Here is a 72089-nt window from a genome sequence, read left to right as displayed (position 1 = left end):
GACCTGGCAGCATATATTCACCCACTATGTCTTCCCCACCACTCACTTCTCAGAGATTCTGATGGATGTGCTGGTTCTGATTGGGTGTGTGATGGAGGGGAAGGAGATTAACTTCCCCCGACTGATCAGACAGAGTATGTGGCACGCGCATATCCGTGGCCTCTTGCCATTCCCTACTCTGGTCACTAGCATGATCGAGATGGCTGATGTTCTGTGGAAAGATGATGACGTGACACCACCACCCCCAGATGACGACGAGAAGGAGGTTACCATTCCTCGAGCCAGAGCAGTAGAGGAGGCAGCTCAGCCCTTATCATCAGCAGCAGCAGCAGGACCCCCCTCTACTTCAGCAGCAGCCGCAAAATCCTTACCACCACCACCAGCACCTGAGCCGACTTATCTATTGGTGCAGCACCTGCTTCACTTCATGGAGCGCCTCGAGCGTCGTGTCATGCGATGTCTCGACCGCATCGACCATGTGTTTGTATCACAGGGCATCGAGCTACCGCCGCTCCCAGACTCTCCCACTTCCGACGAGCAGGATCAGGAAGAGGAGCTGGCTGAGGAGCCGACTCATCAGGATGCACCTCCAGAGACGCAGGTCACCACTGAGGTTCAGCACCCTCCTGAGGTTCAGCAAGACACTCCACAGCCACAGCCAGAGCCACAGCCAATCCCAGTACCACAGCCTGAGCCACAGCCTGGCGTGATTATTGACCCCCATCCTGAGCTTCAGCAGTAGCATCTTAGCTTTTGATGGTGATTAGAAAAATGTTTTAGGATTGTTAAAAATCTAGTTAACCCTTTTTTATATAAGAATTGTGTTTTGATTGAAAAAGGGGTAAACTAGAAAAATTTTAAAATTTTCTAAATCACAACATCACATTAAAATAAGCCTAGTCAATATGATAAAAATTTCCAAGAAATTCATTTTTAGGGCACCACCCCAATTGGTTGAAAAAAAATTTTTTTAGAACTTGCTTGAACTATACACTTGTGGATCATGTTTTGAGCAAAGAACACAAGCATGTGAGATTTGAGCCTAATTGTGTGGTTACATCATACATGACCACTTACTTTCATTCTTGTGTGCATTATTCTCTTCCTATGAGTGTAATCTTTGATTTGTTTGATTCTTTATGTCCATTATTTTGTGTATACATGCATTTATATGATTGAGGCCATTGTTCAAATAGCTCACTTACCCAAATAGCTAATCTTTTATCTTCTATTGTTAACCAATCTTGAGCCTATACTTAACCCATTTGTTCATAATTGTTGCACATTACAAGCTTAAGTGAAAAATAATAAATATTCCTTGTTTGGATCTTTGATTAGCTTAGGCTAGTGAGATTGTTTATCATTTGATTTTGGGAAAGTTGGGTACATTAGGTAGAGATAAAAGTGTATTTGTGTTTTTGTTGAGAAATTTTCAAGAATTGGGTACATACTCATGTATTAATCATGTGCAAACCATATGCATTGATGCTCTTGTATATATGCTTTATCTAAAAAAAATGTTTTTACAACAAAAAGGGAACAAAATGTCCCAAAGTTTAAGGTTTCATAAATTCAATGCATATGTGTGAGAATCTAAAAAGGAAATGCATGAGTGTGTGAAAAAGTGAAGAATGGATAGCTAGGTTTGTTTAGAATTGTTTAGGTTGTCATAAGTTAGGTGGGAAGTTTACGTTAATCAAAGATTCGAATTTTAAGCTCACTTGACCATATGCATCCTACTTGACCCTAGCCCCATTACAACCTATGGGAAGTCCTCATGATATCTGTATGCATGCATAAAATAATTGTTGATTGTTAGATGAAAAACAAAACTTGGAAAGCATGATTAGGGAAAAATTGAGTGAATCAACCCCATACACTTGAGTGCATAGAGCGGATACACATCCGGCGAGGGTTCGATCACTCAATTACATGTTTCCACCCATGATCATTTTTTTCTTGCAAGTTTGTGAACTTTTTCAATGATTCAACCCAATTGTGGTTTGCTTTGATTGCTAAAACCTTAGCCCTTATGCTTGTATATGTATTCTTGGAGATTGATTTATTTTGACTAAGCTATTGTATCATGTAAATAGATTGCATTTAGTTAGTTGCATTGAATAAATGTTAATACCCTTTGCTTCTTTCTTGATTTTAGCTTGAGGACATGCTTAGTTTAAGTGTGGGGAGATTTGATAAACCCCGATTTCATGATTTATCTTGTGCTTATTTTAGGAGATTTTACCGCCTTTTCCCACATTTATTCAATGAAATAGCATGGTTTTGTAATTCTCCCTTGAATTGTGCTTAAGTGTAAAAACATGCTTTTTAGGCCCTTAAATTGGTGATTTTGATTCACTTTAATTCCATTCGATGCCTTGATATGTTTGTTGAGTGATTTCAGGTCCATAAGGTAAGTATTGGATGGAAAGAATGAGGAGAAAAGCATACAAAGAGGAGAATGCATGAAGAAACAAAGATTGGAAATGCATCAATCGACGCGCACGCGTACAAGGCGCGCACGCGCAAAAGTGACATAGATACGCGCACGCGTACATGCCGCGTCCGCGCGGGTGAAGATTTTGCCAATCGACGTGCACGCACACATGGCGTGCATGCGCCAATACTCTCACATGGCCCACTTAAAGGCAAAACGCTAGGGGTGATTTCTGAGCTGCCCATGCCCAAATCTAACTTGTTTCTAAGTGTATTTCATGTAGAATTGAAGTCCAAGCAAAGGGGGAGCAATTAGTTTAGCCAACATGAGCCTTTAGTTAGTTTTCTAGAGAGAGAAGCTCCCTCTTCTCTCTAGAATTAGGTTAGAATTATGTTAGATTATTTTAGATCCATGTTTAATTTCTTGATCTCATCTTGTTTCCTTTATAATTTCTCATTTCTACACCTTGATTCTCTTAGTTGTAATGTTAATTTCTCTTTTATGTCTCTTTTGTGATGATGAACTCATGTTGGATTTGGTTTACATTTAATGCAATTTGATGTTGATGTTTCTTTCATTGATGAATTGAGTTGTGATATTACATTTCTTGCAATTAGTAGTTGGTAGACTTTATTATTCTTACAATTTATGATGTTTATTTCTATTTCACTCTATGTGTTTGATGAAATGTTCTCCTTAGTTTTTAAGTAGTTTTGTTGACTCTTGGTCTAAGCTAAGGGAATTGGGTAAACTTGAGTCATTGGATATAATGGATTTGGTAATTTGAGAACCCTTGGTGATCAATTTGACACCCATTGACACTAACCCACTACTAAGTTAATTAGTAGGTAGGTTGGGACTTAAGGGATGTGATCAAACCTATTTGACGTACTTCAAAGCTTAGGAGTAGATGTTACGTACTTAAGGCTTTTGGGAAGTAGACTTAATAGGTTGGCCTCTCATGATTATCAATATTTGGTTTGTTGACAAGGATAATGACCTCAATTACCCAAGTCTTAGCCAAGAGTTCGTTATCTTGTTTTCTTTAATCACTTGCCTAATTTACTTTTCTTGCCCACTTATGAACCAAAACAAAACCCCCCTTTACCCCTTTATAGCCAGTAATTGAGCATTCCATTATTTCCTAGGAAGACAACCTGGAGTCCAAATACTTCGGTAAATTTTCATTTGGGATTTGTACTTGTGACAGAACCGATATTTTAATTTGATGGGAGAGTTGTTTGTTGGTTTGGAGCTATGCTTGCAACGAAGTAATCCGTTTATTTAGGAAGAAAATCAAGACCGACAACGATTCTCCTTTCTCTCATCACTCCTAATCCTAATACAGAGGAATTAGTGACTCATCAAAACAAACAAAAAAAAGATGAAAATATGCTAATGACTGCTGAATGCTAAAGCTGCTCCTCTCAAGCTTATTTATATCCTCTATCCTAACCTAATTTTTAAATTTAAAACTAAACATAATCTTATCTTTTCCTCGAAAAATAAGATAAACTAAACATAATCTTTCCAAAATGAATTAACTGAAATCAAATCTTGATAAATTCTTAGAGTGTGTGGGCCATGTCAAATGTCCATGTTGTTTTTACTGAAAGAAGACTAGGCCTTGAATGAATGCATGGGTGCTAGGCGCTGGCCCGTGGCACTAAACGCCAAGGCCTTTTGGTCGGTCTCTGATCGTGGGTGCTAAGTTCCATTTGTGTTGCTCATGATAGGCGCTAAGCGCCGACGCTTTTGGCCTGCTTTAGGAACACAAGCGCCAAGCACGGGCATGTGCTTCTTGTTCGGCGCTAAGTGCCATTGTGGTTGTTACTTTGTTCTTCTTCGAAGGCATTAGGCGCTAAGGTTGGGCACTTGGCACTGGGGCCCTAGAAGTGAAGAAAAATTTGGGCGTTGGGCACCGAAGGAAAGTACTGAGTGTCAATCCGTGGCGCTGGGCGCCACTGTGTGGGCGATAGGCCCCCAACTTTAATTTTGTCCTTCATGGGCGTTGGTCGCCCCACCTTCTCTAATTGCTTCTGGCTTTTCTTCTCGTTGTTTAAATATCTTTGAAAATATCCTGAACACACAACAACTCTAGAACAATTTTAAATAAAATAGATTAGTTGTGAAAACCTCAATTAACCTAAGAAAACTACTAATATTTATTAAAAAAATGCTAAAAAGACTACTAAAGATAGCAAGGCATCACAACACCAAACTTAAAACTTTACTTGTCCCTAAGAAACAAAAAGTATTCTGATCTATGATTAAGTTTGTAGTAATTTATAATGATTTATGTGACTACATATGGGCTTCCATTACTCACATGATCCTACAAACTAGAAATCTGAACATTCAAGAATCTAATCTAGATGATATTATAGGTATTCTTTTTATAGTTTTTAACTTTCAACTCAATTTCCTTTTCAGTCTATTTTTTTTTGTGAATGTAATATTCATCACATTTTTTTCATAAACCAACTTTAAAGTATTGGAAAAGATAATTTCACATCTTTGACTCTAAAAATTTTGTCTTAAGGCAACTTTTTAGTGTAGATTTTCAATCTATACTCACGAACCAGTTGTTTCAATATATCAAGTGATGAGGCACCCTTAGATTTTATCATCCATGGTTTTTCTTGACACAACAACACCATAAGCACATAACTAGAAAAATCTTTCTGGTCTTTTTATCTCATGTATTCTAGACATTGGTGCTCAGAGCTTTGGACTCTAATTGTTTTATCTCAAGGTAACTCTTTAGGGTAGATTTTCAATCGATACTCCTGAACTAGTTGGCTCAATGTATCGGGTGATGAATCACAACTCGGATTTACTCACCCAAGTTTCTCCTTGACACAACAATACCATAAGCTCATAACTAGAAAATCTTTTTGATTTTTTTATCTCATGTATCATAAACACTGGTGCTCAGAACCTTGGTTATTTGTTTTTCTTTTTCAATCTGTCCTCCCTTTTTTTTTTACATTCACAATTCTTATCATTTCAACTACTTCACGATTTTAGACTTTTTCAGGAATTTCAATAATATTTTTCTAGATCTCATTCCTAAATGTGCTAGCTCTCTCTTTATGTAGGTTTTCACAAACGTTCAACCCATCATGTAATCATATCTTTTTCACATAACTCACACATTTCTTAATCTTACACAATCTCTTTTTATATTTTATCCATTTTTCTCCAATTTACACCACTTAGACATTCCCTGATATATGCAAATACAAAACGATAAGCAATTAAAAAACTAAAGCCTAAACCAAAAAATAGAGAAAAGAAATCATAAAAACAGTGCAAAAACAAGAAAACAGTTAAAGTCATATAACTATCAACAGAGAATTAAAAACCTAAATAAAATTACCACTTTCTGTGAGCTTTTTAATCCTCATCTTCAATGGTCTCTTGGGCCTCTGCTTTCACTTCTTCCATTGGGCCATCTTCTTCTTCTTGTTGTGTTATCCTTGCATGAATCATAAACACACAATAGAAATGCATAAGTGATTGGGTTGCCTCCCTATAACTCTTTTAACATCACTAGCTTAACTTATAACACTTTCTAGGATAGAATTTGGACCAATTTTTGTTGGTCTATTTTTTTTTCGAGATAATGCTATAATCTCTGCCCATTCACTGTAAATTTTCTTCCCATGTTTTTCTCCATTACCTCAATGTGTCCTTAGAAAGACACTTTATTTACTACAAAGGGTCCAGACCACCTTGTCTTGAGTTTCCCTAGGAATAACCTCAACTGTGAGTTAAATAATAATATTTTATGTTCCGGTTCAAAATATCTTGAGATGATTTTCTTATCATGCCATCTTTTTGTTCTCTCTTTGTATAGATAAGTATTATCATAAGCCTGAATCCTAAACTCATCAAGTTTATTGAGTTGTAGCGGTCTTTTTTCACTCACAGCTTTAGCATCAAAATTTAAGAATTTGACAAGTAATATGCTGTATGCTCTAACTCAACAGGTAATGACACATTTTACCATAAACTAGTTGATACAGTGACATGCCGATTGGAGTTTTGAAGGCTGTTTTACAGGCCCAGAGGGCCTCATTGATTTTTCTAAACTAATCCTTCCTAAAGGCATTCATTGTCTTCTCTAGAATTCTCTTGAGCTATTTGTTGGACATCTCAACTTGTCCACTGGTTTGTGGATGGTATGTAGTTACAACCTTATGTCTTACTCCATATTTTTGAAGAAGAGCTTCCAATTATTTATTGTAGAAGCGGGTTCCTCCATCACTGATTAGTGTTCTTGGCATGCCAAATCCATTGAAGATTGTCTATTTTAGGAATCCAATCATGACCTTAGCATCATTGGTGGGTGATAGGATGGCTTCCACACACTTAGATACGTAATCAACAACCACTAATATGTAGAGGTTAGAGTATGAGGATGGAAAGAGTCCCATGAAATCTATTCTCTATACATCAAATAGTTCTACCTTGAGGATGAAATACTATGACATCTCATGCCTCCTAGACAAGTTTACAGTTCTCTGGCATCTATCACATCTCTCAACGAAGGCTTGGACATCTTTGAAGAGTGTTGACCAATAAAGACCACTTTGGAGAATCTTAGCCGTTGTCCTAAAATGACTGCCATAATTTGAACCATGACAATGCCATAACATGCCTTGCACTTCTTCTTCGGGGATACACCTCCTAATTATATTATCTGAGCATCTCTTGAAAAGGTACGAATCATTCCATAAGAAGTAACGAGCATCATGAACCGATTTCCTTCTTTGATTCCAATTCAATTCTTTTGGGATAACCTTTCCAGCCTTATAGTTAGTTATGTCAGTGAACCATTGCGTCATTTGGATGGCCAAGAGTTGCTCATCTAGAAAATATTTATTGACCGGAATTTGAGGTTCTTGCTTTTCCTCAAGTTGGATTCTGGATAAATAATCTGCCACAGAATTTTTTGAGCCCTTCATGTTTCAAATTTCAATATCAAACTATTGAAACATCAACACCCACCTGATTAACCTATGTTTGGTATCCTGTTTAGACAAAAAATACTTGAGAGTAGAGTTGTCAGTGTAGACTATTACTTTTGATCCAATTAAATATGACCTGAATTTTTCAAAGCAAATACTACAGCCAATAATTCTTTCTCAGTTGTTGTATAATTATTTTGTGCGTCATTCAAGACATGACTTGCATAATAAATAACATGCAACAACTTATATTTTCTCTGTCATAAGACTACGCCTATTACATGGTCACTAGCATCACACATTAACTCAAACGGTGTAGACCAATCCGGTGGGACAATTATTGGTGTAGATAAAAATTTGGCTTTTAGAGTTTCAAAAGCACACAGAAATTCCTTATCAAACACAAATGGGGCATCTTTAAATAAAAGACTACTAAATAGTTTTACAATTTTTGAAAAATATTTTAAAAATCTCCTATAAAATCCTACATATCTTAAGAAACTGCGAATTGCTTTCACATTTATTAGTGGTGGTAATTTTTTAATTACGTCCACTTTGGCTTTATTAACCTCTATGCCTTTACTTGAGATTCGGTGTCCTAGGACAATACCTTCTGTTACCATAAATCACATTTTCCCAATTTAGAACTAGGTTTCTTTCTTGACACTTCTCAAAACTAAAGACAAATGGTTTAAGCATGTGTTAAAAGTATTACCAAATACTGAAAAATCATCTATAAATTCCTCTATGAATTTTTTTACCATGTCAGAGAAGATGAAAAGCATGCACCTTTGAAAAGTGACGGGTGCATTGCACAATTCGAAAGGCATTCTTTATAGGCAGAAACTACATAGGGGAATGTGAAAGTTGTCTTTTCTTGATTGAGAGGATCAATTGCAATTTGGTTGTACCTTGAAAATCCATCCTAGAAATAGTAAAAGGCATGGCCAGCAAGTCTTTCCAGCATTTGATCAATGAATCGTAAAGGAAAATGATCCTTTCTAGTTGCCATGTTAATCCTTCACTATTTAATGCACATCCTCCAGCCTGTAATTTTTTTTGTAGGGATTAACTCATTTTTTCCATTGTAAACTATTGTGATCCCCCCTTTCTTGGGAAAAACCTACACTGGATTGACCCACGGACTATCAGACATAGGATAAATGATTCCTGCATTCCATAGCTTCATCACTTCCTTGTGAACAACCTCCTTTTTGTTGGATTAAGCATTCTTTGTGCCTGTATAACTGGTTTAGAATTCTCCTCCAATAAAATCTTGTGCATGCACATCGTGAGGCTTATTCTCTTTAGATTATTGATTGTCCATCCAATGGTGGTCTTGTGTTCCCTCAGCACTTGCAGTAATTCTTCCTCTTCTAACTCGCTCAATGAGGCATGATTAAGGATAAGTTTCATTAGCTCCAAAAAATGAATACTTAAGAGTTGGAGGTAAGGGTTTCAACTCCAGCTTAGGCAATTCTTGCCCTTTATCATCTCTCTCCTTGGTGTTGTTCATTCCTTGTTGCATGGGTGAGGTGGACGTGGGTGTCTTTTCTATTGAATGCACAGTTTCCAATTCTTCCATTACTTCAGAACATGGGTACTATGGAGTTTCCAAAGAGTTTACAAGAGATTCTTCATCAAGAACTTCTTGAATTAATAGATCAATTAAATTAACTCTTATGCCACTCTCTGTTTCACTTGGATACTGCATGGCTTTGAAGACATTAAAGGCCATTTATTCATCATGAACTCTTAGTGTTAACTCACCCTTTTAGACATCTATGAGAGCTTGTCCTGTGACTAAGAATAGCCTCCCTAGGATGATCGAAATATCATCTTTCTCCATATCAGGAATTACAAAATCTACAGTGAAGATAAATTTTTTTCACTTTGACCAAGTCATTTTTCACTACTCCATTGAAAACTTTATTGATCTATCTTCCAATTGTTGAGATATCTTTGTTGGCTTCATTTCTTCTATTTGAAGCTTCTTTAACATGGATAAGGACATCAAATTAATACTTGCCCCTAAATCACATCGTGCCTTTCCAATGGTGATGTCTCTAATGGTATAAGGAATTTAAAAACTTCCTAGATCTTTCAATTTTTGTGGCAGTTTTCTTTAGATAATGGCACTACATTCATTGGTGAGTATCACTATTTCATCTTATTTGAGAGTTCTTTTCCTGGATAACAATTCCTTCATAAATTTAGCATAGAGGAAAATTTGCTCTAAACCTTCTACGAAAGGAATGTTAATCTGCAATTTCTAAATACTTTTAACAATTTAGAAAAATATTTTTCTTAATTCTGCTTCTGCAATCTTTGAGGAAATGGGAGTCTAGGTGCATAAGTCTTTTCCTTCACATTCTCTTTCTTAACTTCAGGTGCAAGAGTGTTGTTCTTCTTTGGTTCCTTCTCTCCTTTTGCTTTTGAAGTTTTCCCAACTTGTTCTTCATTGTTCTTTAGAGATTCTTTGCTAACCACTCTTTTACTTCTAAGATTAATAGTCTTACATTCCTCTCTAGTATTAGGTACTATGTCACTTAGAAAAGTTTTGTTAGTTTTTCTGCTAATTGCTTAGCAATTTGTCCTACTTGCACCTCTAAGTTTCTTATGGAAGCTTCTTGATTCTTAAAGTTTGCTTGTATTTCTTAGATGAAGCTAGAAGTTTTTTGAACAAATGTGGAGGTTGATTGAGATAATTTTTCCATAGTAATATAAAGAGATAAAGGTTTCTGAGGATTCTGTGATTACACAGGAGGTGCTTGCTGCTAGTACAGAGCATTGAAGTTTTTCTGTCCTTGATTCCTCCAACCAAAATTTGGGTAGTTCCTGTATCCATGATTTATATTTTTGAGAAAGAATCATTTTGTGGTCTTGAAGAATTCCCCATATATTTCACTTGCTCAGCAGAAGGTTGGACTTCATTGAACCATTTGAATTCTTTATTCTTATGAGCTCTCCCACAAAATTCACAGATGATAACTTGTGTTTCGATAGCCGAACCTTGCGCTTACCCCATTTGTTTAGTGAGTGAAGTGAGTTGTTAAGACATGACTTTATTTTGCGCTAAGAGTGTGCCTAGTGTATCCAACTCCATCACTCTTGTTTTCATTGATCTCTTGGTTGAGTACATGAAATTATTAGTTGCTATTATTTTAATCAATTTCAAAGATTCTTCAGGTGTCTTTTTTATGCAATGATCCTTCTGCTGATGCATCATTCACAGTTCTAGAGGTTCAAAAGACTCCATCATAAAAGATTCGGATTTGTAGCCACTCAGGGAATGTATGGTGAGGGCACCTTCTCAGCATCTCCTTGTATCTTTTCCAAAATTCATAAAGTGATTCTCCATCTTTCTAGAAAAAGGAATTAATATCATTTCTCAACCGGGCTAACTTATTTGGTGAAAAATATTTAGCTAAAAATTTACTAACTAAATCATCCCATGTTGCTATGCTTTATAGAGGTTAAGCTTGAAGCCACTGCTTAATTCTATCCCTCAATAAAAATGGGAATAGACGCGATCTTATGGAATTTATGGTAACTCCATTCCTCTTGATAGTATCGCATAGCTGTAGAAAACTAGCTATATGGACATCAAGATCATCTTGGGGGGCCGACACCAAATTGCTCCCCCTACACCAATTGAATGAGTGAGGGCTTTAACATAAAGTTATTGGCTTGGATGTTAGGTCTCACTATACTGCTTCCACAAACACTAGTGGTAGGTGTGGTATAGTCACTTAGGGTTCTCCTGGTATTTCTATTGCCTTCTGCCATTCTTTCTTACTCTTCTGCTTCTCTCTTAGTCTTTGACTCTTTTTTTCTTAATTGTGCGAGTGTTCTCTCTATTTTCAGACCAAATTAGAGAGGTGTGGAATCTTCACTATCTTGCATGTACAAACACAAAAACAAACACAGCATGAAAGTTCAAATTCCTTACATTAGAGTGAAGGGAGTTTTGGGCACGATAAGGAATAAAATAAAAAACAAAAAATAAAAGAAAACAAGTATCTAATTTAGTGATTCAACCAAATATTTCTTGTCAATCTCAGTTAATCCTCAACAACGGCGCCAAAAATTTGATAGGCCTTTGGCAAGTGCATTGACGGTCAAAAAATTGCCGATTAAGAATTTATAATAAGAACAGCATTGCAAGTACAGTTCTTAACCGACGAAAATTCTGCTTATCAATTTAAAAAGGGTTGTCACAATTTAAGAATAAAATACTGGCAGTAAAATTCCCAGGTCGTCTCCCAACGAGTTGACAAAAGAGTGCTATTTATTAGTTAGGAATTTTTCTGAGAAATTTTAGAATTGGAGAACAGAAAAATAAATGATTATAAATTAAAGCAATAAACTTAACAAGAGGTTTTGTGTAATTAAAATAAAGAAGCCTTAACTGGGAGAGGATTAATCAGAAGTTCTATCTTTGTTGAATTTTCCCAAATGCAATAGTAAGAGGTTGTTGTTTTTACTTAGTTAACCCTTACCGAATAAAAGAAATTCAAAGTAATTGAGCCAACTCTAATTCACAAGTCCTAATCCTCTCCTATGGAAGGATTAGCGTTAGTGACTAGAGAGCCAGCCAACAACTTCCAATTACCACTTAACACTTGAGTATTCCAACTCAAGGGTCTCCTTTCAATCAACTCCCAAGTCAAGTTGGGAGTTTACTCCATTGACATGAATGCCATTTTCATAAATGATAAACGGGAAAGAAAAGAAGACATGGAAGTTCAAATAAAATAATAAAAGAAAATTAATTAAAGGTAAAAAGAACTCTTTGCATTAATAAATTCCAAAATAAAAAATATCCATATGTAATTCTGAATAGGGTAAATGGGTGATTAAAAGAGTAAGGAAATAACGAAACAAACTAGAATGATGGAAACTTCAACGGAGGTAGTAACTCTTCTCAATATCCAAATCAAAAGCATAAAACTAGAAATCTATGAATGTGAAGAACCCTAGAGGAAGTAGTATTTTTTCTCTAAGATTCAAAACTAAAAACTAAAACTATGAGAATGAGAATGTGTGTTGAGTCTCTACTTGTCCCCTAGCTCTAGTCTGTGTTTCTAGGCCGAAAATTGGGTCCAAACTCAGCCCAAAATCGCCCCCAGTGACTTCTGCAATTTCTGCACGTGGCACACGTCACGCGTACACGTCAGTCACGCATACGCATCGATGGTCCTCTTCGCATGTCACACGTACGCGTCAGGTACGCGCACGCATCGCTGTGCAATCTCACTTGTCACGCGTACGCATCAGGTACACGCACGCGTCATTGTGAAAATCTCCAAATCACATGCACGCATGAGGTACGCGCACGCCTCGATCCTCGCTGGTCATCTCCTTTATTTCTTGTGTTCCTTTCATTTTTGCAAGCTTACTCTCCATCCTTTAAGCCATTCCTACCCTATATAGCCTGAAAACACTTAACGCACATATCACAACATCGAATGGTATAGAAGGACATTAAAAATACACAATTTAAAGACGTAAGAAGCAATTTTTCAATCATAGAATAGAATTAGGAAGGAATTGTAAAATCATGCAAATTGTATGAATAAATGTGCAAAAACTTGATAAAAACCACTCAATTTAGCACAAGATAAACCATAAAATAGTGTTTTATCAATCTCCCCCACACTTAAACATTAGCATGTCCTCATGCTAAGCTCAAGGAGACCAAAAGAATGAATGGGGGAAAGTAAGACTCATGAGATGCAACCTATGTATGTGAATGTAACTATATGCTAAGATCTTTCTATCTGCTTGGTTAAAAGTAAACAAGTTCTCCAAGACAAACATAAATCAGATTCTACTAATTCAAATCACACAATAAAATACAAGTAAACTTGTAAGAAGATAGCTCATGAAAGCAGGGAACATAGATTCAAGCATTGAACCCTCACTGGTAGTGTATATGCACTCTAATCGCTCAAGTGTCTAGGGTTAATCCACTCTACTCTTCTCTAGTCATGCTTTCTAAAACTTTGTTCTTTATCTTAACCAATCAACAAATATTTAGTATACCAATACAACATCATGAGGTCTTTTCAAGGTTGTAATGGGGCTAATGTAAGGGTGAGGATATATGTATGGCCAAATGAGCTATAATATGAATCTTTGACTAACCTAAGCTCTCACCTAACACACACACACACACTCTATGTAATTCTAGAATCATGCTTAGCTACCCAAAATTTCACTTTTGTATATTTCACACACTCATGTATCAAATTTTCTTTAATTTCACCACATATACATTGATCTTTTATTAAACTTAACATTGGGGTAATTTTATCCCTTATTTATTTATTTATTTTTAATTAATTTTTTTTAGAAACATGAAAGCAAACATAACATTTCAATGCATATGATTTTTCTGGTTTCACATGAGTAAGCACCTAAATTCCCAATATCTTGTCAATAAAACTCAACACTTTCTCATCAACCCAAGTTCTCACAATTCCCCACACTTAATTGACACACAATCTCTATCTTAAACTAACTAAAGATTCAAATGAGGTGATTAATTATTTTTCCGCTTAAGACTAGTGATGTGGTACGATATAGAACAAATGGGGATAAAAAAGCTCAAAGTGGCAAACAAAGGTAATTGAAGTGGTAGGCTATTTGGGATAAGTGAGCTAATAACAAATGATGGCCTCGATCATATGTATGCATGCAAATACACTAAACAATGGACATATAGAATGGAACAAACTATAGATTGCAATCATAGAGAAAAAACACACAAGAATAAAAATCATGGTTAAATAATGTAACCATATAATTAAGCTCAAATCTTATAGGTTGTGTGTTCTTAGCTATAACCTATGTTCCAAATTAAAATCTCCAAACAAGTTTAACACAAAATTGAATTTGAATTAGTGAAATACTATAAAATAGGGTCTTGAAAAGAAATTTATTACTTCAACCAATAAAAACATACATGCAAGCAACTATTATCATGCAATCTATCCTACCTAACAAAAGAAAAAGTCAAATGTTGGTGTTAAGAGAGAGAAATTACCTCCGGAAGTCAAGGACTGACCTCCCCACACTTAAGGCTTGGCACGGTCCTCCGTGCCATTAGTAAGGAGCAAGGTAAGGCTGGAAACATCGCCTTCGCTGTCTGGTTCGCCATGGCTCCCTGTGCTACTGCGTGAAGGGGAGTCCGGGGTGTCTTTCTGTTCCGGTGGTGGGTGGGTACCAACTATGAGTTCCTTCAGATAGTTGCATCGGCGCTTGTTGCGGCGCTCCAATTGCTCCATCCGCCGGTCTTGCCAATCGAACCTCTCAAGGATCTTAAGGAACATCTGATGGATGGATGGTGCTTGTGGTATGGATGATGGTGGAGTAGAAGAAGGAGGAGTATCCAAAGATGGGCCTGCATGCTGGCTCGCAGAGGGAACTGGTGGCCTGATGTACTTCCCATTCGGGACATACTGGTCGGCCCTAGGGATCATAACCTTCGTGTCTCCTGTTCGATAGGACACACCTGCTGTAGAGACTAAATCTGAAACCAAAGCGGGGAAAGGCAGGTTACCTACAATCTGTACGTGCCCCATTGCCTGCTGGATGAGTCGGGGCAGGTTGAAAGGTTGCTCTATCAGGATGCACCAGATGAGAACAGCCATGTCCACTGTGAAGGTGGACTCGTGAGTGCTCGGAAAGATATAGTGGGACATAATCTATGACCACACGCGAGCCTCCAAGGTAAGTGATTAGGCTGAGATGCTCTTGGGTTTTGACCGATGCTGCCCATAGATCCAGGTGCTGCAAGGTTGGGCTATAACTCCAAGGACACTATCCCAGTCAAACTGATACATCTAGCGCTTAAGAGAGGCTTCTTGATATGCATCCAATCCCTCTGGACTAGGTGGAAGATCCAGTGCTCGCTGTATGGCACTCTCAGAGACAGGGACTTGTTGCTGACAGACATAGACAGTCTGCAGAGTAGGCAAGTAGAAGTTGGAGTAGAATTCAACTACCCATGATAGGTTGACCTCTCGTGGCTGCCTCCTCAAAATCCCCACTGTCTCCTCTCAATCCGGGGCTCCATAAAATCAACAAAGTGTGTTAGGAAAATGAGTAGATACTCATTGTTGTAGTTCCTCTTGGCTAGGATGGGGAACATCTGTTCGCAATAACGGTTAGTGAACCGTGTGGAGTCCCGTGCGGAAAAGGCTTTCTCTGCTTCATCAACTTTAATGATCCCTTCACCTGCTTTGTAGGTGGCGTGACGCTGGTAGATGGTGGCGCCTTAGCCGGTGCTCTCTTGGTTCCTCTCCTTGCCGGTGTTTTGTCAGTGGCCTTCTCTTTTCCTTTCTTGATACCCATGCCTAAGGAAGAAAGAAAGATGGAGAATGTTAAATATAGATAACTAAAGAACCAGAAGGAAGAAATTCCAAGTGATAATAAATGCCAAAGAAAAGATGATAGCTTAAATACATGGTAGCTACAACTTGTAGGTATGACATCAATTAAGAGCAAGAAGGCAATTCATAAGAATTAGATGCAAGAGGGTAAAAGCATGCAAGAAATAAGCATGAGAGCATAACTCAAGCATCAATTATTAAATGTGCCAAATTAAAGAGCACTTTTATGATGACAATTGTGAATGATAATTCCAAATACATGTGGAGTACAAGTGTTGTGAAAAAGAGGCATTAAAGTGTAAGAGTAAAATAAAATAGAGTTCAAAATGCCATAAAAGCTTTTTCACAAACACTTGATGTGCAAGTTAAAATAGGAATGAAAATAATGAATGCAAATGTATATAAGAGCCAAAATAACATATCAATTGTCAAATCACTCCTTATAATATCTGCAAGCTCAATGATAATAAGGTATTACCCAAATAAAGCTCCAACACCAACATAAAAAATGCATGAGAAAAGAAAGAAAAAGAAACCATAAATAACTAAGCTAAAAGAAAAATTGAGAAGAAAAAAAAATAAATGCAATAATTAAAAGAAAAAGGAAAGAGTAGAGGAGAGGGAAGAAAGAAACCTGGGGAAGAAGATGAAAAAGGGAGAAAGAAAGTAGTAGATAGTAAAAAGGAATAAGGAAGAAAGAAGGAAGAAGAAACAAGAAAGAATTAGGAATGAAAAAGAATTAGGATTGGGGGAGGGAATAATTGAAATCTGCGCGGCGTACTGGGTTAATCATGCGGCGCACGCGTACGCGTGGGTCGCGTAAAATGTAAGCGACGCATAAGCGTCTGGGACGCATACGCGTAACATGTGTTGTGCCAATCGCGCGAAGGCAGCCCCGCGCACGCACAACTCTCGGGTTGAAATGCATGAGAACCAAAAAGATATACGACGCGTGCGCGTCAGGTATGCGCACGCGTTGATAGACACATAGTGAAACTGATACGGACACGTCACGGGCGCGTACGCGTGGGTAAATTTGTGCCTAGAGCACAGTTCCAGCGCGAGGTCAACACAACTCTCTGTTCAGCACGCTATTTACGCCGATTTGTAGGGTCATGCGTACGCGTCAGGGACGCTTACGCGTGGGTTGCTAAAAGCGCAAGCGACGCGCATGCATCAGGGACGCGTACGCGTGGGCTTGCTTGTGCGCAAAGCACACTTCCTTCACCACTCCCGCGCAACTCTCTATTCAATTCCTATTCCTTTCGCAATCACAAGTGACGCGTGCGCGTCCTAGATGCTTGCGCGTTGAATGCATTTTTTTTATGCAGAATGCAGGTGATTATGCAGAAATTATGAATGAACACTGATAAAAACAAAATAAAATAAAACTAGGAATGAAAAGGGATGATCATACCATGGTGGGTTGTCTCCCACCTAACACATTACTTTTACGTCCTTAAGTTGGACGGTCCACAAGCTCAATCTTCTTCTGTTGGTGGATCCTTCAAGAGGAAGACCTCTAGCTCTTTATTGTCCTTCATCTTCTCACGATGATATAGCTTCAAGCGGTGGCCATTGAACTTGATGAATTTGGAGATTGAGGGATGACTCAGGTGGAAGACTCCATATGGCTCTGCCTTCTTTATTCTATAGGGACCTTCCCATCTTGATCGCAACTTGCCTAGCATGAGCCTCATTCTGGAGTTGTAAAGGAGAACTAGCTCCCCAGGTCTGAACTCTCTTCTCTTGATATGCTTGTCATGCACAGCCTTCACCATTTCTTTGTATAGCCTGGAGTTGTCATATGCTTCGAGTCGAAGGTTCTCTAGTTCTGCTAGTTGCAGCTTCCTTTTAGCACCGGCTTTCTCAAATCCCATGTTGCATTCTCGTACCGCCCAGAAAGCTTTGTGCTCCACCTCCACTGGAAGGTGACAGGCTTTTCCATAGACCAGGCGAAATGGACTCATTCCAATGGGTGTCTTGTATGCTGTCGGATAAGCCCAGAATGCATCAACAAGTCTGGTGCTCCAGTCCTTCCTATGAGGCTTGACTATCTTCTCCAATATGCGCTTTATCTCTCTGTTAGACACCTTGGCTTGCCCATTGGTCTGAGGATGGTAAGCCGTTGCTACCTTGTGAACAATGCTATGTTTCTTTAGTAGACCTGTTAATCTCCTGTTACAAAAATGAGTGCCTTGATCACTCACGATTGCTCGTGGTGATCCAAAGCGACAGATAACATTGTTAGCATCATCAGTACGGGTAGGAATTGCTTCCACCCATTTAGAGACATAATCAACAGCTAACAGTATGTATAAGAAACCACTAGAGTTTGGAAATGGACCCATGAACTCAATGCCCCAAACATAAAAACTTTCACAGAACAACATCAGTTGCTGGGGCATCTCATCCCTCTTGGATATATTTCCAAACCTTTAGCATGGGGAACAAGATTTACAGAAGCCAGTGGCATCCTTAAAAAGAGTGGGCCACCAGAATCCACAGTCTAAAATTTTTCTAGCTGTTCTTTGAAGACCAAAATGTCCACCATTCTCAGAGGAGTGGCAGGCCTCTAAAATTGACTGGAATTCTGATTGAAGCATACACCTTCTAATTATCTGGTCAGTACCACACCTCCATAAATATGGGTCATCCCATATATAATATTTGGACTCGCTTTTCATCTTGTCCCTTTGATGCTTAGTAAAATTGGGAGGGAAGGTATGACTGACTAAATAATTAGCTATAAGTGCATACCAAGGAACTACCTCAGATATTGAGTGCAAGCTATCAAATAGGAAAGCATCATTGATAGGAGTGGATTCATTCTTAACGTGCTCTAGGCGACTCAAGTGGTCCACCACTAATTTCTGGGAACCACTCCTATCTTTAATTTCTAAATCAAATTCTTGCAGCAACAATATCCAACGTATTAGCCATGGTTTGGACTCTTTTTTAACTAACAAATATTTTAGAGCTGCATGGTCTGAGTATACTACCACCTTAGTACCAAGTAAATAGGCTCAGAATTTATCCAAAGCAAAAATAATAGCCAGAAGCTCTTTTTCAATGGTAGTATAATTAGACTGAGCAGCATCTAAGGTTTTAGAAGCATATGAAATTACAAAAGGGTCCTTACCTTCGCGCTAAGCCAGTGCCGCTCCTACTTCATGGTTGGAGGCGTTACACATAATCTCAAATGGCTGGCTACAGTCGAGTCCTCTCACAATCGGAGCTTGAGTCAGGGCGATCTTCAGCTTATCAAACATATTCATGCAGTCCTCACTCAGCTCGAACTCAACATCCTTCTGCAGCATTCGGGATAAAGGCAATGCTACCTTACTGAAGTCCTTGATAAATCTCCGGTAGAAACCTGCATGACCAAAGAACGAACAGACTTCCCTCAAGGAGGAGGGGTAAGGTAAACCAGAAATCACATATACCTTTGCTGGATCGACAGAAATACCAGTATTAGAAACAACATGTCCTAGAACAATACCTTGTTTTACCATAAAATGATATTTTTCAAAATTTAATACAAGGTTTAAACTAACACACCGATCTAATACTCTAGCTAAACTATCCAAGAAAAGGTTAAATGAATCACCATACACACTAAAGTCATCCATGAAAACTTCCATACAATTCTTAATAAGATCTGAGAAAACACTCATCATGCATCTTTAGAAAGTAGCCGGTGCATTAGATAAGCCAAAAGGCATCCTCTTATATGCATACGTTCCAAAGAGACATGTAAAAGTAGTCTTCTCCTGATCTTCAGGAGCTATATAAATTTGAAAATAGCCAGTGTAACCATCTAGAAAATAGTAGTGTGATTTACCTGACAGGCGATCAAGCATCTGATCGATGAAGGGCAGGGGGTAGTGATCCTTGCGAGTAGCCTGGTTGAGGCGCCTGTAATAAATGTACACCCTCCAGGAGTTCCGCACTCTAGTTGTCAGGAGCTCTCCATGCTCATTTTTCACTATTGTGACTCCAGACTTCTTGGGCACCACCTGTATTGGGCTAACCCATTCACTATCTGAGATGGGGTAGATGATGTCAGCTTCAAGCAACCTGGTCACTTCCTTCTTGACAACCTCTAGAATGGTGGGATTCAGCCGCCTTTGAGGTTGACGAACAGGCCTTGCTCCCTCTTCTGAAAATATCCTGTGCTCACAAACTTGAGGGCTGATGCCTGCTATATCCGCCAAGCTCCACCCAATTGCTTTCTTGTGTCTTCTCAGCACACTAAGCAACTGCTCCTCCTGTTGGGAAGTGAGTTCCCTTGCAATAATAACTGGGAGCTTCTGATTATCCTCAAGGTAATCATACTTGAGGTGGGGTAGAAGGGGTTTTAACTCCATTTTCTACTCATGGCTAGGCACTTGATCATCTAGAGCCATTGATGGTGACAAGGTATCTTTAGTAAGCTCAGAGGATTTCTCCACACTTGCACCTTGATCCATGTGCAGCTCTTCTACTTCTTCCTGGTGGACTGCAGTTACAGTCTCATCATGATGTTGCACTAGAAGATGGAATGATCTTCCAGAGGGTGCTTCATAGCTTCATTCAGGTTGAAACTCACTGCTCGGCCATCTATCTCAAAAGAGTAAGTTCCTGAGAAGGCGTCCAATTTGAACCTTGAAGCCTTCAGAAATGGCCTTCCAAGGAGGATGGAAGATGGTTTTTCTGAGTCATTAGGGGGCATCTCCAAAATATAGAAGTCAATAGGGAATGTTAGCCCCTTAATGCTCACCAGCACGTCCTCAGAAATTCCTATCACCGACCTTTTTAAAGGAGGGAGCCTCAAAGAATCATATACAGATAATGGAATAATACTCACACACGCACCTAAATCACACATGCAGTTAGAAAATTTTACACCCTCTATAGTAATAGTAACCATGCATGGACCCTGATCACTACATTTTTCCGGTATATCACTGACGAACGGATTTTTGCTAGTAAAGAATTCACAATAAATTCCTGTTGCAAGTATAGTTTCTAAACCAACAAGAATCCTTTCATACAAAAATTTGGTTGTCACTAAAACAAACCCAATAAAATTAAACCGAAGTATTCAAACCTCGGGTCGTCTCTCAAGGAATTGCAGGGAGGCATGTTACTATTGGTTATGGAAAAGTATCTTTTTTGGATTTTTGAAAGGTTGAACAAGGAATATAAATGACAAGAAAGTAAATTAATAATTAAGAGAGCTCTTGGCAAGGTATGAAAATTAGAAGTCCTATCCTAGTTTTCCTTATCAATTGTGATGAGAATTGTTCATTGATCCCACTTAGTTAACCTCTAACTATAAAGGAAAGTCAAGTGGATAAATCAATTTAATTCCTCAAGTCCTAGTCAACTCCTAAGGAAATACTAGCTTTAGAGGGATCCAAATCAACTAGCAACTTTCAATTATCAATCAACAAAGGAGTTTGATAACTCAAGAGTCTCTAATTACTCAACCAAAGCCAAAAGGAGAGAAATCTACACTAAAATCCAACCAAGCATTTTATTAAACACTTGGGAGGCATAACATAAAAGCATAGAAAAGCAATAAGGAATATTAAATCCAAACAACCAATTGCAAGCATCAATAATATAAATTTAAGAAAGCAATCATAAATATGAAATACCTCAAATTATATTAAATAGAGAAATCAAATCTAACATGAGAATTTATAAACCAAATTATGGAAATAAACAAATCAACAAGAGGAATAAGTAAACCAAAGTACTAGAACAATTAAAGTAGAAGGAACCAAAATTGAAGCAAGGTAGAATTCTGAAATTAAGAAAAGCTAAACCTAAAATCCTAAAACCTAGAGAGAGGAGAGATCTTCTCCCTCTAAAAATCTACATCTAAAACCTAAAATTATGTGAATCAATGAATCAATGGTTCCCCCATTCTGCAGCCTCTAATTTGTATTTTTCGGGCTTGGAACTGGGCCAAAAGGAGCCCAAAAATTGCCCCCAGCAAATTCTGAAACGTACAGCACGTGGCTCTGTCACGCGTACGTGTCGTCCATGCGTACGCGTCGATTGAACTTTCGCAAGGTCACACGTACGTGTGCCTCACGCGTTTCACGCGTACGCGTCAGGTGCGCGCATGCGTCGCCATGAAAATCTCCAAATCACGCGCACGCGTGAGCCATGTGTGCGCGTCGCTCCTCGCTGGTTGTCTCCTTAGTTTCTTGTGTTCCTTCCATTTTTGCAAGCCTCCTCTCCATCCTCTAAGCCATTCCTGCCCTATAAAGCCTGAAAATACTTAACACACAGATCACGGCATCGAATGGTATAAAGGGGAATTAAAATACACAATTTAAAGTCTTAGGAAGCAAGTTTTCAACCATAGAACAGAATTGGGAAGGAATTGTAAAATCATGCAAATTGTATGAATAAGTGTGCAAAGACTTGATAAAAACCACTCAAATTAGCACAAGATAAACCATAAAATAGTGGTTTATCAATCACCCATTAAAGCAGAAATAGAGCTACCTAGAGGAATAGTTTCTAAATCTTGTATTTTATCTTTATTCATGTATAAATCTTTTAGAAACTTCGCATATTTAGGTACCTGGCGAATGGCATCAAAAAGGGGAATGGTTACCTCAACCTTTTTGAAGATCTCCACCATCTTGGGATTGAGCTCCATCTGCTTTCTGGACTTCCTAGCAAGGCGTGGGAAGGGAATAGGAATCGCTTCTCTTGTAACTTCATTTTCCTTTGGTGCTCCATTCCCTGGTTGAGCTGCTTCTTCTTCAACCATGTCTTATACTTCATCTTCCTTTTCAACATCCTCTACCTCAACAATGTCTTCAACTTGAATGTCTTCCTTTGAGCTTGGCTCCTCATGATTTCTCTCTTGCAGTGTGGTTCCAGACCTCAAAGTGATGGCATTGCTTCCACCTTTGGGGTTGGGTAAAGGTTGAGAAGGAATTGTACTGGAGCTTGAAGGTTGATTGTTGGGGGTAGATAGTGAATCCATCTGGGAGACGAGCGCTTGGAAAGTAGCGTTCAGACCGTTTATAATAGTGTTAAATGTATTCTAAATGTCATGTTGTCCTTGCACAAGAGAGCGAAGCATCTCATCATTAGAAGAGGAAGGGGGGTAAGTGATTTGAGGGGTCTGCTGTTGGCTGTTCTGAGGCACTTGGGACTACCTTAGGTGTGGTGCTCGGTAAGGCTGGCCTTGGTTTTGCTGTTGGTAAGGAGGGTTCTGCTGATACCGGTTCTACTGATTATTGTTGTTGTTCCACCTCTGATTTCCATCATTGTCTCTGCCTCCTCGGTTATAGTTGTCCCTCCATCCTTGATTGGAATTATCCCTCCATCCCTGGTTAGAGTTGTCTCTCCACCCCTGGTTGTAGTTGTCTTGCCAACCAGAATTGTGGTTCCCACCTTGGTTATAATTGTTGCCTTATTGATAGTATCCTTGATTCGGGCGGTCGTAGAAATTATAGGTAGATGCCAAGGTGTTGTCTTCTTGTTGGAGCTATGGACACTCATCAGTGTAATGAGTATAGTAGGCACATATTCTGCACACTCTTCGAGAAACCAACTGTTAACACTGTTGTTGTGGGGGAGGCTGAGGTTGTTGTTGATTCAGCAGTAGCTGCTTCAGTATGTTGGTCATCTCTCCCGGAGTCTGTGTGAGAGCAGCAGTGTCACTACTAGAGGAAACCTCCACAATAGCCTTGGGATGGTTGTTTCTGTGCCTGGCATTCCGGGTAGACTCAGTTAGATCGGCGATCAGCTGCCACGCTTCTGTTGCCATCTTGTACTTCTTTAGAGAGCCATTACTCGCAGCATCTAATGTAATCTTATCCTGAGGCTTCATGCCTTGTGTGAAGTAGCTAATCAACACCAACTGGTCAATCTTGTGGTGGGGACATGAGTTTAGGAGATTCCTGAAGCGTTCCTAATATTCGTAGAGAGTCTCTGACTTGCCTTGGATAATGCAGGAAATTTCTTTCCTCAGTCAATCTGTAACTTCAGCTGGAAAGTATTTGTCCAGGAACTCCCTTCTGAGCAGATCCCAATTAGTAACGACTGCTTCAGGTTGAGTGTAGAACCACTCACTTGCCTTTCCCTCAAGAGAAAACGGAAAGGCATATAACCAAATAGTAGTTTCATCCGTACCATGACGCCTAGTAGTTGAGCATGCTGTCTGAAAATCCCTGAGGTGCTTAATAGGCTCTTGAGCAGGTAAGCCATGAAACTTAGGTAGTAAGTTGATTAGCGCAGTCTTTAGTTCAAAATCTGCATCTAGATTTGGGTGACGCGCTTGATACGATTGCAGTGTAAAGTCTAGAGCTCCTGCTTCCTGAAGAGTAATCCTTCTGGGCTCCGCCATATTACCTGCATGTAAATCAACAGAATTAGTAGAAGAGGAGCTTGTTTCTTCCTTAAATGGCACTTCAGATTCGCTCTCAGATAAGACTGGTGAATTGGTAGTAACCACTTCACCATCCTCAGAAGCTAACCGACGCCGAGCTCGCCTAATACGTGAAATAGTTCTTTCAATTTCAGGATCAAACGCGGCTAATCTCGGATCAGGTAGTGAACGCGTCATTCAATGAAAGAAACATATAGCTCATGGTAATAAAATAAAATAAAATATGCAAATATGTAAAATTAAAAATATTTACACCAACCAATAATTTAGCACACTATTGCAACTCCTCGATAATGGCACCAAAAATTGACGGTCGAAAAATTGCCGATTAAGAATTTATAATAAGAACAGCGTTGCAAGTACAGTTCTTAACCGACAAAAATTCCGCTTATCAATTTAAAAAGGGTTGTCACAATTTAAGAATAAAATACTAGGAGTAAAATTCCCAGATCGTCTCCCAACGAGTTGACAAAAGAGTGCTATTTATTGGTTAGGAATTTTTTCGAGAAATTTTAGAGTTGGAGAACATAAAAATAAACGATTATAAATTAAAGTAATGAAACTTAACAAGAGGTTTTGTGTAATTGAAATAAAGAAGCCTTGACTGGGAGAGGATTAATCAGAAGTTCTATCCTTGTTGAAATTTTTCAAATGCAATAGTAAGAGGTTGTTGTTTTTACTTAGTTAACCCTTACCGAATAAAGGAAAGTCAAGTAATTGAGCCAACTCTAATTCACAAGTCCTAATCCTCTCCTATGGAAGAATTAGCGTTAGTGACTAGAGAGCCGGCCAACAACTTCCAATTACCACTTAACACTTGAGTATTCCAACTCAAGGGTCTCCTTTCAATCAACTCCCAAGTCAAGTTGGGAGTTTACTCCATTGACATGAATGCCATTTTTATAAACGATAAACGGGAAAGAAAAGAAGACATGAAAGTTCAAATAAATAATAAAAGGAAATTAATTAAAGGTAAAAAGAACTCTTTGCATTAATAAATTCCAAAATAAAAAATATCCATATGTAATTCTGAACAGGGTAAATGGGTGATTAAAAGAGTAAGAAAATAAGGAAACAAACTAGAATGATGGAAACTTTAATGGAGGTAGTAACTCTTCTCAATATCCAAATCAAAAGCATAAAACTAGAAATCTATGAATGTGAAGAACCCTAGAGGAAGTAGTATTTTTTCTCTAAGATTCAAAACTAAAAACTAAAACTATGAGAATGAGAATGTGTGTTGAGTCTCTGCTTGTCCCCTGGCTCTAGTCTGTGTTTTTGGACCGAAAACTGGGTCCAAACTCAGCCCAAAATCGCCCCCAACGTCTTCTGCGATTTCTGCACGTGGCGTACGTCACGCGTACACGTCAGTAACGCGTACGCGTCGATGGTTTTCTTCGCATGTCACGCGTTCGCGTCAGGTACGCACACGCGTCGCGGTGAAAATCTCCAAATCACGCACACGCCTCGATCCTTGCTGGTCATCTCCTTTATTTCTTATGTTCCTTCCATTTTTGCAAGCTTCCTCTCCATTCTTTAAGCCATTCCTACCCTATATAGCCTGAAAACACTTAATGCACAGATCACGGCTTCGAATGGTATAAAAGGACATTAAAAATACACAATTTAAAGGCGTAGGAAGCAAGTTTTCAATCATAGAACAGAATTAGGAAGGAATTGTAAAATTGTGCAAATTGTATGAATAAGTGTGCAAAGACTTTATAAAAACCACTCAATTTAGCACAAGATAAACTATAGAATAGTGATTTATCATGCACCAAATTGACTCAAGGAATACTACGGTGGGTAGGAATTATTCTCAAGAAGATTAAAGGATTGAGCAAACAATGTTTATTTGAAACCCTAATTAGATTCACAAACTTTTGTGAGAGCAATAATCGAACTTAAAACAATAACAATTTATCATACAAAGCTGATGAATGATGAGATTGATATATAGCGAATGAAGATGTTAGGGTTTCAGAGATGTTCAATTCTCAAGAAAGGAAACATTCATGTTTATTACCTTGATTCATGCATAGATATATTGACGACAAATCGTATTTAATCAACTTCCAATCCCTTGGTGATTCAATTTTTCTCCATCCTAGCTAATAGCCAATTCCTTGATCAATTAGTTAACAATAGGAGGATTATAGTATAGTTCTGATTTAATGTCACATAACATTCAAAGCTATTCTCAAATAATTAAAAAGTTACGAGAATGAGTTTGAAACTAATCCCAATAATAGCTTTCCCAAGATAATAAAGGAATTCAAAACAAACCAAAAATATTTTTCAATACCTCTAATCATTCAGAATAAAACGAAACCCAATTTTTTAGAAGTATCAATGCATTAATCAAGATAAAAAAAATAAGTATTATCAATCCATAAAATTAAACAGAGCTCCTAACCCTAACACAGAGAAATTAGTGACTCATGAAAACAAATAAAAACAAAAGGTGAAAATATGCTAATGACTGCTGGATGCTAAAACTGCTCTTCTCCAGCTTATTTGTGATGATATGTCATCATGTCATATTTTTCTATGCTTTTTCATACAAGAAATTGATGATTTGTGCTTAGATATTGAAAGCTTTTGTGCTTAAATGGTATATTTCCTTGATCTTTTGATTTTATAAATTTTGTAGGAAATAAGTGGAAAAAGAAGCAAAATAGCACAAAATCAGCTCAAAAGAAGAGAAAAAGGATTTTGGGGGCACACTTTGAAGTTTGAGCACACTTTGAAATTTTAGGCCACGCTTTTAAAAGCGTGACCCATGACCATGAGGCCATGACATGCATTTAATTATTAAAGCCATCATGATGAATTATAACGCATTAGGCATGGAAAATGAATGCTACGTTAAAGCAATTGGTATTAGTCAATGAATGCATGCATGAAATGTTGCATGAAACATTAATTAATTATGCCAATAAGAATGAATGAATGCTACGTTGAAATAAATGAATGATACATTGGGATGTTTAATTAAGTTCATGAAAGAATGCATGTAATATTATTAATACCAATAAGGCGTTAATGAAGTGCATGAATGAAACCATTAAATCATTAATGCCATAATGAATGAATGCTTTAACGTAATGCAATTGGCTTTATTAACTAAGTAATATAATAAAAGCATGCATGTGTTTAGTTAATTAGTACCATCATGGACAATGCATTGGCTTTATTAATTAAGATAGAATGAAAGCATGTAGCGTTGATTTTTGCAACGGAGCGCCTCAACAAAGCCAAGGAGAAACAAGAGAGCGCTCCGTTCATTCATTTCATTTTTTCGGGCATGACCCATGAGGAAAAGCAAGGCGCGAATAAAGGAAGCAAAGTAGCACTACGTTTGTGCTCTTAACTGAGCGCTATAGGACTTGGCAAGAAAATTGGCCAAAGTAGCTTCACCATGCAAATTAAATCAAGCCATCCGGATCCACTCCTCTTCAAATCCAAAGCAAGCAAAGCCCATTATCATCACTCAAAGGCACAAGAGATAGTTAGAATAGGAATTCCATTTAATTGTAATTTATTTTTAGTTTCAATTTCACTCAATTCACTTCAATGCTAGCTTGACTAGACTAATCACTCACTAAAGTTTCTTGATCCATCAATCCATGTGGGATCGACCTCACTCTAAGTGAGTTTTATTACTTGATGCGACCCGATACACTTGCCGGTGAGTTTTTGTGTGGAATCTAAATTTCCACCCATCAATTTATATCCTCTATACTAACCTAATTTTTAAATTTAAAACTAAAACTAATCTTATCTTTTCCTAAAAAAAAGATAAACTAAACATAATCTTTCTAAATTGAATTAACTGAAATCAAATTTTGATAAATTCTTGGAGTTTGTGGGCTATGTCAAATGTCCATGTTATTTTTACTAAAATAAATGCCAAGTATTTTGGTCGGTCTTTGATCACGGGCGCTAAGTACCATTGTGTTGCTTATCATGGGCGCCAAGCGCGAGCGTGTGCTTCTTGTTAGGTGCTAAATGCCATTGTGGTTGTTACTTTGTTCTTCTTCGAAGGTGTTAGGTATCAAGGTTAGGCACTTGGTGTTAAGGCCCTGGACGTGAAGAAAATTTTGGGCGTTAGGCATGAGGAAGTGGCATTGGGTGCCAAACAAAGGTACTGGGTGTCAATGCGTGGGCGTTGTGGGCACTGGGAACCAATGTGTGGACGTTGGGCGCTAGTGTGTGGGCGCTGGGCGCCATTTGTGGGGATGGGTGCCCACCTTTGCATTCTTATAGGCCATTGGGCGTCCCACCTTCCCTGATTGCTTCTGGATTTTCTTCTCGTCGTCTGAATTTCCTCAGAAATATTCTTAACACACAACAACTCTAAAATAACTCCAAACAAAATAGATTATCTTTGAAAACCACAATTAACCTAAGAAAACTACTAATATTTATTAAAAGAAATGCTAAAAAAAACTATTAAAGATGCCAAGACATCATAACACTAAACTTAAAACTTTGCTCGTCCCCAAGCAACAAAAAGAATTCTGATATGTGATTAAGTTTGTAGTGATTTATACTGATTTATATGATTAAATATGGGCTTCCGTTACTCACATGATCTTGCAAACTTCAAATCTGAATATTCAAAAATCTATTCCGGAAGATTTTATATGTATTCTTCTTATAGTTTTTAACCTTCAACTCAGTTTTCCTTTTCAGTTTTTTGTGAATGTAATATTCAGCACCTTTTTCTCTCATAAACCAACTTTAAAGTATTGGGGAAGATAATTTCACATCTTTGAATCTATATGTTTTGTCTCAAGGCAAATCTTTAGTGTAGATTTTCAATTGATATTCCCAAACCAGTTGGCTCAAGGTATCAGGTGATGAAGCACCCCTCGAATTTACTCACCCAAGTTTCTCCTTGACACAGCAACACCACAAGCACATAACTAGAAAAATATTTTTTATCTTTTTATCTCATGTGTCCTAGATATTAGTGCTCAGATCCTTGGTTATTTTTTTCACCTAAATGCACTTATAACCTAATTACAATAGGGTTTATTATTCACATAATACGTTACATATTTATTGTTCACTTAGAATTTTTTTGGTAATATTTTTACGTATCACAAAAAAATATTTCAAGAAAGTAAAACGTATTACACTAACAGCAAATATACACTTTGTATTGTTATCACTACAAGAGAGGTGGAGTTTAGTGGCGGTTTTTTCTGCGGCTAGAGGCGGTTTAAACTATTTCAAAATACAATTCCGGCAATCAAGTAAACCGCCCTGATTAGTGGCGCGGGCAGTAGATTTTGCAGTAGTTTTCAGCAACCGCTGGTATAACTGTCGCTAATCAGATACTTGATTTGGTGACGGTTGTAAAACCGCTGCTATTTTCTTAACTGGTTTTTTAAAAAAATTGCAGCGGTTTAAAACTGTCGCAATTCTAATGGGTGCTTTAAAACGACGCAGCAATTTTCAACTTGCTGTAATTTTCTACATGATATTTTAAAAAATAACTGCTAAACTACTACATGTGGCACCATTTTTCTTTACTAAATAACTTATTTTCTTTACATCATAATTGATTAAACTTAAGATACTTGTATCAAATAGCACTAAATAGATAAAACCATAAAGAAGAGCAACACCACCACCTGTGCAGAACATAATATGTAGTTATGTCAGGTCTGGTTTAGGATGTGAAATTGAGTATACAACTGCAAGTGCTAATAACATACCAGGTTATGCCCTCCTGTACGGCGGCCTTGGTTGCATTCAAGGCATCTATCACTCTATCCTTCTTCTCACCAACTTCAGCCTCACTGGCTCCTCCAATATGTGAAAGGCAAGTTTATTATGTTAATATTATCATTGTAGAACTTTAACATGTTACCAGGTATGAGACCACTAAAAATCTAGATTAACTTAATATGCCCACCGTAAAAACTGCAACACTCCCAAAAAGCTTGGTGAGTCTTTTCTGTAACTTTTTCTTGTCATAATCTAAAGTGCTATTTTCAATTGTTGACTTAATCTGCTTGTTGAAAAGATCACAAGAATCAAGTCAGGAAAAAAATACAATGTAAGTAACGTAAACACCAACAAAGGTAGCCCCAAATTTAGGAGGAGATCCGCTTAAACCTGATCACATGTTTCCTCAATTGCTTTCTTGTCACCATCTCCATCAAGAATGAACGTATCATCTTTAGAAATTGTCACCTAGATTACTAAAAACTTTAGTTGTCAAAATCAATTAAAATCAAAAACAAAGAATTTTATTTTGAGCTTAAACACTAGCTTTTGAATTATAGTGTACATGCTCTTACAAAACTCTGTTGTCCATTAAAATTATATTACAAATCCAGCAAGAAAGAAAGGTTACCTTTTTGCAAGTGCCAAGCATTTCCGAATGCACTTTTTCAATATTCATGCCAAGCTCTTCAGTGGTAAGCTAAAAGGATATAAAAGTTGTATCATTCATAAGCTTTTTAACATAGGATTTTACTTTATAGTAATAAGTAATAACTTCATAACAGAACACTTACTTCACCTCCTGTAAGAACAACAAAGATCATGGAGGCCGGACTTCCTATTTTCACCAAAACCAGGCACTTTGATGGCACATACCTGAGCCAATGCAACAAACACCACACAAGATAAGCATAAAAGGATCCAAAATCTTACTTGAATGCAAAAGGTAAATCTCTTGGCTAGTGTACAAACCTTTATTCTAGCACAAAGCTTGTTTAGAATGAGAATTGCAAGGGCATCACTTTCCACATCCTCCGCAACAATCAACAAAGGTCTTTGTTTCTGATAACAAAGAAATGTCAACCAATTATATAGTACAAAAGCTAATACTAAAAAAAAGACTAGCGAAAGGAAATTGTTGTTGCTTACCTTTAAACCCAACTCTAATACTTTAACTATAGCATCAATACTCGAGATTTTTTCTCATGGATTAGAATCAGTGAATCCTCAAGTTCCTGTAGTCACAATTTACATATAACATGTTAAAAAGAAGCTATTCTTTAAACTTAAAAGAAAAGAGGTAGAGAAGCAACATACAAATTTCTAGTTCTTTTGGTTAGTTATAAAATATGAAGATATGTATCTGGTGCACGAATTTCCACACCTCGTACAACTGAACCAGCAAGTGCACTGGGTCGTCCAAGTAATACCCGAGTTAGTCAGGGTCGATCCCACGAGGATTGTGATTTGAAGCAAGCTATGGTTATCTTGAAGATCTTAGTCAGGCGGATAGAGAAGTTAGTTGATTGTTTAATTCGCATGAAAAGAAAATAAATAAAACGTTACTAGCTAGGTTGATGTGTTTGCAATGATAAAAAGATGGTTAAGGCTTGAAGATGCTTTGTTCTTCTGGATTAATCCGGTCTTACTGTCTATTCCAACTGTGAATGATTTCTTCTATGGCAGGCTGTAAGTAATCAACGTCTTTATTACAAGATCGCTAATGCTCCTCCAGATCTGAACGCCAGGGTTAGTGCGGATCCATTCTAATTGAGGGTGAAGCTCTTGCAGTTCATTCTCTTTAGTGATCCTACTCAAAATGCCACAGACAAGGTCGAATCTTCTGGATTAGAGGATGCTGCACCTTTGGTTCTAGCCTCTACCACAAAAACTCTAATCTTTCCATACCTCGGCTGAACTGATGTCTCGAGAAGTCCCCAACGAAGTCGTGGATTAGCCGTCTAAGAGATGCATAATCAAGCTATTGGTTCATGATTGTCCGATGAAAGACTCATTCTGAACCCATGTAGAATGAGATAACCTTGTGCCGGTTCAACGCATTCATATTGATGAAGAACGAGGATACATCTTAGAATAGAGAATCAAACAGGGATTGAAATAAAACAGTAATACTTTTATTAATCCATAAAACTCAGCAGAGCTCCTCCCCTCAATCTAGGAGGTTTTAAAACTCATACTGATAGAAAATACAATGTGGAATTCAAAAATATGGTATCAGAACTTCCTCTAAAACTATAAAATTTATCAAATAAATACTAAGCTAATGAGTAAGCATTACATAAGAAGGGTAAAACAGTCTTTTAGTGATAAAATCCACTTCTGGGGCCCACTTGGTGAGTGTTTGGGCTGAGCTTGATCGAGATCCATGCGCTAGGAGGCCTCTTCTCCTTTGGGCGCTGGATGCCAGAAAAGGACAGGAGGCTAGCGTTGAATTCCAGTTTTGGGCCTTCAATTCTGAAGCAAAGTATGGACTATTATACATTTTTGGAAAGCACTGGATGTTACCTTTCTGTAGGCATTGAGAATGTTCCATTTGGACTTCTGTAGCTCCAGAAAACCTCTTTCGAGTGAAAGGAGGTCAAATCTAGACAACATCTGCAGTGCTTTCTCTACCTCTGAATTAGACTTTTGCTCCAACTCCTCAATTTCAGCCAGAATATATCTGAAATTGCATAAAAATACAAAAACTCAAAGTAGAATCCAAAAATATAAATTTTGCACTAAAACCTAATAAAACTTAAACAAAACATGCTAAAAACTATATGAAAATGATGCCAAAAAGCGTATAACATATTCGCTCATCAGAACACCAAACTTAAATTATTGCTTGTCCCCAACCAACTAAAATCAAAGTAGGATAAAAAGAAGAGTAAGATACAATGAATCTCAGAGTTTCTAATGAAGCTCAGTTTCAGTTAGATGTGCGAGACTTAGTAGCTTTTTGCTTCTGAATAGCTTTGGCATCTCACTATCCATTGAAACTCAGAAGTGTTGGTCTCTTTAGGAACTTAGAATCCAGATGATATTATTGACTCACCTAGTTTAGTTCTTTTTTATTCTTGAACACAGCTTTTTAAAGTCTTGGCCGTGACCCCAAGCACTTTGTTTTCTAGTATTACCACTGGATACATAAATGCCACAGACACTTAACTGGGTGAACCCTTTCGGATTTTGATTCAGCTTTGCTAGAATCCTCAGATAGAGGTGTCCAGAGTTCTTAAGCACACTATTTTTGCTTTGGATCATGACTTTAACTGCTCAGTCTCAAGCTTTTCACTTGACACCTTCACACCACAAGCATATAGTTAGGGACAGCTTGTTTGAGCCGCTTAGGCCATGATTTTATTTCTTTTAGGCCCTCCTAACTATTGATGCTCAAAGCCTTGGATCATTTTACCCTTGCCTTTTGGTTTAAAGGATTATTGTCTTTTTGCTCTTGCCTTTTGGTTTAAAGAGCTATTGGCTTTTTCTGCTTTTAATTTCTCTCTTTTTCTTTTTTTTTCGCAAGCATATATATATATATATATATATATATATATATATATATATATATATATATATATATATTATTGCTTTTTTGCTATTTTTCTTGCCTCAAGAATCAATTTTTGGATTTTTCAAATTACCAATAATATTTCTCCTTTTTCATCATTCTTTCAAGAGCCAAAATTCTTAATTCCAACTTCGATTATGCACTGTTCATTCATACATTTAGAAAACAAAAGCAATGCCACCACACCAAAATAATTGACTATTCTTATTATATAACTCAAAGTTCATGTATCTCTCAATTCTTTTAAAATAAAATTTTTCTTTTAAGTAAGGTGAGAGATATATGGAACATTTTATAGCCTTAAGACATAGATGATCAAGCAACAAGAACAAGAGAACAGACAATAAAACATAACAGAAAACATAAAAATAACATAAAAGAAAAGGGGATTAAGAGAACGAATCCACCTTAGTGATGGCGACCACTACTCCTCCTTGAAGATCCAATGTAGTGCTTGATCTCTTCAATGTCACGCCCTTGTCTTTGTTGTTCTTCCCTCATAGCCCTTGTTTCTATTTGCTATTTCATGGAGGATGGTGAAGTAGTTGGAGATTCTGTGGGACCTGAGAAGCTAGGGAGTTCAAATTCCCTGCCCAACTTATGGGCGTTGAATGCCCAGCTTGTGCACCATAGCTGGGGTTGAACGCCAGCTTGCCACCCATTTGTGCCGTTGAACGCCCAGGAGGAACCTCCTTCCTGGCGTTCAATGCCAGATCTTCTGCCTTTTTTGTAGGGATGGCAAAACTCCCCGAGATGTGGGGATCCCTGCGGGGACTGTCCCGAATGGGGATCCGACTGTGGGAAGTTTTCTCCGCGAGATGGGGATGGGGGATAAAATTTCCCCGAGGCAGGCGCGAGGACCCGAGTGGGGATCCCCCTATTCCCCAAAATTTATAAATTTACTGAATTATCCTTAATAGTTTATTTCTCATAAATGTTTTTTAGTCATTTCTCTCTCTCTCTCTCTCTCTCTCTCTCTCTCTCACACACACACACACACACACACACATATAGAAATCGAAAACTCCTAATCTTCATTTGCATAACCCCTCTTCAATTCAGAGATCCCTAAAACTGTCCATACTCTATTCAACCTCTATGCAGCCACCTCCTTGCCACTCTCCCTTCTCACCGCATCGTCACACCTCACCGTGCCATCACCCTCACCGCGTCGTGCTTTCTATTTGCGGCGTTCCTTTCATAACTCTGTCGTTGTGTCCATTCTCCTCTCTATTTTTGCGTCTCTCACCTCATCCACTACTTTGCCCTCTAGCTCGTCGTTGCGTCCCCTCACTGCGTCATTTCGAAAGAAGTCACCATCGTGTCATTTATACTTTTTGTATAAAATCTTGCTATTTTTGTATAAGATGGATACTTGCAGCTCAATTCATATGGAAATTAATAATTAGTTAGAACTATCAAATAGATGGAGAATGGGATCCCCGCGGGGAATGGGACCTTGTGGGGAATGGGGATGGGGAGCATTATTCCCTCACGGCAGGAAATGGGAACGGGGACGGGGAGCGAATCTAAGGGCGGGGATGGGGAGCAGGGAGGCATCCCCCACCGCCACCCTGCCCCGTTGACATCCCTATTTTTTGGTCGTCGAACGCCTAGCCTGGCTCCCTGGCTGGCGTTCAACACCAGTTTGTTGTTCCCCAGAGGGCGTTGAACGCCCACTCTGGCTCCGTGTCTGGCATTCAACTCTAGCAAAGTTTCTGCTTCAGGGTGTTCTGTTTCCAGCTCTGACTATTTCTATTTCCGTTCTAACTACTGCACATGATCACAAACATTAAAAAGCAAGGAAAAACTCTAAAAATAAACTAAAATAAACTCAAATGAAAATAAACAAAAGCAATAAGAACAGAAATACTCTACTTATGGTTGGGTTGCCTCCTAACAAGCGCTTCTTTAATGTCATTAGCTTGACAGACAACTCCTTTCAAGGAGGACGATAGTCATAGAGGAATAAATCCTTACTCCTTACTGGGATCTTCCTTCCTGTGCTCTCATGGATTAGCTTAATACACTCAAGAGACAAGATCTCATTTACTGCATGAGGCAGGGTTTGGCTTGTAGCAATATGCTGGTGTCCCTTAGTGCCATTTTCCTCTTCCATGGTGAATACCATGATGAGATAAGTGAACATTACCATCTTCCATGGTGAAAAGCCTTCAGTAGGGATATTTTTGTTTTTCCAACCCCTAGGTATCTTCCTTTTGGGGCCTTCCTCCTTTGTGGATAGTGTACATCTAACACCAAACTTACATTTGGTCTTAGGAGGATTGAATTGGTTTCATCCAAGGGAGGAGGCTTGAATGCTGAATCCTTTATGCAAGTGCCTCCCTTGTCAATGGGTAATGGAGGGTTAAGAATCTTGAACACCATCTAGTCCTTATGCAAGGTGATCCTTGTTTCTTGTGCCTTTTGGATTTTCAGCTTCTTCATCACAGATGAAGGTATCAGATTTAAACTCAAGCCAAGATCTTACAGGGCTTTGTCAAAAGTGATCTTTCCAGTAATCCATAGAATCTGAAAGATCCCTAGATCTGGCACCTTGGCAGCTCATTCTGAATTAGGATACTGTACTTCTCAGTAAGTATCTCTATTTTATCTCCCCTTAGGTCCTTCTTTTAAAAAAATGTCTTTTAGACAGGCTGTATAGGGGGTCTTTTTTCCCAAAACCTTTGCAACAGAGATATTGACTTGCAACTTCTTAAGGGCTGCTGGGAAATGAGCCAACTACTCATTTTCTGGTTCTTTTTGCATGCCTAGGAAAGGTAGCTCTTGAGGTTCTTTCACCTCTGTAAGGACGTGCTCTGTGGTAATGACAGGCTCCTCTTACACACCCAGAGAAGATTCAACTCGAGATTCTTTCTCCTCTGTGGGGTGTGCTCAATGGCATTCTCAGGATCCTCCTGGTTCTTGATTGCCTTCAGTCCCACAATAGCAGACTCCTGAGGTTCGGCCTCTTTGGTGAAGACTACTGTCTCACCATCTTTTAAGGTCTCCTTCCCAGAGAGCATCAGCCTTTCTGTGAGGGCCCTATAGGGATGCACTTCCTCAAACAACTCAGTAAGATGAATATTAACCTGCTCAGGTGTCCACCGGTTATGGGTGAGAGTGTCTCCTTGAGGGTAGTTACCACTCATATCACTAGGAGCATTATAAACCTCATCAGGGGGTGCGACTACAGTCTCCATGTCTAGAACTTTTGTCCTATTTGGAGTCTCCTCACAGAAGTATAAGTGCTGGTTATTGGCAGCTATCTCAATGAGCTCATCTGCCTCTTCATGTGTCTCTATAAAGTACAGAGGGCTATTTTCAAAGTGATCTACTGTCTTCCTGGCTATCTCAGAGATTGCTCATAGAAGATCATTGTCTTGCCCCATCCTGAGAACCTATGGGGAGGACATATCCTGAACATCAGCTTGTACCTCTCCCAAGCATCATGGAGAGACTCACTCCCCTTCTGCCTGAAGGTCTGAACATCGGTCACTAGCTTAGTTAATCTCTGTGAGGGGGAGAACCTGTTCAAAAAATTGTTAATAACCTTATCCCAGGTGTTCACACTTCCTCTAAGTTCCATATGCCACCATTCATTTGCTTGATCACTCAGAGCAAATGGGAAGAGTTTTAGTCTGGGGACTTCAGGGTCCACTCCATTGACCTCTACAGTGTCACAGAACTACAGGAAGTCGGAGATGAACTTACTGGGGTCTTCCTATGGGTGTCCATGAAACTGGCATTTCTGCCGTAACAGCAGAACCTGGTCTAGGTTGACCTTAAAGTCATTTGAGTCAATAGGAGTGTCAAATGTATAGGAGCCCTGAGGTCTCGCAATTCTTGTATTCCCATAGTGACTCCGGTGTCTCTGCATACATAAATAAGAGACAAAGAAAAATGGGAGTCTCTATGTCACAGTATAAGGAGCTCCTGGTCAGATATCCAAAGGAAGAAAGAATAATGAAGATAGAGGGAGGAGGAGAAGAATTCGGCTAGAAGGGAGGAAGAATTCGAAAATTAGAAGCAAAATTAGAAACTAGAATTCAAATATTTTTATTTTTATTTTATTTATTAATCATATAAAGGTTAATGAACTAAAAAGATTTGAAAATTTAATGATGATTTTCGAAAAAGATGAGGAAAAATAAAGAAGATATTTTCAAAAATAGAAGAGAGATGAGTTAGTTAGGAAGTTTTGAAAAAGAAGAAAGAGAAATCAACTAACTAATTAAGAAAGATTTGAAAACAAGATAAGATAGAAGATTAGAAAAGATTTGATTTTGAAAATATTTGAAAAAGTCAACAAGATAAGATAAGAATTGAAAAGATTTGTAAAATATTTAATTTTAAAATTTAAAAGACGATAAGATAGAAAAGCTAAGATAAGTTAGGTAAGGAAGATAAGATAAGGAAGTTAAGAGAAGATAAGTTTTAAATTAAAAAGATTTGAAATCAAAATCAAAAAGTTAGTTTCTAATTTAAAAAGATTTGAAATTTAAATTTTAAAAGAAAGATAAGATAAGAAAGAATCAAATTTTAAAAGAAAACATTTGAAGTTTGATTTTTGAAAAAGATTTGATTTTGAAATTTGAAATAAGATAAGATAAGATTTTTGAAAATTAAATTTTAAAATTTTTTAATTTTGAATTTGAAAACAAGGTAAGATAAAGATTTGAAAAAGATATGATTTTTGAAAAGATTTGAATTTTGAAATTTAAAACTAAGATAAGATAAGATAATGATTTTGAAATTAAAATTTGAAAAACTTGTTGTAATTTTCGAAAATTAAGATAAAGATAAGAAAAGATATTTTATTTTTTTTATTTTTGAATTTAATGAAGAAAGAGAAAAATAACAAAAAGACACCAAGCTTAAAATTTTTAGATCTAAGACACCTAGAATTCAAAAATTGGAAAGAAAAACACAAAAAGACACCAAACTTAAAAATGTTAAGATCTAAATAAAAAGGAAAACAAGAACACTTTGAGGATCAAGAAGAACACCAAGAACAAAACTTAAAGAATTCAAAGAAAACAAGAACGTGCAAAGGACACCAAACTTAAAGATTTTGAAAACCAAAGACACAATTTTTGAAAATTTTAAAGAAAAGACACAAGAAGATACCAAACTTAAAGATTGACATAAGACTCAAACAAAAGACTCTATTTTTGAAAATTTTTAGAAAAAGACTCAAAGAAATTCGAAAATTTAACAAGGACATAAACAAAAGACTCAAACCAAAAACAAAGATTAATAAAGAAAAAAAAAGGTTTTGAAAAAAAAATTTTGAAATTTTTTTCGAAAAGGAAGAAGAAATTAAAAGACTCAGATAAAATAAAACTAAACCTGTAAAGAAAAGGAAATTACCTAATCTAAGCAACAAGATAATCCGTTAGTTGTCCAAACTCGAACAATCCCCGGCAACGGCGCCAAAAACTTGGTGCATGAATTCCCACACTTCGTACAACTGAACTAGCAAGTGCAGTGCGTCGTCCAAGTAATACCTAAGTGAGTCAGGATCGATCCCACGAGGATTGTAATTTGAAGCAAGCTATGGTTATCTTGTAGATCTTAGTCAGACGGATAGAGAAGTTGGTTGATTCTTTAATTTGAATGAAAAGAAAATAAATAAAACGTTACTAGGTTGATGTGTTTGCAATGATAAGAAGATGGTTAAGGCTTGGAGATGCTTTGTTCTTTTGGATTAATCTGGTCTTACTGTCTATTCCAACCGTGAATAATTTCTTCGATGGCAGGCTGTAAGTGATTAACGTCTTTATTACAAGATCGCTAATGCTCCTCCAGATCTGAACCCCAGGGTTAGTGCAGATCCATTCTAATTGAGGGTGAAGCTCCTGCAGTTCATTCTCTTTAGTGATCCTACTCAAAACACCACAGAGAAGTACGAATCTTCTGGATCAAAGGATGTTGTGCCTTTTGTTCTAGCCTCTACCACAAAGACTCTAATCTCCCCATACCTCGGCTGAACTGATGTCTCAAAATGTCCCCAACGAAGTCGTGGATTAGCCATCTAAGAGATGTATAATCAAGCTAGTGGTTCATTATTGTCCGATGAAAGACTCACTCTGAACCCATGTAGAATAAGATAACTTTTTCTGGTTCAACGCATTCATATTGATGAAGAACAAAGATATATCTTAGAATAGAGAATCAAACACGGATTGAAATAAAACAGTAATACTTTTATTAATCTATAAAACTCAACAGAGCTCCTCCCCTCAACCTATGAGGTTTAGAAACTCATACTGATAGAAAATACAATGTGGAATTCGAAAATATGGTATCAGGTCTTCCTCTAAAACTATAAAAGTTCTCAAATAAATACTAAGCTAATGACTAAGAATTACATAAGAAGGGTAAAACAGTCTTTTAGTGCTAAAATCCACTTCTGGGGTCTACTTGGTGAGTGTTTGGGCTGAGCTTGATTGAGATCCACGTGCTTGGAGGCCTCTAGGGTGTTGAACGCTGGCTAGGGGGTCCTTATGGGTGTTGGACGCTGGTCTCTTCTCCTTTGGATACTGGACGCCAGAAAAGGGCAGGAGGCTGGCATTGAACGCTAGTTTTGGGCCTTGAATTCTGCAGCAAAGTATGGACTATTATACATTGCTGGAAAGCTTTGGATGTTAGCTTTCCATTGCCATTGAGAACGCTCCATGTCGACTTCTGTAGCCCCATAAAAGCTCTTTTGAGTGCAAGGAGGTCAGTTCCATACAACATCTGCAGTGCTTTCTCTGTCTCTAAATCAGACTTTTGCTCCTGCTCCTCAATTTCAGCCAAAAAATACCTAAAATTGTATAAAAATACACAAACTGAAAGTGGAATCCAAAAATTTAAATTTTGCACTAAAACCTATGAAAACTTAATAAAACTTAAACAAAACATACTAAAAACTATATGAAAATAGTGGCAAAAAGCGTATAAAATATCCGCTCATTAGTATCCCCTGTCGAGCTTCATTCTTTCAACAACTTCTAACTCATTGTACAATGTTTTGCCATCCTGAAACAGGTTCAAGTTAGAGCTGAACAGATGCAGTATCATGGGTATAAATATCCAAAACCATCAGACACAGAAACTAGAAACTAAAGAAAAAATAAAGTACCCAAGTTGCAAATATAAAAACTTACTGAGATTGTGATTACACCCTCTTTGTCAACTTTTTCCATAGCTTTTCAATTAGCTCACCAATTTCTCTCTCCTGATTTGCTGATATTATCCCAACTAGTTCCTACATTGCTGCATTTATTCAAATTTGATTAACGACTAGTAAATTAAAACACAATACAAATCAAAGAGATTGAACTTGTCAAACAAAAATCAAGCAAAAATCTTTTTACCTTGATCTATATTATCTTCTTGCAAACAATATACTTTTTTAATGGAAAAAATATCCCACTCCCACATAGTAGCATATCCACAACTAGGTTTTTCATATGTTAGATATTTTAGAAAACCAACACTACTTACTGAAGAACTGAACTTCTCAACAATCATATCAAGCACATTGATGTCTTCAATCCACTTCATTGCATCCACATGATTTACATACATACATATGCTCATCAGCACCAATCAAGCGTATCAAAACCTAGCTTTTAAGGGACAAAAAAAAAGAAAAATTATTACCAAGATAACAATTTATTTTCACACTAAAATACAAGGGAATAGAAATCTTAGTTACCCATGGAAGTAAATATCTTCTTAAGACTAAAATAATATAATGCATGTGACCAGCAAAAGTAATATCATTAAAAAAATTCAAATATTTTTTGTGCCATAAACCAACCTCCATGACAGATATAATTTCAATCAAATTGACTAGTTTCTTCATAATTCCTGGTGAGCCTGAATAGCCGTAAGGTCAAGATATTAGCAATTACAACTACGTAGAAGCACAACACAACATATATCACGAAATACAAAATAGTTCAGACCTCAACATTTTGAGCTTTCAAAACAATGCTAAATAGTTAGAATTAATTCAATGGGCAATACTAGTGGCTTAAAAAGGACACTGTTAGATGTTTTTTTTTTTTTTGGTATCTGTACAATGAAAAGGAAGAAGATGAATAATTTGCATAAAGGAAGAAAAAATTGAATGGTCATTGTTATTTAAAGAAAAACTTACAGGTAATTTAAAAAAAAGTTCACAGCCAAATTGTTTGCTTTGATCTTTAGTGTTGAGGTACTCTTGTCTTATGGTGTGTTCTCTTGTCCCCTCCCGCAATTAACCAAGCGATTCCTTTTCCTCTTTTTCTGTTACTTCATAGGAGCATAGCCAACTACCATGAAACCCTCAATCGATGATCTCACCTTACCCCCTGCTGCAGTCACCAACTCTACCGCACCATCCAAGCCCGTCTTCCTTACTAAAACCCAACGCGAGCAACTGGCACTCCAGCAGGAAATCGCCAACCAGAAGCACAGCCAAGAGCAGCTCCTTTCTCGTAATTGACCTTCCTTCGATTCTGCAGCCGATTCCAAACCCTCCGCTGACTCCGATTGCTACAACCGTGATCGTGAAAGGGACAGGGACAGGGACAGAGACCGCGAACGTTGAAGTTTTGTGTTTTTCTTAAATCACCGAGGGAGAGGTTTCTTTTTTTAATTCCAACTGGAAATTTTTTGTGTGTGGCATTTTGCCCATAAACTACAGCCAAATTGTTTGATTTAGCAGCCCCATCTCAAACCGTCACCAAGGCTGCTACAATCTAGTATTTTAGCAGCATTTTCAAAGACCGCTGGTATATGGCCGCTGCCATTTGCCGCTTCTGGCGTAATGTATTAATATAACTCTAGAGGTAAAATGAATAATATAAAATACATTTATTATTCGTGTAATATATTTGGCTCATTTTAATTATTTTATCATTAATTTTAAAATCTATAAAATATTTTAAATTGTAAATTTATCCTAAACAAGTTAAAATATATCATATTGTATCATAATAATCGTGTTAATATAAAATATGCTTTTGCTATTTAAGTAATAAACTTTTATTTTAATTATTTAATCTTACAATTAAATCCTCAAAAACATAAGCATAAGTATGTGCCTCATAAACATATACATTCAGCCATTCATACATTAAGCATTCGGATTCACTTCAAGCATTCCAACATCATTCAAACATCATAAATCACACATTTAAGCATTCAATTTTATCAAATTTTCTATCCAAAACATTGTTAGGGTTTATGGCGTATATGAGGGCAATTACACTAACTAACCCTTACCACAATTCCAAGATTTTTAAACACCTCTTAAGAGTTTTTCAATAGCAATTTCTTTCTATATTTCAATCAAGATATTTTAGAGCTTGAAAGGCCTCATGGCCGAATCAAACACTAAGAGAAAGAGAGAGATTTTGTCACCCTTAAAACTTGAAATTTGTAGTTATGGACTCCTTGAGGCAACTAGAACATGAATTATGAATAGAATAAAATCAAACATGATCTTCACTTGTAATGCATCATATGGCTGAATTCAAATTATGAGAAAGAAAGGATTCTTCTCACCTTTTGAATTTGAAAGTGATGTTTTCTTACTCTGAGGTTTCTAAATATGATTTTCTAAACAAGAGAAACAAGAAAATGAAGTATTATCCATGAACCTTCATGGCCGAACCTTTACTGAGGCAAAAAGAGAAGTTATTCTTCAATTTACTTTAGAGAAATTGGCATGACGATGAAGAGGACAATGAAAGAAAGAGATTAATCATAGTGAAATTTTGATTTGGGCTTTGAATCTTCATGAATCAAAGGTGGAAATTGATATATCCATGGAAGTTATCTCTTTTTCTCTCTCTTTCTTATGATGATGAAAATGATTTTAGAGAGAGAGAAAGGATGTGCACAAAATAAAAGAGAGAAAAGGATAAAATTTAGCTCAAAATATCTTATAAGAGATAATTATCAAGAATAGTGGATATCTGAGCATAAATTTTTTACTTTATCTGATCAAATAACTCATTTATTAGTATAAATGACACTAGTATTATAGTTTTCTCTACACCAAAATATCTCTAAAATATTTTGGTGCAATTTATTTGAATAAAGAATATTGATAATAACCTTTATTGGTTGAATTTTGGATCCGATAATTATATGATTAGAAAAATCTCATCTTTGATTTTTGAGATGCTTATTGACTACAATAATATTAAAATATTTTTATTATATTACTTTTTTTCTGTAGGTTTGGGTTTGGCCCGTTAATCTGAAGCGAGCTATGTCACGAGAATTTTGTGAATTTTAATTGTAGAAAGTCTGAAAAGTCATTTTACTGAAAAATTGAATTATTACAATAGGAACACCAAATTTTATCACACTAAAAAAACCATCAAAAGAGAAAAAATATCAGAAGAAAAATAGTCCTAAGATGATAAGATCTAATGAAAGATGGAGTGATGATAATGAAGAATTGAAAGGTATTGTTCTTATGAAGAAGATGTTCCAAATATGCTCGATGTCCATACTAATCTCAATTTTTGAGTCATCAAGATATTGAAAAATCCTTCTTTAATATTGGTTCTCTCAAACCAACTGGTGAGGGTGGATATCCAACATATTTTTTCAAAGAAAATTGGATGGTGGTAAAATTTTCTTTTTGCCCCTTCATAACCAAACTTTGGGATGACTCGAGTTCCATTAGAAAAATAAATAAGATCATTGTAACACTCATACCCAAAATTCAACAACTTGAATTCATAACTCAATTTAGGCCAATTGTCTTCTGCAATGTGATTTTCAAGTGCCTCACTAAAATTCTTGTTGCTAAAATTAAGTCCCTCCTAAAAAAATCATTTATTTCAAATTAATCTAATTTTAAATTAGGAATTAATGTGCAAGCACTACAAAAAAAAGGCATATGGTCACGGTAAAAAACCGTGACCATAGCTAGTAAAAAGGGTGACCATAGATCTATGGTCACGGTTTTAGACCTATGGTCACGGTTTTTTACCGTGGTCTATTCTCTCGTGGCCATAGGTCTATGGTCACGATTTTTTGATCTATGGTCACGGTTTCAATTTTCAAAATCTGACACTTTAGGCCACGTTTTTTTACCGTGACCATAGCCTCTATAGTCACCCTTCCTTAAAACCGTGACTATAGCCCAACCTATGGTCACGGTTTTCACCGTGGCCATAGACTCTATGGTTACCCCACCTAAAACCGTGACCATAGCCTTTCTATGGTCACGGTTTTTACCGTGGCCATAGCCTCTATGGTCACCCCACCTAAAACCGTGACCATAGCCCTATCTATGGTCACGGTTTTTCACCGCGGCCATAGTCTCTATGGTCACCCCCTCCTTAAAACCGTGACCATAGCCTATCTATGGTCACCGTTTTTTCACCGTGGCCATAGACTCTATGGTCACCCCCTCCTTAAAACCGTGACCATTATCCTATCTATGGTCACGGTTTTTCACCGTGGCCATAGACTCTATGGTCACCCTCCTTAAAAATGTGACCATAGACCATCTATGGTCACGGTTTTTCACCGTGGCCATAGCCTCTTTGTCCTATCTATGGTCACGGTTTTTTAAAACGATGACTATAGCCTGTTGTTGTTTATGAAATTCAATTTTTTTAAATTATAATCACATCCCAAAATGATAATAATCACAAAATAAATCTAAAAATAAGAAATTAAAGAAATCTAAATCATAAAAGTTTCATTATAAGATAGATATGTTTAATCTTTAGTCTAAACAACACAAATCCAAATAGAGCGAAATTTTTCCAATTACATGTACTACCTCAAAAAGTACATAACACATCAAAATATTACATTTACATAACTAATTAAGGTCATTGTAAGACCCATCCCATGTGATATATGTATGGAACATATTTTCTTCATCACATCATGTCTTCCTGCACGTAAAAGAAATAAACATGTTAAATATCTTGCAAAAATGGTTTTGATGATGCAATACATATTCAGCAAAAGAAGGGAAACATTCATCCACAGTAACACTCAAGAATTATTCACAACCATCATTCACTTCAAACAGAAACTATTGCAAGAATGCAGCAGTAGTGATAGCTTAGACTCAGAAATTCATCAAAGTTATCATTACTGCACAAATAACTCAGAATTTGTTCATTCCAGCAGCAGCCAACACAAGAATAAGGCAGCAATAATACTATGCAGCAGCATCATATAAACCAGTTTAGCACAAAAATAAAACAATGAAGTAGCAACATAGGATCAATAATAGTTTAAACCTAATCAACAACACCAAGCAAACTAATTTAGCACAGGACAGATCAATGAAACAGCAGCAGGAAATTAAATTAGAACAGGACAAGTCATTACCAGCACAGGAAAACCAATTTCAGATAGAATAAACATCAGAGTTCAAACCTAAATCCACTACAAAATCAATTGACTACCTAACCACCTAATTCAACTAAGCTAACCTAATCAAACAACAACCTAATCAAGTAACACTAACATGGAGTTTAATCAAAGGAAACTTTTAACAGAAGAAACTAATTCCACTCAACATTGTAAACTCAATCCCATTATTCTTGCAATTAGCTAGCACTACGACATTTAAGTTCTCAAAAAAAAATACCATGTGACAAGCAACATATATATAGCCAATATCCATGCATAATTATAAATGATTAACAATTCTAAAACCTTAACTTTAAGTCAAATTCATGATATATCATTTACCAAAAGCATACTATTAATTTAACTAGAAGTTTTGAACAGTACTTACTTCCATATCCTTTGATACATGGTTCGATCCAAGTGAAGGAGGAATGCTTCGCCGCGCATCATTTGGTGCACTACTCGCGTCAGGCGGAGATCGTTGGGCAGCTTCTATCATTACTTGCACTTGTTCTGCACTCATACCAGGATTGACTTGTTGCAACAACGTTTTAATCAAGTTTGTTAAACCATCCAACTTGGAAGTTAAGTTATTTTGATTTTTCTCCATAGTTGAAACCACTTCATTATGTTGTTGCTGCATTTGTCGGATTTCCTTCTCCTTTTTAAGAGAGGATTTTGTGACTGATCGACCATAGAAACGAACTCTTCCATGTCTCTCCTTTCCGAAAACTGTTTGAACTGCGTCATCATCATTGTATCCTGCTTCTTTCAAATTTTGAAGATGTTCCTATTACACACAAATAGGATCAAAATAAATGCATGCACCCAACAGCTTTAGAATAAATAAAAATAGCTAACACATTTCTTGTTTGGTGTACTTTTCTAAGAGACCAGAAAACTAACAATTGTCTCTTGTGTTCCCGAATCAGTCTCTCCTTTTTTGTTCGTACGAGTTACAACAAACATCTCAGATTATGATGGATCTTCATTGTCCTCGTTCTTTGCACGCTACAAAGAAACCACCAACATGTGACTAAGTAAACACACATAGCTATAAAAGATGCAAAAATACTTGAAATAAAAAGCACAAAAAATACCAATTCAGCGCGTACTAATTCAAAACTAACTGGACCCATTCGATGATTCCATTTTTGTTTGGATCTGTTTTCACGATTTTTGTCAGAAATAACCTACATTTGTGGCAATATAAAATTAGATAGAGTTAGTTAAATACACGATACCATCATTAAAGCCAAGAGAGTTGTGAAAATAACTTATTTTGATAATATCAAGCCTCCAAAATTGAACTAATTTTTGAAAATGTAGTTCAGGTACAGTCATTAGACGATTTTTCATCATCTCTCTAAATGAGTTGTAGGGTGTATAGTGATATTTCTTTATGCATTTCTTAAATTGCTTCCATGCCTCTCCAATGGTATCTATCACCCAAGGCTCAGCATCACTAGGAATGTTATATTTAGACTACAAATAAACAACGAATAATGTTATTTTACCATACATGCTAAGCCTATTTGTAAACAATTTAAAAAGGAGAATGATCGACTCATCTTTGCATAATCCAATATCGAAGTTTTAGTCTCAATGGACACAGCTTGCCAATTAGTATATAACAATGTGACCAAATTAGAGTTTCTTGCAAGTGTTCCCAAAAACCGACTAAACAATTGAACCTGTGTCTTTGTTGGGCCTATGGGTTTGCCATTGTACCATGTTAACTCTATTTGTGTCTCCAAAGCATGAATATACTTGAGTTGGATGGGACCACGAACTTTTTTCTTTTTGGTACCTATTTCCAATGTCGTTACTAGAAATTATTAACAAGAATACTAAGCTAATGAATAAAAGAGTAATCTACTAAATACAAGAGTCAGGTTGGTGCCTTTCACTATTTGCTATTGAAGAAAGGGATAAAGGCATTACCGAGTTGACTGTCACAACTATCACCAATGGTTGGATTGAGCTCATCATAATCATATTCATATTCTTCATCATTTTCATCTAATGATATCCCATATTTTTCAAAAAATTCGTCTAAAGTCATAGCAGGGATAAGAGACTCAATCTTATGTTCTTCTTCGTTGGCATTTTCTTGATTCGATTCCTTCATCGGCATCTTAATGGTCGGCTTCTTGCTTTGACCCTCAGCATCATTGGTATTTATCTTGACTTTATCACCCTCCACCTTTGATTTCTTCATTGGCACCTTCTTCCTAGACGGCTTCTTCCCACCTTCTTCCTAGACGGCTTCTTCATTCGCACCATTAAGACAACTGGCCATGTGTTATGTGACACGTTCATAGTTCGAAAAGGATTAAAACCGTCACTTGCCAAACCAAGCCTCAAGTTGCGCAGTTCTTTTGAAAAGTTCGGGTATCGACTGTCCAAGTTCTTCCATGCTTGGCCATCAGTAGGGTGCCTTATGCAACCATCTTTCAAACGCTGCTCATCATGCCACCTCAACGCCTCTGCTGTGTTTGGGCACATAAAAAGCCTTTTAAGCCTTGGTATTAAAGGAAAGTATCTTAAGGTTTTCGCAGCAACCTTATAAACTTTATTCGGAAGCGCAAAGTCCTCTTCGTTGCCATCCGTAGTAGGAGTCTGATTATATCGAGACTCTCCACAGATACGACAAACTGAGTCATTTATGTACTCATTCCGATACAGCATGCAATCATTAGGACATGCATCAATCTTTTCATAGTCAAGACCCAACTCTTTAACCATATTCTTAGCTTTATTAAAAGAAGTGGGAATGTTCAAATCAGGTATAGCTTCTTTCAATAACTCCAAGAGAGAGGTAAAAGATGTGTTATTCCACCCATGTAGACACTTCAAGTGGTAAAGACGAATGATGAACGATAATCTCAAAAATCCAGTTGTACAATTCGGATACAATTCCAGACCTGCTTCATCTACTAGCTTATAAAATCTCTTCATATCTTCATTCAACCCACTGTTCCCCTCCTCAAGATTTGCCATATTTCCGAATGCGTCACGCAGCAACCCGACGATGAAGAGGACGATGAAAGAAAGAGATTAATCATAGTGAAATTTTGATTTGGGCTTTGAATCTTCTTGAATCAAAAGTGGAAATTGATATATCCATGGAAGTTATCTCTTTTTCTCTCTCTTTCTTATGATGATGAAAACGATTTTAGAGAGAGAGAAAGGATGTGCACAAAATAAAAGAGAGAAAAGGATAAAATTTAGCTCAAAATATCTTATAAGAGATAATTATCAAGAATAGTGGGTATCTGAGCATAAATTTTTTACTTTATCTGATCAAATAACTCATTTATTAGTATAAATGACACTAGTATTATAGTTTTCTCTACACCAAAATATCTCTAAAATATTTTGGTGCAGTTTATTTGAATAAAGAATATTGATAATAACCTTTATTGGTTGAATTTTGGATCCGATAATTATATGATTAGAAAAATCTCATCTTTGATTTTTGAGATGCTTATTGACTATAATAATATTAAAATATTTTTACTATATTACTTTTTTTGTGTAGGTTTGGGTTTGGCCCTTTAATCTGAAGCGAGCTATGTCACAAGAATTTTGTGAATTTTAATTATAGAAAGTCTGAAAAGTCATTTTACTAAAAAATTGAATTATTACAATAGGAACACCAAATTTTATCACACTAAAAAAACCATCAAAAGAGAAAAAATATCAGAAGAAAAATAGTCCTAAGATGACAAGATCTAATGAAAGATGGAGTGATGATAATGAAGAATTGAAAGGTATTGTTCTTATGAAGAAAATGTTCCAAATATGCTCGATGTCCATTCTAATCTCAATTTTTGAGTCATCAAGATATTGAAAAATCCTTCTTTAATATTGGTTCTCTCAAACCAACTGGTGAGGGTGGATATCCAACATATTTTTTCAAAGAAAATTGGATGGTGGTAAAATTTTCTTTTTGCCCCTTCATAACCAAACTTTAGGATGACTCGAGTTCCATTAGAAAAATAAATAAGATCATTGTAACACTCATACCCAAAATTCAACAACTTGAATTCATAACTCAATTTAGGCCAATTGTCTTCTGCAATGTGATTTTCAAGTGCCTCACTAAAATTCTTGTTGCTAAAATTAAGTCCCTCCTAAAAAAATTATTTATTTCAAATTAATCTAATTTTAAATTAGGAATTAATGTGCAAGCCTATGAAAGATTTTAAATTAATCTAGTTTCAAGTTAGGAATTATTGTGCAAGCCTATGAAAGATGGAAGGCTGGGGTTTAAGATCCTGGAAATTATGAATATTAGGTATTTTTAATGAAAATATAAGCGCACCTATCCTTGTCTTGAATAGACTATATGATGAGAACTCTATATATATATATATATATATATATATATATATATATATATATATATATATATATATATATATATATATATATTATTTAGATGTTCGTAATATGAGTAGTGTAAATATTATTTAGTAGTTATTATTTTATAATTTTAAGTATTAGAATATTCAATTTAATTTATGTATTTTGATTTTATATATTTAGTTAGAAAATTGGGTTTTATGTTATTGGGTTTAGAATTTTTGTTATTTTTAATCTAATATAAGGTGTATAAATACCTCTTAACTTATTGTAGCCATGTGATAGAGATGTTATTAGAGGCATGAAAATCTATTTTTTAGTTTCGTGATTAAATTATGGTGTAGACAAGTGAGGTTAAGTGAGTCTCTCTTATTGTATCAAGAACTTGAATATAAGGTAGAATAATTTTCTTTGATTAAGTTTCAATTTATCAAAAACTATAGTGTGAACAAGTGAGGTAGAGTAAGTCTCTTTCTTATTATATCAAGAAATTGTATAGAAAATAAAGAGATTTTCTTCCATTTCAATTTCAATTTATCTTTTTCATTTGATTGTTTATCCTTGTCTTCTTATTTATCTTTTTAATTTGGGCACATGAAGAATAAATATGAAATCACTCTACCTTCAATGCAATTTTTCGATGCAATATGAGAAGGACTCACTCAACCTCTCTTTTTCACTATGATTTTATCACGAAACCAAAAAGTAATTTTTCATGCCTCTTCTTTTTTTCTCACAACTATAATAATTTTAGAGGTATTGATACACCTCATATTAGGTTAAAGATAAAAATGTAAACTCACTAATATAAAAGATTTTTTAAATAAATAAAATAAATATTTTATTTACAGATATAGATAATTTGGAGTGTTTTTACCGATTTGCATTGCATTACTTATCTTGTTTACAGCGTAACTGAAATAAGTGTGTATATATCTCGTTTACAGTGTAAACGAGAGAAGACACGTTGTCGTTGCATGTATCACGTTTGCACACGTGATACATGGAAGAGAATGATCAACATGTATCTCATTTATACTATAAATGAGATATACACACACTTATTTTGTTTACACTGTAAATGAGATAAACGAAAAGTTATGACGTTTGCACTGTAAAGGAGAAAAACTATGACAAATTTCGATCAACTATAAAAGGATCTGCAACTATTTGTATTCTCCGTAAATATTTTTCTTCTTTTTCTCCTCCATTTTTCTTCCAAAAATTAAGCAAAAATGTCTAGTGGTAGTGGATATGTGGTTGTAAGTGTGTATTTCAATTGTCATATGAGAAATAGTGACACTATGGTGATATTTAAGTGTGATAATCCTATTCTATTGCGCACTCAGAGAGTAAATTCTTTGTCTGAGAAAAAGAGTCTAATATTGAGGAACATCCGTGCTAGTGGGACAAAAGAGGTTGGAAGAGTTGGGTATAGGTTGCTAGCACCAATGACAAATAGAGTTTTCAGGTTCATCTGTTTTAGCTCCATGGCGATGAGCATGTGCGCCTCATGTTTGACTTCCACGGGAGAATCATGGCGGAACAAGTGATGGAGCTTTCTGCAGAGGATCGTGATGTTGGTGGTGGTGGATCTGGCCACTCAAATTTTGTCCAAAATGAACCAACTCTTGCACCACTACCACTGCACTATGCTAGTCCAACGATAGACATGGACATGGATGGTGAGGATCCCAATGAGGACTATATTGTCGATAGCAACAATAGTGGTTCTTTTGAGGATGATGATAAGGAGGAGTTTGTACAAGAAATTTTGGTCAACGCATTAGTTCGGTATGTTTTGCCAGCCCCACAATCAATTCTGGCTTTATCAGCTGTCAGTCACTATCATACATTGGATCTGGACACAATGCATGAGAAAATACCATTTTCCAATATGGGTAGAAAAGATTACAACATAGACGGTGGTATGGAGTTTAGGGTTGGTAACAGATTCAAAAGCAGAGAGGCAATAATGCAAGGTGTGAAGAATTACAACATTTGTAGAAGTGGTGAGTACCGAATCATGGAGTCGGATCGATTAAAGTACCATGTGCATTGCAGGTAATTTGCGGCAGGATGTCCTTTGTAACACTCTAACAATCAAAGCTCACGCTTCCGGCTACGCGACTCTGATAGCTCGGACATTACGACGACTCTTATACTATTTAATACTAAAATATGAGCCTATTTAAAACTTTAAACCGCAATACCGCTCCAAAATACTTTTGTTATATAACGTACATCCATGCATACAATACAACTTACAAAAACTCACAAGTTGTACATACATACATATATATATATATATATATATATATATATATATATATATATGTTACAAGCATTAACCAATACAATTCCTATCCCTCTTACAGAATGTATAAAGATAAAGGCGAGGGAACAATAAATAATAACTAAAGCAATACAGAGCATCTCAACAACAACTAAATAAACTCTTCGTGACTTCTGTGTCCATATCCTAAAAAGGGAAATTTGTAGGGGGGTGAGAACATCATCCTCGAAAGGGTTCTCAGTAGAGGGTTTTTGAGGATTACTATAATAGGATACGCGGGATAAAATCATTTCTCTGATTAATAACCGCCTTATGCATCTTTTCAAAAGCAAAAGGTTTACTATCAAGACAAATCTGAAATCTTTTCTGAAAGAGGAAACTGTTCATGTAACATAAAATTTAAAAACCTTTCAAAAGGTTTATCTATCCTGAACCAAATTAGCCTTTCATACTTTTCTAAACCAAAGATATCAACCAGACACGGCCTTCGGCCCACCTCATAATCAACCACGGCTCTAGGCCCAAACAACCAAACTAACAACCAATTACCACAGTCCAACAGAGTATCAATCGCAAACACAATTAGGAAAGTTCAAGCACAAACAAACAGTTACTGTAAGTAGAACAATTAGCAGTTAATCACAAGTAATCACAAAGGCAAACCAAGTACTATATGCACACCTAAACAATGTCACATAGATGCATATGATACATGCCTATCCTAGTGGCTGATGATATCATCTGTCGGTTATAAAGCCAGCGCGACAAGTCCTGGTAGCTAACCATTGGACTGTCCCTCTGTCGTGCATCCCCAACTCGAGTTATACTTAACATAAATCATAATCTCATATATATCTAACACCCTCACTGGTGTATATTTACGGGGGCGAGCTCATCCGGAACTTTCACAGTGCCCGGCCATACTTACGATATAGGGTCAGCAGAGTATCGAGTCTCCACCTGGAGCACGTGGTGGCAAGCCACTGCTTTCACCCAGGAAAACTCGTATCTCAAATAGGTGGAAGTGCAAAATCACAATATCAATATCTCAGCATATATGCATTTATTCTCAGCCATAAATCAACATTCATTTCAACCTTCCGGCTTAAATTCATGACTCATAGTCAGCCATCCGGCTCATAACATATTCCGCAATCAGCCAAAATTCATTATCATACACAGCCATTCCGGCTCATAACAAAGTAGCACTTCCACCATCCAACATCATCAAATTCATAAAATAAACATTCAAGCCATAAATCACTTTTTCTCAATTCACTTCACTTTGAAATCAAATTTCAACTCTTTTCAGCCTTAGCTTTAAAGTTCTCATTCCTCAAATTGTTTCAGGCTCATAAGCCCCTTTTACTCAAAGTAAGTTCCCCTTTAAAAAAACAAAGCCACTCTCGGCATCCTCTTTCCAAAACTTCTAAAACCATGGCAAATTAAAGATCTCTTTTGAAATATTCAAAATCGTCCATCCAACAACGGGATTTTATAACAAAAGTTCCTCGGTAGAGTCTCAAGTCTTTAGGGGAGAATAACATAACTCATCTCCTCAAATTCACTTAAAATCATTAAAACATTGGCTTCCTGATTTGAGTAATAAAATAGGATTTAAGTCAAACCGAGTCATGTAATCAATTACTCCTTTCAAAGCCGTTTCCTTCACTTAAACAAAACCAGCTTTAACCCCATGATAAATTCTAAAGCGTTTCAAACTACTTAAAAATTGTTTTAGTTTTACAAAAATTCAGAATTTAAAGAGTACTTAACACTTTTCCCAAAACATTTTAGAATGAAACTTGTCAATAGACGTTCAGGTTCTTTAAAAGTCACTGAAACTCCTCTAATTGAAACCCTCAAGTCAGATTCAAAGACATAAACCCTTTTCACATTTAAAACAGCCTTAAAGCATAAGTTTCATCTAAATAACTTGTTCACAAGGGAGATATAATACTTTTCTTAAGAAACAAGACTAAGTCACAATTTCCTTTTTAATAATTCAATTCAAAAGCATAAGTCATCCCCTTCTTAATAATTTAAATAAAATAGTAGAAGTGTTTAACTCATAATCTTCCAAATAGCATTTCAATAAAATCCCGAAATCTATCGAAATTTCGGCAGCACCTCCCCTAAAACTTGGACATTGCCACCCGGTTTGGGTACCAACTAAACCGTTCCACAATCCTTTTCAATGGTCCAAATCCAAAATCAGTTCAAGAGCGAGCTAAATCTAACAGTCACCTCATTTTTATATCTCAAGGAAACTGTTTCAAAAATCAAATCATTATCAAACGATTAAACTCATTTCCAAAACTTTAAAGAAACAGTTCAGCAACAATTCATTTATCAAAACCAAATCAATTAAAGCAAGCCAGGCAGAATCCAAAAGTGTGTTCTATTCTTCACATTATCAAGAAAACCAACGCAACTCAAATCAATTTCCAACGGATTAAACTCGATCCCAAATCTTTAAAAGAATCAGCTTCAAAAACATTCCGTTTCACAAAGCCGCACAACAATCTAGTCAAACAAACTTTCATAATCATTCAAGACAACCAAACCATACATAAGACTGATACAATCACCAAATATACATTGTCTCACATCAGTATCCATATGTAATAATTTCAATATATAAAACATAGTTTTTGGAAAAAGCCCCTACCTCAATACGCAAAACCATAACCCAAACGCGTCACAAGAACCTTCTCTCTCAACCCGAAATCACCAACATCCGCAACCTTAGCTCCAAGCCACTTTTGCAGTAATCACAGCAACTCTAATCACGATATACAACAACCGAAACTCAATTGTATAGTAATTAACGCCACAAAACTTAGCGTGAGGTAACAAAATAGCAACTAAAGGGCTTTCAAATTGAAGACGCTTACCGAAACAAAGAGAGAACGGCTGAACCGAAACAGCGGTGATCTCCGAGCCAGTTCGGCGGTAGCCTAGCAGCCACCTCAAGCGGCAGCGGCGACGAATTCCGATCACGACAACTGAAACCAACATGCAGTGACTATAGTATTCTCGGAATTCAAAAGGACAGAGGCTAATAACAAGACCCTTACCGCGACTAGGAAGAAGTGACTGAGCCAATTAGCGGCATCCCCGGTGGTGGTTCCGATGGCCACAGGACTACCCCTGGCGACCAGAAGAGCCGCAAGGCTTCCTCCTCCTTCGGCAGCAACAGTAGCGGTGTCTTCCGGCAACCACAGATCTCCGGCAACAGTGCAGAAGCTTCAGCTAAGCACTGTAGAGCAGCAGATCGACAGACATGGCTCCACCGACCGCAACAGGAAGCATGATGCTGACAGCGGCGATGGTGACGGGCTTCACAGCGAAAGCGACGGCGCGAGGCAGCGGCATGATGCATGAGCATCTTTCCTATCTTTTCCTAGTGAATTTGCATCTAATTTGTTGAGTTTAATAAAGAATTAATTATCTTTTAGCCAATATGGATGCTACTTTGAGTCTATTGCAATTTTGTTTATTTCAGGTAGCATTCGGATGGATTTGATGGAGTTTCTGCAGCACAAGAATCAAAGGAGATGGCAGCGAGGAGCGACGCGTATGCGTGACTGAAGCGTACGCGTGATTTAGAGCTTTCCATGGCGACGCGTATGCGTGATTTGAAGATTTGCTCAGCGACGCGTACGCGTGACTGACGCGTGCGCATGACACGCAAAGAAGACAACATTATTCCATCCAATTTACAATCCTTATTATTCTCTGAACCATGATCAACTAAACCTCCATTGTTAAGGTTAGGAGCTCTGTCTATTTGTATGGATTGATTTTATTACTTTTTCTATTTTAATTCATGTATGGATTTATAATTTAAGAATTGTTTTCGCTCTTTATCTTATGAATTTGGGTGGAACGGAAGTATGACCCTCTTTCTATTTGAGTTCTTGTATAACTTGGAAAAACTCTTTACTTGAACAACAGCTTGAAAACATATTCTCCTAAATTTTAATTATCTGGATTTAACGGGATACGTGACATATAATCCTTTTATTTTTGGGTAATTAGAGTTTTTGTGGCATATAAACTGGAATTTGATCATCACCCTCTAATTGGAATTAATTGACCAAGGAATTGACTGTTGATGAATTTTAGAGGAGACTAGAAAGGTCTAAGGAATTAGGGTCTAGTCACATATAGTTTGCCATAAATTAAATCCTACATGATTAAAATAGTTAGTATGAAAAGTTAATCTGAAAAATTAGATAACTCTGAAACCTTAACTGTTTTCTCCATAGTTTATTCCCAATTTACTTACTTGCCTTTCTTCAATATTCTTTATATTGTTTAATGGCTTTTGAATTCCCAAACATTACTTTCTGTTTTCCTGACTAAGTCTATCACTCAATTATTGTTGCTTGATCCATCAATCCTCGTGGGATCGACCCTCACTCACCTGAGGTATTACTTGGTACGACCCGGTGCACTTGCCGATTAGTTTGTGGGTTATAAATTACCGCACCAAGTTTTTGCCGCCGTTGCCGGGGATTGATAGTGATTAACAACTATCAGTTGTTTGATTGCTTAGATTAGGTGTTTTAATTTTAATTTTATTTAAATTTTGTTTTATTATTTTCGAAAAAAAATATTTTAAATAAAAAAATAGCACTAATATTTTTCTTAATTTCTGAAATTAAGTTTGGTGTTTCCTAGTTAGTTTTATTTTAATTCTTCTTATTTTAATTTTTAGAATTCTGTTCATTCTTCTTTGCTTTCCTGTTTACCACATGGTGCGTTTAATCATTTTTGGTGTTTTGTGCTAAGGAAAAATAATGGAGAGGGATCACATGGGTTACTACTCACACCCAGGGAGTGATTCTTATTATTGTGGATGGAGGAACTACCCAAATTTTGGTTGGCAAAGTTAAAACCAAAGAAACTTCAGTGCTCCATGTTCCAACTATCAAGAACCACCATCTCCATATTCATACCTATAATTACCACCTCTTTATCCATATCAAGAACCATCATCTTTTTACCCATATGAAGAGCCACCATCTACCTATTCATACCAAGAACCATCCTCTTTTTACACTTATCAAGAACCATCATCTCCTTCTTATTCATATCAAGAGCCACCATCTCCTTATTCATTTCAAATACCATCAGATCTTGAGCTTCTCATGAAAGAATGCATACATGATATAAAGATAAGTGTCAAAAATGTAGAGAAACATGTGCAGTCCATTATCAAGTCACAGGAAGAGGAGCAAGAAAATTCCTTCCCAAGAGATATAATGCAAGATCCTATGGAAGAAAGTGCGAAAATCAATCAAAGGAGTTTATACTCCAGTGAATTAGAGAACTTTCCACCCTCACATATGGAAGAAGAGGAAGATGCAAAAACAAAGGAGATTGATGCACCAACAAAGAAGCAAGATGCACAAACAAAGGAGGTTGCAAGGGATGAAGACAATTATGGGAATCTACACTCCAATGAAGCAGAGAGTGGCATGGAGGGTGAGTTTATTGAACCACCAATTCAAGAAGTTCTTGATGAAGGGTACACTCTAACCATCACACAACACCCACATGTTGAAATCAAAGAAGTGAAGATAACCAAGGAAAGCACTGAAAAGTGGATTGTGACCAAGAAACAGAAGAAAATATCCATGAAGAAGAAAAGGTCAGAAAAAAACAATCCAACCTCTACACCAACAAGCAAGGTGAATCAAGCTAATCACAATAAAAGAAAGCTTGTTAGAAGGAACTTATATCAGGGGGCACAAATTTTTACCTCTCCCCTCTTGGAGACATTTCTTTTAACCAACTGGAAGAAGAGAAAGAAACTTCAATAATCAGGTGTCAAGCTAGTGACATTAAAGAAGCGCTTGTCGGGAAGCAACTTGATAATTTCGTATCCTTAGTTATTTTTTGTAGTAGTAGTTTTCTTACTTATTTGAGTTTTATTGAATTTTTACTGTTTTTCTGATCATGCAGCTATTTTATCACAGGAACCGGAAAAAAAAAACACACACACACACGACGCGCAAGCATCGCTGACGCGTACGCGTTAGATGGGTGTGTGTGAAAAATAAAAATGAACAGAGAGTTGCGCGAAAGTGGCGCAGGAATGGTGCCTTATGCACAAACATCCTCACGCGTACGCGTACGCGTCCATGACGTGTGCGCGTCATTGGTGATTTTGGCACTCTACGCGTGCGCGTCAGTGACGCGTACGCGTGACCTTGAAAATTGGCGTAAATAAGTGTTTGGTAGAGAGTTGTGCTGCCTTAGGGCTAAAAGTGTGCTAGAAGCACAAAACTTGTTCACGCGTACGCATTCGTGACGCGTCCGCGTCATCTGCACAAATGGCTATCCACGCGTGTGCGTAAATGACGTACACGCGTCGCATGAAATTATTGGTTCCCAAGCCACGCGAACAGAGAGTTGTGCGTGCGCGCAGCTGGCTTCGCGCGAATCGCACAAATCATGGGCACGCGGACGCGTACCTGACGCTCACGCGTACCTGACTGATGCGTACGCGTGACTGACGCGTGCGCGTGACACGCAAAGAAGACAACATTATTCCATTCCAATTTACAATCCTTATTATTCTCTGAGCCATGAGAAACTAAACCTCCATTGTTAAGGTTAGGAGCTCTGTCTATTTGTATGGATTGATTTTATTACTTTTTCTATTTTAATTCATGTATGGATTTATAATTTAAGAATTTTTTTCGCTCTTTATCTTATGAATTTGGGTGGAACAGAAGTATGACCCTCTTTCTATTTGAGTTCTTGTATAACTTGGAAAAGCTCTTTACTTGAACAATAGCTTGAAAACATATTCTCCTAAATTTTAATTATCTGGATTTAACTGGATATGTGACATATAATCCTTTTATTTTTGGGTAATTAGAGTTTTTGTGGCATATAAACTAGAATTTGATCATCACCCTCTAATTGAAATTAATTGACTAAGGAATTGGTTGTTGATTAATTTTAGAGGAGACTAGAAAGGTCTAAGGAATTAGGGTCTAGTCACATATAGTTTTCCATAAATTAAATCCTACATGATTAAAAAAGTTAGTAAGAAAAGTTAATCCGGAAAATTAGATAACTTTGAAACCTTAACTGTTTTCTCCATAGTTTATTCCCAATTTACTTACTTGCCTTTCTTCAATATTCTTTATATTGTTTAATGTCTTTTGAATTTCCAAACATTACTTTCTGTTTGCCTGACTAAGACTATCACTCAATTATTGTTGCTTGATCCATCAATCCTCGTGGGATTGACCCTCACTCATCTGAGGTATTACTTGGTACGACCCGGTGCACTTGCCAGTTAGTTTGTAGGTTATAAATTACCACACCACGGCGGCTCCAAGATCGTGACCACCCCCACTCGTGTGCCCACACTATTCCCGGTTCTGCTCTCGATAGCGACGGCGCGACGGCACGGTGGTGGCGAACTTGACCCGGTGACTGCACGGTCAGCGGCAACGGCGCGAACCCTCCTTCCTCTTCGCATCTCGCGCGACTGTTTCTTCTACCCTGAACGGTGCCGATGGCGTCCTTTCTCGGTGACAAGGACGACGGCTACAATCCCGCGGCCCTCTTAGTCGCAAGCCATCCCTCTTCTTCAGTGCTGGTGGTAGCAGCGGGATGGACGGCAGGGCGCGGCGGCGAGGTGTGGTGGCAATGCCCTTCCTCCTTCCAGATCTCCCTTCCCTGCTTCCCCCTACTCCCTCCATCCCTTTCTTTCTTCGTTCTTTCGCAGTGAAGGAAACTGTGTGTGTGGGCTGTTTGGTGAGGGTGGTGCGGCGCTGAGGGGAGTGGGGAAGGCTAGGGTTTAGGTAAATTAGGTTTAGGGTTAATTTCATAATTTCAAATAAAAATAGGGATACTCTAGTAATTAGAAATAAATTTTAATCCAATAGTAATAATGTGTAAAAATACTATTTGCTCATCAATTTTTCAAATTATTTTCAATAAAATGTTCAAATCCAAGAATTAGAGATAATATAATTCATTTCTCTATTTTTCAAAATAGCAGTATTAATATTTTAGAATATTAATTATTTAATCCAAATCATATAAAATTCTTATTATTTCATAACTATCAACTTTATAATTTAAATATAGAAAATAATCCAATAATTGTAAAATTGGATAATAATTATAACTTATTTCACATTCAATTAATCAAAACTTGCTTTAATCATCTTTAATAAAATAACTTCTGAAATTAAGACTATAAACAACTATATGATTTGAGACTTGATCATAATAAGACTTTTTAAAAGTTCTGGGTTTTACATTCTACCCACCTTATAAAATTTTCGTCCTCAAAAATTGATACAAAACGAAAGAAATATCATAACAGTTCACTCTTCAACATATTTAAGGAAGAAGCAAAAATATCTCAACATATAAACATATATACGGTTTTCAAATACTTGAATTGTCGTATGAATAAATATGCAAAGGTAAGAGAATGATTGTAAAGCAAATGTTACAAGATAGGCTCCATGCAAAAGATGACATGGTTCAAACATGTGATAGTAAAGCAAGGCATACTTTTTCAAACCAAAGATATCAACCAGACATGGCCTTCGGCGCACCTCATGATCAACCACGGCTCTAGGCCCAAACAACCCAACCAACAACCAATCACCATAGTCCAACAAAGTCTCAATCGCAAACACAATTAGAAAGTTCAAGCACAAACAAATAGTTACTGCAAGTAGAACAATTAGCAGCTAATCACAACTAATCACAAAGGCAAACTGTTCCGAGGGTTACCTAAAACTGAAGGTCGATCTCGGATGAGATCTGCTGTGGTGGCCGGAGCTGGTGTGTCTGACTTGTTAGACTTGGTGGTGTTGCTGATCCGTCGTCACCGGAGGGTGGTGGTACCTGCTAGAGACTCCGATGTTTAAGTTAGCATGGGCTTTAAGCAGGTATTTTATGTAGAATTAGAGTATGAGTTATGCTTGGGTGCTCCAGTGTATTTATAGTAGTGTAGGCTGACCTTTCTAGATAAGATAAGTTAGTTATCATATCTTTATCTTTAAGTGAAGTCATCTTATCTTCTAGGGAACCGCTCTTATCTTTCTAGGCTTTAACTGCCTTTAGTTTGGGTTGTATCCCTTCATTTGGGCATGTTTGGGCCCCTCATGTCGATTTGGTCGAACTCTTTTAAAGAAGAGGTCGGGGTCCTAACCTGAAGAGGTCAGTTGCTTTGTCTTCAATCTCCCTAGGTCGGATAGCTCGACCCAGGGTATGAATAGTGCCCCTGCTTGAGCTTGATCTTTACTTTTTTAGGGTCATGTCTTCAGATTTTGACCCCTTTTTTTGGAGAAAGTCGAGCTCGAGCATTATATAACTTCTGCTAGGTGCTCTTGAATGCGAACCATTTTCCTCCTCTTTTTTAATTGTAGCGCGCGTTGCGCTTTTCTTAGGAACGTGCGAGGATAAAATGCTTATTGACTCCTTTTGCCGTTTCCCTCTTTTCAATTCATTTTGAATTTTTAAGCCCCTTTTCAGTTTCTCTTTCCTTTCTTTTCGCTCTTCCTCTTACTCGTGACATTTTCACTCCCTTTGTTTCCTTCTATTTCACATCTCTCTTCAGAGAAGTTCGTTTGGAGTGAGCTTGTTCGTCGTCTCTTTTTGATCTTCTTCGACAGTCTTTAAAACGTTTATTGCTTTCTTCTTCTTCCTCAGGTTGGTATCTTCTTTCCTTTTGATGACTCGTTCTGGTATTTTATGTCTGCGAAGAATCTGTTTTGAAAGGCTGGATCCTTTTTGCTAAAGGTTGCTTTTTTTTAATCAGTGTTGTGCTTTCCTTGACTTGCCCCTAATCTCTTTTCCTTACTGTTGTGCTTCGACTTCATATTTTCGCGTTTTCAGGCCTTCCAACTTTCCCTGCCTTTGGAGTGACTGTTTGGTGTGGATTTTACGCTGTTCTTTGTTACTACTTTCTTCCTTGCAGGTTAGCATTTTCTATCTTTTTCTCTTTTTTGCTTTCGACAACTATGCATGCTTTGATGTAGGGCTTTGACTTTTGTATCTTGCTTTTACTCTTTGAAAAACTTTGATTCTTCTGTGAAAAGATTGTCTCTTTTTGTGTCTTGATCACGACTTGTGTTTTTTCTTTGTTGCTTGCTTTTTTTGCGAAGAATGTGCGTCTTCCGGTGATCTTGTTCAGGGACTTCGTTGCTATTCTTGTATCATTATTTTTTACTTTTTTGCTTCTAGCTTAACACTCTTTTGATGATGAACTATCAGTAGGAGAATTTGTGACTTTTGATGCTTTTTGCTGGTGGTGATGATTTCTACTTCGAGATGTTTAGGGCATAGGTTGTCAATTTCTTTTTTCCTGGTTCTTACCTTGTTATTGCCTCCAAAGGGTGCCCCTAGGCTTTTGGTGTGAGTCTTGGGGCTTTCCTTTTACTGACTTCTTGATTTTCATATGTTATTGTCCGAGTTTTTTTCCTATTTGTCTGATTTGTCTGGTAGTAACCCATTTTATTTTTTCTTAATGTAGGAATAGTTGACCCATGTCACATCGCAAAAACATTGTTGCAATGTCTTCTATGATCCCGGATGGCATGTCAGATTGGCTGGATTCTATCGCTCTGATGTGTGTTACAGTTGTTGACTCTGAATATCGCGTGCGGCTTAAGAGACACCATAGGATTTGTAGTGATAGGGATCAAGAGAAGAACTATGAGTTAGTGTCGCCTGATCCTGAAGAGAGAGTCAGTTTTCCCTCTTCGGTTCAAGGGGAACGTCCCTTCTTCTATGCTTATGACTATTTCTTTAGTCAGTTGAATATTACCATTCTTTTCACTCCTTTTGAGACCGAGTTGATGTGGTCTTGCAATGTAGCTCCTTCACAGCTCCACCCTAACTCTTGGGGATTCATTAAAATCTTCCAGTTGTTATGTCAGGAGTTAGATATCCGTCCCACTCAAACTCTGTTGTAGGAGCTCGGCCCTTCTTTTTGGATGAGAATGACGAACCCACCTTCCTTTTGTGTTGGCAAAAGAACGTGGTAGTATCTAGGTATTCCTGGAAAAGTCTAGATGAGGTTGAGCAGGCTTTTGTAAATGCGTTGAATGAAAACTGGGGGGAGCCCCCACATCTTAATACAAAGAAGTTTCTAGGGGATCCCTCCCTTCTTCAAGCTGAACTGGGTAGTGGTCGATTTCTTTTCCCTAGTTGTGATTTGTGATTTGAATGTTTATCTTTATCTGTTTGTAACTTGTTTTCTTGGTTTCCTTTTTTGTAGAGATGGTTAAGTCTACGGATTCCATGAGACATTTTCGCAGGGCCAAGAAGGCAACAGTTGCTCAGAACATTTTGGCCCAGACTTCTGGAAAGGGATCGACTCAGGCTTCTCTGAAGAAGCCAACCTCGGACACTGCAGAGTTGCAGAAAGTCATCCCGACTCCCCAGGTTCGCTTGGGTCCTTCTGATCCTCCCCCTTTGGCTTCTGGTGCTGCTTCTGGTCCTGCTCCCAAAAAATAGAAAACTATGGACAAACAAAAAACTGTGGATCTTTTTGACCTCGATGCTCCTGATTTTGATGTCGTGGGATTTGTTGATAACCAAATTGCCTATTATGGTCGACTTCCTATGGACAACGTGTCCATTCTTCATCACTTGAGTTTTATTACCAATAACAGCATCCAGATGGTTCATATGGGTGCGCCTTTGTTTCAAACTGTCCAAGGTTCCCCTGTTCATGCTACTAAGGAATTCTTGGAGGATGCAAAGTCGGAATTTGATAGAATCAAAGGATTGAAGGATGAGCTTGACGCCATGGTGATTAAGTTGGAGTTGGACTTGGAGAAGGAGAAGTCGCGGGCTCTCAGGGCTGAGGCAGCTGCAAATTTAGTGGAGGAGATGGCAAAAAATTACAAGGAAAGTTATACCCGCACTTATGCCGAGGTGTTAGAGCTGAGGGGGAGGCTTGAGACTGCCCACGTGGACTATGCCGACCTCCAGGGACATCTGGTGGACACTGTTACAAGCACTTATGAAAACTTGAAGGCGCAGGTCCGAGTTATTACTCCTGAACTCGACCTGACACTTTTTAGCTTAGACAATGTGGTGGAGGATGGAAAAATAGTGCCTGCCCCAGATGATGAAGATGATGGGCCTCCTCCTGCACCCCCTGTCAAAGCCTCTGCAGCCGCGACTTCTTCAAATCCTTCTGCCGAGGTCGACCGTTCCCAACCCGATCCGGATTGTGAGATACTCAATAGTGAGGATCGGACCCTGGACGTTGTCCCTGTGAATATCATTCCTCTTCCTTCTGCCACTGACGCTACTACTGGGGAAACTTTGCACCCCTTATAATTTATGTGTTTTTATCTCCACAGCTCGACTTGTGGGCTTTTAAACTCTATTTCTGTAATTTTGGTTATAACTTGGTTCCTTTGACTGTTAGTTGCTTCTATGCAACTTAGTAGATAAACAAAGTACTTTTGAACTCTTAAGGTCCTCTTCCAGGTTGCCTTCTGAGTCTTTTTAATGATTGTTGTGTTTCTTTTGATATGCTGATTGTTCTTTTGCAACCTCTACAAATTTTGTAGATCTTTATAGAGTGTTGGTACTCTGCTTGTCCGACCTCTTTTTGATTAGATCTTTTATCTATCTTCTGGTTGGACAAGGTAACCCTTAGGACTAACTTGTTTGACAACTTTTTAGTGTTCAGGCATAACCTTTTTAGTTAGTCTTTTGAACAATTTTGATAGCCTTGTCGTGGTGTCGTGGTTTTTGGGCAGAACTGTGTTTCTTTTAGCGCTTGCTTTGGATGGTCGACTTTGTTAGTTTGAAAGACCGTTTTCATTGGTCGACTTTTCTTTATCGATCCTTCTTGAGTTATTTTTAGTAATCCATTTTTACTCAAACCTCGCCAGGCCTCTTTCTATGGATTTACTTTTTATAACTTTTTTTGTAGATGGGTTGGGTCTGACTTCTTCTTGTCGAAACCCCTTAAGTTATTTTTAGTAGTCCATTTTTACTCAAACCACGCCAGGTCTCTTTCTAGGGATTACTTTTTATAACTTTTGTCGCTTTGTTTGGTCCGACTTCTCCTTTGTCGGTCCTTCTTAAGTTATTTTTAGTAATCTATTTTTAGTAAAACCTCGTCAGACCACTTTTTATGGATTGCTTTTTATAACTTTTGTTGATTAGATTGATCTGACTTCTTCTTGTCAAATCCTCTTAAGTTATTTTTAGTAATCCATTTTTAGTAAGACCTCGTCAGGTCACTTTTTATGGATTACTTTTTATAACTTCCTGCATTAATCTGTTTTTGTTGCTTTCACCTTGCCGACTTCCTTGTAATCGGGCGATGAGTTTGGTTCTCATCTTGCCGACTTTGTCATATTTGGGTGACGAATTATTGCACTCAGATTAATACGTCTTGGTAGATAACTTTTTTGTGTAATTCTGAAAAAACTTTATTCAAGTAGGAAATATGAAATAGACAAGAGTATATAAATATAACTGCTTACCCTTCTAGATCGAGCAATTTTGTAGATCTTGGCTTGGTGTCTCATTAAAAAGCCTTTTTAGGAAAAAGAGTGCACCTTTGCCTAAGATAATTATTACTTTCTAACTATAGTACCTCCTTAGGTTACAGGCATGCCATGGCCTTGGTAGCTCTCGCCCTTCTAGGTCATATACCTTGTAGTAGTCTTTTCCCAGTACTTCTATAACTCAGTAAGGTCGTTTCCAGTTAGTTGCTAGCTTTCCCTCTCTTGACCGACCTGCTTCGATGTCATTTCGGATTAAAACGAGGTCATTGTTGGTGAAGCTTCGCTGGACTACTCTCCAGTTATACCTTAAAGCCATTCGATGCTTTAGCGCTTCCTCTCTAATCCGAACTCTTTTTCGGACTTCTGGAAGTAGGTCGAGGTCTTCCCTTTGAGTTTGGGAGTTGGTATCCTCACTAAAGAGGATTATTCTGGGGGATCCTTCCTCTATCTCTACTGGAATCATTGCCTCCATCCCGTACGCAAGTCGGAAGGGTGATTCTCCTGTGGTGGAGTGTGGAGTTGTCCGATATGCCCATAGAACTTGTGGGAGTTCCTCGACCCAAGCTCCCTTTGCACCTTGTAGTCTTCATTTTAACCCGGCTAGTATGACTTTGTTTGCAGCTTCTGCCTGTCCATTAGCTTGTGAATGTTCTACGGATGTGAATTGGTGCTTTATTTTTAAGTCGGCTACTAGGTTTTTGAAACCGGTATCAATAAATTAAGTGCCATTATCTGTGGTAATGGAATAAGGGACTCCAAACCTTGTAATAATATTTTTGTACAGAATTTTCTGACTTCTTTGAGTAGTGGCATTGGCCAGGGGCTCTGCCTCAATCCATTTTGTGAAGTAGTCCACCCCTATAATGAGGAATTTGACTTGTCCTGATCCTTGGGGAAAGGGTCTGAGGAGGTCTAGTCCCTATTTTGCGAACGGCCAGGGTGATGTTACACTTATGAGCTCTTTTGGTGGGGCGATATGGAAGTTAGCATGCTTTTGACATGGTGAACATGTCTTGACAAAATCTGTTGCATCCTTTTGCAAGGTCGGCCAGAAGAATCCGGCTCGGAGTACCTTTTTAAACAGAGCTCGTGCCTCCCAAGTGATTGCCGCACATGCCACAATGTACTTCTTCCAGGACTTCTTTTGTGTTAGAAGTTGGTACGCACTTTAGGAGGGGTGTTGAGAACTCTCTCCTATATAAGATGTCGCCCACCATAGTGTAGTACTGTGCTTCTCGTTTTAGACGTTTTGCCTCTTTCTTATCGATGGGGAGTGTTTCTATTTTGAGGTATTTGATTATGGGGGTCATCTACCCCTGATCCTGACTTGATATGGTTAGGAACTTTTCTTCCTCTAAGATTGATGGGCGTTGCAATATTTTCTGGATGAGGCTTCTATTATTGTCCCCTGGTTTGGTGCTGGCTAGTTTTGAGAGTGCATCAGCTCGAGCATTCTGTTCCCGAGGTATATGTTGGATCTCATATTCCTCGAGTTGTTCGAGCTTTTCTATGGTCTTGTCCAGATATTTCTTCATGGTGGAATCTTTAGCTTTGTACTTCCCTTATATTTGTGAGGTAACTATTTGAGAATCACTGAAGATGGTGAGCTTTTGAACTCCTACCTCCTTAGCCAGCCTCAAACCAGCCAGTAATGCTTCATATTCGGCTTGATTATTTGAAGCAGGGAATTAGAACTTTAGTGAGAGTTTGATTTGGGTTCCCTGATCTCTTTCTATTATCACTCCTGCCCCATTCCTGGCTTTGTTTGAGGATTCCTCCACGTAAAAATTCTATTTTATGGGAGTTCCCGGGGTATCAGTGTACTCAGCAATGAAGTCGGCCAGATACTGTGATTTGATTGCTGTCTGAGCTTTAAATTGTAAATCAAATTCGGACAACTCGACTGCCCACTGCAGTATCCTCCCAGCTAAATCTGTCTTCTGAATAATGCCTTTTATGGGCTGGCTAGTCCGAACCTTGATGGTGTGAGCTTGAAAGTATGGGCGAAGTCGTCATGAAGTGAGTATGAGAGCATAGGTGAACTTCTCTATCTTTTGATAGTTTATCTCGGCCCCTTGCAGGGCTTTGTTGATGAAGTAGATAGGTTGTTGCCCGCTTTCATCTTCTCTAACCAGTGTCGAGGCTATTACCCGATTTTCTACTGCTAGATATAGTACGAGTGCTTCTCCTTCCCGTGCCCGGGTAAGAATAGGTGGCTGCCCCAAGAAACTTTTGAAATCTTGGAAGGCTTTTTCACACTCTTCGATCCATTCGAACCTCTTTCCCTTCCTTAATGTGGCGTAAAAGGGGAGGGATCTTATGGCCAAACCGGCTTAAAACCTGGACAGAGCTGCCAATCTTCCGTTGAGTTGTTGTACTTCCTTAACACAGGTCAAACTTTTCATGTTGAGTATAGCCCGGCATTTATCTAGGTTTGCCTCGATTCCCCTCTGTGTAAGCATGAAGCCCAGGAATTTGCCAGCTTCTACTGCAAAGGTACATTTTGCAGGATTAAGCCGCATACCATGCTTTCTGATGGTGTCGAACACTTTTGCGAGGTCGGTCAACAAGGATTCCTCACTTTGTGTTTTTACCAGCATGTCGTCGACGTAGACCTCCATCAGTTTTCCGATGTGTTCTGCAAAGACTTTTTTCATTAATCTTTGGTAGGTAGCTCCTACGTTCTTGAGTCCGAACGGCATAATGATGTAGCATTAATTTGCTTTGGGAGTTAGGAACGAGGTCTTCTCTTGATCGGGTGGATACATCGGGATTTGGTTGTATCCTGAATAAGCATCCATGAAGGAAGGGTACCTGTATCCCAAGGATGCATCCACTAGAGCATCTATACTTGGTAGTTGGTAGGGATCTTTTGGGCAAGCTTTATTGAGGTCGGTATAGTCAGTGCACATCCGCCACTTCCCATTTGACTTTTTTACCAAGACAACGTTGGCTAGCCATAGTGGGTATTTGACTTCTCTTATGAATCCTGCCTCTAGTAAAGCTTGCACCTGCTCTTTGACAGCTTGGAACTTTTCTGGTCCGAGCTTCCTACACTTCTACTATACTGGCTGAGATCCTGGGTATACCGCCAGTTTGTGACACATTAGTTTAGGATCCATGTCTGGCATATCTGTGGCCTTCCATGCAAAGAGATCGGTGTTCTCCTTTAGGAACTGTATCAGAGACTCCTTCAGGTCTCTTTTCAAGGTTCCCCCAATATTTGTCGTTTTATCATGAGTATCACCGATCTGGACCTCTTCGGTCTCGCCTTCAGGTTGTGGTCGGGATTCTTCGCGGGCTCGAACTCCCCCGAGTTCAATGGTGTTGATTTCCTCTCCTTTGCGGTTGCCTTTGAGGTTCAGACTTTCATTGTAACAGCGTCGCGCAATTTTTTGGTCTCCTTTTATCGTGGCGATCCCTTCCGGAGTTGGGAACTTCATACACAGGTGTGGAGTTAAAACTACTGCAGCGAGCGGATAATTTATACGCTTTTTGACATTGTTTTTAGTATGTTTTTAGTAGGATCTAGTTACTTTTAGGGATGTTTTTATTAGTTTTTATGCTAAATTCACATTTCTGGACTTTACTATGAGTTTGTGTATTTTTCTGTGATTTCAGGTATTTTCTGGCTGAAATTGAGGGACTCGAGCAAAAATCAGATTCAAAGGTAAAAGAAGGACTGCTGATGCTGTTGGATTCTGACCTCCCTACACTCAAAGTGGATTTTCTGGAGCTACAGAACCCGAAATGGCGCGCTTCCAATTGCATTGGAAAGTAGACATCCAGGGCTTTCCAGCAATATATAATAGTCTATACTTTGGCCGAGTTTAGACAACGCAAATGGGCGTTGAACGCCAATTCTACGCTGCTGTCTGGAGTTAAACGCCAGAAACACGTCACGAACCAGAGTTGAACGCCAAAAATACGTTACAACTTGGCGTTCAACTCCAGAAAGAGCCTCTGCACGTGTAACATTCAAGCTCAGCCCAAGCACACACCAAGTGGGCCCCGGAAGTGGATTTATGCATCAATTACTTACTTCTGTAAACCCTAGTAACTAGTTTAGTATAAATAGGACTTTTTACTATTGTATTAGACATCTTATGATCTTTGGAAGATCCTGGATTGTATTTTTGATCCTGTGATCACGTTTTGGGGGCTGGCCATTCGGCCATGCCTGAACCTTTCACTTATGTATTTTTCAACGGTAGAGTTTCTACACTACATAGATTAAGGTGTGGAGCTCTGCTGTTCCTCATGAATTAATGCAAAGTACTACTGTTTCTCTATTCAATTCAACTTGTTCCACTTCTAAGATATTCATTCGCACTTCAACATGAATGTGATGAACGTGATAATCATCATCATTCTCCCACGAACACGTGCCTGACAACCACTTCCGTTCCACCTTAGATTGGATGATTATCTCTTGGATCTCTTAATCAGAATCTTCGTGGTATAAGCTAGATTGATGGCGGCATTCATGAGAGTCCGGAAAGTATAAACCTTGTCTGTGGTATTCCGAGTAAGGCTCTGGGATTGAATGACTGTGACGAACTTCAAACTTGCGAGTGCTGGGCGTAGTGACAGACGCAAAAGGAGGGTGAATCCTATTCCAGTATGATCGAGAACCTCAGATGATTAGCCGTGCTGTGACAGAGCATTTGGACCATTTTCACAAGAGGATAGGATGCAGCCATTGACCACGGTGATGCCTCCAGATGATTAGCCATGCAGTGACAGCGCATCGGACCATTTTCCAGAGAGGATGAAAAGTAGCCATTGACAATGGTGATATCCTTACATAAAGCCAGCCATAGAAAGGAGTAGGACTGATTGGATGAAGACAGCAGGAAAGCAGAAGTTCAGAGGGACGAAAGCATCTCTATACCTTTATCTGAAATTCTCACCAATGATATACATAAGTATTTCTATCTTTATTTTCTGTCTATTTATTATTTATTTTCGAAAACTCCATCATCAATTATTATCCGCCTGATTGAGATTTACAAGATGACCATAGCTTGCTTCATACCAACAATCTCTGTGGGATCGACCCTTACTCACGTAAGGTTTTATTACTTGGACGACCCAGTGCACTTGCTGGTTAGTTGTATTGAAGTTGTGAATGAAAAACGAAAGACCGAGAACCGACAACCGAACCGGTTGAACCGGTTTAAGCCTGTCTGGCACTGTGTTTTGAGAAAAATAAGATTTAGAAAATTGGTTTATTGTTTTGAAAGGATAAAAATAATTTTAGAATTGAAAACCGGGCACTAATCTTAAAGGTTTTGGCCCAAAGTGGGCCAAACGGGCTAAAAACGCTAACGGGTTGGACTGGGCCCAAACCGGGTCCAAAGTCCAACATATATAAACTCATTTAATGAGCTTTTCAGCTCATTCATACCCTCATATGATGAGAGGGGCGCTAAATGAGAGAGGAGAGGAAGAAGGGAGTGATTACTATTCACCTCCACCTTCCGGGAGCCATAACTTGAGCTACGGAGCTCCGATTGACGAGCCGTTTGTGGCCACGTGAAGCTCTTGATGAGCTCTTCCTTTATATCTAAAGAAATATGGTAAGATCTCTCTCTCTCTCTCTTCATGCACCAGTTTCCATCCCTAAGTTTTTTCATTTTTGGGGTTTGGTTTTTGAGGAGATTTTATGGTTTTGCTTATTTAGGTGATCTCTAGCAGCGAGTGATAGATAGATTTTACCCCCAGCCTCATTGGATAAGGTAAAGCACCTCTTTATCCTTGTGGTCTGATATAGTATGAGCTTTAGTGGTTGATGTATGGTTATGTTGTATGTATGAAGCTTGTTTTTTGAGTTGATAGTGGCTGTTGGTTTGGCTTTGATGGTTTGGAGCTTGGTGGAAGCTTGATTGGAATCAAATTTGGTGTTTGAGTATATTGGAAATCGGCAAAGGTATGGTTTTGATTTTCTTTATGTAATATGTATTGTTTATGG

The 72089-nt window shown here is 37.7% G+C and overlaps 1 protein-coding gene and 1 pseudogene across 1 annotated transcript; both read right to left on the bottom strand.

Annotated features, from left to right (window-relative positions):
• Nucleotides 1–15263: 15263 nt before the first annotated feature.
• On the bottom strand, nucleotides 15264–40775 carry LOC107605979 (chaperonin CPN60-2, mitochondrial-like; annotated as a pseudogene).
• Nucleotides 40776–41821: 1046 nt separating this feature from the next.
• On the bottom strand, nucleotides 41822–46882 carry LOC107617781 (uncharacterized). The gene is made up of 3 exons (XM_021117424.2): nucleotides 46820–46882; nucleotides 46302–46703; nucleotides 41822–42067 (listed from the first exon to the last, which is right to left on the bottom strand). Exons 1-3 carry the CDS (start codon nucleotides 46880–46882, stop codon nucleotides 41822–41824), a joined length of 711 nt encoding a protein of 236 aa, XP_020973083.2.
• Nucleotides 46883–72089: the final 25207 nt, after the last annotated feature.

This window comes from Arachis ipaensis, chromosome B1, assembly GCF_059453495.1.
Source record: "Arachis ipaensis isolate K30076 ecotype BB chromosome B1, ASM5945349v1, whole genome shotgun sequence".
NCBI classification, from domain to species: Eukaryota; Viridiplantae; Streptophyta; class Magnoliopsida; order Fabales; family Fabaceae; genus Arachis; species Arachis ipaensis.
Note: the sequence above shows the minus strand (reverse complement) of the source record. Positions and strands in the feature narration are given on the sequence as shown.

Bases quoted from the DNA above. Each gene is read 5' to 3' on its own strand.
- LOC107617781 (XM_021117424.2), bottom strand. From the start codon at position 46,882: ATGTTTGTTGTAACTCGTACGAACAAAAAAGGAGAGACTGATTCGGGA. The intron at 46,704-46,819 runs GTTAGTTTTCTG...TGTGTGTAATAG, and splicing joins CGGGAACACAAGAGACAATT to GAACATCTTCAAAATTTGAA. The intron at 42,068-46,301 runs GTAAGTACTGTT...TCACGGTTGTAG, and splicing joins ATGTATCAAAGGATATGGAA to CAATCGGAGTCAGCGGAGGG.